The sequence below is a fragment of the Leopardus geoffroyi genome, chromosome C3 (genome assembly GCF_018350155.1).
Source record: "Leopardus geoffroyi isolate Oge1 chromosome C3, O.geoffroyi_Oge1_pat1.0, whole genome shotgun sequence".
NCBI classification, from domain to species: Eukaryota; Metazoa; Chordata; class Mammalia; order Carnivora; family Felidae; genus Leopardus; species Leopardus geoffroyi.
Window position 1 is genome coordinate 4,108,637 of NC_059338.1, and position 65,445 is coordinate 4,174,081.

The 65,445-nt window shown below is 45.8% G+C and overlaps 2 protein-coding genes and 1 pseudogene across 2 annotated transcripts; 1 reads left to right on the forward strand and 2 right to left on the reverse strand.

Annotated features, from left to right (window-relative positions):
• Window positions 1-6,567: 6,567 nt before the first annotated feature.
• LOC123585092 (olfactory receptor 10J1-like) lies at window positions 6,568-9,929 on the reverse strand. The gene has a single exon (XM_045452893.1). The coding sequence runs from the start codon at window positions 9,187-9,189 to the stop codon at window positions 8,257-8,259; it is 933 nt and encodes a 310-aa protein (XP_045308849.1). The 5' UTR covers window positions 9,190-9,929; the 3' UTR covers window positions 6,568-8,256.
• A 24,299-nt stretch (window positions 9,930-34,228) lies between these two features.
• On the forward strand, window positions 34,229-39,893 carry FCER1A (Fc epsilon receptor Ia). The gene is made up of 5 exons (XM_045454954.1): window positions 34,229-34,369; window positions 34,992-35,012; window positions 36,050-36,304; window positions 37,800-38,057; window positions 39,497-39,893. The coding sequence occupies exons 1-5, from the start codon at window positions 34,312-34,314 to the stop codon at window positions 39,694-39,696; spliced, it is 792 nt and encodes a 263-aa protein (XP_045310910.1). The 5' UTR covers window positions 34,229-34,311; the 3' UTR covers window positions 39,697-39,893.
• A 4,692-nt stretch (window positions 39,894-44,585) lies between these two features.
• Window positions 44,586-46,832, reverse strand: LOC123586090 (annotated as a pseudogene).
• Between the last annotated feature and the right edge of the window lie 18,613 nt (window positions 46,833-65,445).

Sequence of the window (65,445 nt, forward strand, 5' to 3'; positions counted from 1 at the left end):
TTCAGTCACTCCCGCCCTTTGCGTACAGGAAGCTGGTTTGTGAACCCACAAGACCATTTCTCATTCTCTTGAACCAAAAGGAACAGTGTTCCCGTCCAGCCGGCCACACCAACTTTCCTTTCTCTGGCCCTGGTGCTCAGAAAACCACTTCTCCCATTTTCTCACCACCTCTTCCTGGCTCCACGCACATGTCTCTCTCCCCCATCGACCAACAAACAAACAAGAGCAAAAAACTTCTAATGTCTCCCTGTTTTTCTAGCTTGGGAGCTTCCACCCAGGACTGGGTACCTACCTGAATGTGCCTCCCTCCCCTGAGTAGGGCCAAGGAGACCCTCCAGAGCTGCAGGGGTCTGAGCAAGGGGGAGATGCACACCACCCAGCCTCTGACCCTCTCCCTCCAACAACAGTCTTTTTTCTTTCTTATTTTTAGGTTCTCTTTTGCTGTTTTCTCCTGAGTGTGTCAGACAAGGAGACAGGCTCTCTGTCTTCATGAGGGTACAGCCTCTGACATTTACTGTCAGTGTCTCCAGGTCTTGGTTCAATATGGAAATATGAAGGACTGGTACTTACCAGATGACTGACATCGTTCACCAGGGTGTGTGTGTGTGTGTGGGGGGGGGGTGCTTTGAAACAGAAGCCAGCAGGAAGACCTTCCATTTCTTGGCCTCGTTCCTTTAAAATGGAGCCCGCTGGAGACCTCTCAGGGGGAAAGCAGATGAGCAGGGCCGGTGGTTAGTGGAGCTCAGAAATGCCTGCTCATGGCTCAACCACTCTGAGAGCTTATCACTGCAAGATGAGATGAGCTGGTGTTTTTGACTGTTATCCCATTTCACGTAGTTGTTTTTTGTTTTCTTGCTTATGTATTTGTTTCATTTCCATCCACAGTAAGTCACGGGTGAAAGTTACGGTTCATAAGGAACGCTCATGTTGAAATAGCACATGCTAGTGAGGAACATGAAAACGATCACTCAGGATTCACCTGAAGACTCTTTAAAAATAAAAGACAAGAACTGTGAAAAGTTTAAACTTACGAAGAAGTGGAGAAAAGTTACAAAATTACAAGTCAAGTGTCATGTGTTCTCTATGCCATATTTGTCATAATTGTTCCCTATCTCTTTAAAAAAAATTCTTTTTCAGGTTTCTTTATTTATTTTGAGAGACAGTGCTTGAGCAGGATGAAGGCAGAGAGAGACAAGGGAGAGAGAGAATCCCAAGAGTGCAGAGCCCAATGCCCGGCTCGAACTCATGAGCCACGAGATCATGAACTGAGCTGAAATCAAGAGTCGAACACTTAACCGACTGAGCTACCCAGGTGCCCCTTTCCTGTCTCTTTTTTTAAGGTTATAGCATTTATGGATATAATCAGGAACTCACCCATCCTTCCCTTCCTTCCTGTGTGCTGTGCCTGTTACTTCTTTGCCTGTTTATACATTAGCACATATGTCTATATTTACAACTATATGGTATTATTCTAAATGTACATCCGTATTCTAGTTTTGAAATTTATCCATATTGATCACCAAAAGGATCCTAATCTAATAAATATTCTATAGAACATCAAGATGTCTTCAGCAATTAAGTAAATCTTTGGAAAGTAAGTACTTGGAAACTAAGCATGAATATTATTTAAAAAAAAAAATAGCATGTGGGGTTTTCTTAGACTCTAACCCTCAGAGCCATAAATCAAAACCATCAAAGGAATTGTGTGTTTCTGATGTAGCAAAAAGTAGTTAAATTTCAATCTTCATTTTAATGCATCTATTTTTATCCCTTAATGAAATAAGTATATAAAATGTCATTACAAATCTGTCCATAAATCATGTTCTTTCTCACATAATTATTTTAAAGTTAATTCAATAATATGGAGCACTTATTAAATGTGGACAAGTCAAATTTTTCCTTTTAGATATACATTAGATATATACCTAACATATATATGATAAAGACTTTCAGGGGTACTCGGGTGGCTCAGCTGATTGAGCATCCAACTCTTGATTTCAGCCCAGGTCATGATTTCACAGTTCTAGGGGATTGGGCCCTGCATCGGGCTCTAGGCTGAGTGTGGAGGCTGCTTAAGATTCTCTCTCTCCCTCTCTCTCTCAGCTCCTCCCCCACTCCTGCTCTCACCACCCCCCCCAAAAATAAATAAATAAACAAAAAAAAATAAAGACTTTATAGGATTAACTTACAATGTAACCTTTAGTTGTAATATATTGATCTAAAGTAACATGTTTTACGGAAAATATTTTATATTACGCAAAAATATACTGTGAAAAATGATTTTAAAAACTACTCAGGGAATTATTGATATTATATGTTACTACGAATGGAGTTTTAGAATTAAAAGAGAGAGACATCACAATTGATTTAGGCCAACCTAAAATTATACAAATAAGACAAAGATCTTAAAATGTGTGAATTCCCATCATCCCATTTGTGACTCAGATGATACTATCGTCTAAAACCCAGCTGACTTGCTGTTAATCACTAGTTGAGATTTCAGAAAAATAAACTCCCTAAACCTCCAAACCCATGGACTCATGTACTAAATAAATGATTACTGTTTCACAGAGTTTGGGGTGGTTTATTGCACGGCATGGTTAAGTCGAGGTGAACGCTCACGTTGCCACAGTAGCCATGGTGGCTTTTGTTGTTCACGACCAGGAGCCCTAACTCAGGCAACTTCCTGGACTTCTCATGACCCTGGATCCACCCGGATTCCTCCATTCTGTAAGCAGTTGTACGGCTCTCATTATGAATCAATCAGAGGGATAGATGCTAGAGACTATGCTGTGGGAGAAGCCACAGCCCCAGATGTTCTTGGACTTTCAAGTCTTACTTATAGTGTGTGACCAACAAAAAAGGGGGAACTGATACAGCAGCACACGAAAAGTTTTTACTGGAGACAGAGGAACAAACACTAGGATGAAACGCTTATAAATAGGTTGGTGAATCAGATTCCGGTCAACATAGCTAGCTTGTTCCCAGTGTCAAACCCTACTCCGCGTCCTCTTGAGATGGGCTCAATCCATCCATCTTCACAGATACCTTCTTTGAGCTCCTAATTTCCCTAGCGGATGCCTTGATTCCAGGGGAAGGGCTTCATTCTAACACCCAACACCCAACATCCAGGACTTCCTTTGTCAACAACCTGGCAACTTCCTCAAGACCGGAGAACTGGATCTCCACTCTGCCACAGGCCACAGAGTCTCCATCTCACACTGTTTCGAAATCCACAACCACTTGAACCACTGACTGTCCTTGGTCTGCTGGTGACACTCCAGCCCTAAGCCTGGAAGGGAACGGTTCCTCCAGCAGCTCCGCAACGACGCTCAGCTTACAGAACAAACAGTCCAGTGCCACCATTCCTTACACACATCAGGCAACAGAATGTCCCTTTAGGAGGGTGTAGCTTCTCTTTCCTTGGAGGCATGAACAGGACAGCTCGGCGGGAAGGAGAACGGTTAAAAGAGAAAGGAAGGACTGTACAACTGAAACGACATAGCGAAGAAAACACATTTACTTCTAATCATATCCCGGTTCAGGTAATTAAACCAATAAAAACGCTGTCCTCTGTTGCTGGAACAAAGGCGGTGTCCCTAAACACATAACCTAGGGAGCCAGACGGGTGGGGGGCATTGCTCCTGAGACCCAAGGAGAGCTCGGTGGAGAAGCTTCCTGTGGGTGCCTTGCTCCTCACCAGGAGGAGACGTGACACAGTCAGGCAGGTGGCAAGCCTTGTTGGGAAGACATTTCCCGACATCCCCAGGGGGACAGGAGCGTGGCACCTTGTGGTGTTGCTGTTGCTGCTGCTGTTTTAAGGAAAATGCGAATGAAGGATGACTTAGAAGTTACCCACCGCTGCAGGCCGAGCACCTCAAAACCCCCCAGCTTTGAACACAAGCCCTTCGTATCTCACGCTTTCTGTGGGTCAAAAATCAGGGAGGACCTTCACCTCAGGCTTGACCAGGAGAAGACCCTGCATCCACGCTGGCCCACGTGGCCATCGTCAGGGTCCATTCTGTTGGGTTGGGGGCCTCTGATCCTCACCGGCTACTTCACTCCTCACCACGCGGGCCTTTCTACACCACATGGCGCCTGCTTCCCCAACAGGGAGCAGCCAGAGCAGAGGGGGAGAGGGCCTAGCAAGGAAGTCAGTCTTCCTGCAGTCCGATCTTGGAAACCATGCACCTCGGTGGGGCTGTATTTCCCTCAGTACAAGTGAGTTAACCCACAATCAAGGAGAGGAGAGTTATTTTGGGACATAGTTTTAAAACCACCACAGATGCTGGGGAGTAAGGATGTGCCTGGCATAAGGAAGGCCCAGGATAGAGAAAGGAGAGTGGGGTGCTTACTGGGTGGGAACACCATTGCCTCTGACCTGAGGGGACAAAAAGGGACGGGCAGCTTTTGCTAGAAAAAGAGAAGTTACTGTGGGGTTGGGGCGTTCCGTCTGTGATCCTTCTCAATCCTTCAGTCTGGGTCACAGGGCAGGGAGGAAGGAATACAAAACCTTATAGGGAGCTTTGTGAGGTCACTGAACCCTGATCCTCAGTTTTTCCACCTATGAAATAGGGATTAAAAATTATATGAGTCTAGAAAGAGTTGGTTTGAAGGTTGGGTGAGGCCAGTTAAAAGCAAAATGGACTCTGTGACGGGCAAACGTTACAAAAAGTTAGTTTCCGTTAGCGGCAAAAACAACGCGTTAAATGTCCTGGCACCCTTTGTTGTTTTTTTTTTTTTTTTCCTATTCCTGCCATTAAATACAGCCTCATCTTCTCAAGTTCGAGACGCTCACCCTCTCTATCATGTCACTACTGCTGATCAGATATTCAAAACACCACTCTTGGGCTAACCACGCTATTTTGCCCCAGGTTCGTACATTAGCAAGGTCACAAATCACACACGGGGGATAATTAGATCACAGGGACTATGTCATTCCCCTAATTCCTGCTGTACTGAGTGAAGGGCTCACTCGCTCTCTCCCTTCCTTCCCTCTCCCCACCCCCCCACTCCCGACAGATGCTCTCCTTCTCTCTCTCAGTAGTAAAGTCTATAATCTCCCCCTAGCTCCCTCTCCCTAAATTCTCTCTTCCTATTCTTTGTCTAGGGTGAGAATTTTAAGAAACCTTTGTATCTAAGGAAACAAGAGTACATGCTGTTTTCCCATTTCCTACTATACAGCGAAACTCACTCACTTCAGGACTTCATAGAGCTTCTAGACTGTGCCTCCCTTGATTAAGTTAGCCGTTATTCTCTAATTTATTTCCAGACCATAATATTTGTTAAATTTGCTTTCCTAAGCAAGAGAGAAAAACAGTTGATTTTATGATGATTAAGCCCTCTTCTCTCGGGAGGCTTAAGTGGAAATAAGTCTATGGTAAGTAATCCCGGGATCCTGACGTTGCAGCCATGGGGGACACGCAGTGGGAAGCTGGTCCTGGACCCAAGAGCTGCACAAGGGGAGTGCAGAGGAGGGGGTCTCGGGGCGTGCACACTGTTCCTCTCATCAGATGTGCTCTGGCTCAGAGCGCGGGTCCAGCACAGCCGAGCCGTGGCTCCGGAAGAGCCATTGCAATGCCCTCACCGCAGACACAAGTGTCCCGTGGGAGACGTCGCAGAGCGTGATTGGCGGTGGGGGATGTGGGGTGCTCTGGGCTGTTATCAGTTACCCTGGATGAGTCAGCTGGGTTTCCTGTTCCACGGCTGGTGTTTGCTGCCTGTACACGGATGAGATCTGCGAGAAGATGGAAACGGGGGTTGATGTAGGACACTTCCTCTTCTAGCAGGACAGCTGTGCCGAAACCTGCGCCTTCACACAACATGTGCTTCTATAGTGACTGAGCTTGAGCTGGTCCCCTCGTGCCCGATTCCATGTCTGTGCCAGCGAGGAGTCTGCTCCGGGATGGCTGAACTCTGGATGGGGAGGAGGAGGACGGGTGTGAGAAGGGGGGTTCTGTGTCTTTACAGAGGCAAAGAACATTCTGGAACAAGAGAAGGATTCCTTTGAGGGATGTTCTGACGCAAGACAATCCTTCGTTGGGGGAGAGAAGGGACGGGTCCTTGGGGTCAAGCTTTCTCCCTAAAGGAGTTGGGAGCCTGGTGTTACTGCCCTGACCTGGTAGGCGCTGACTTCTAAAGATAATGGCTACGCTGCGGTGACTAAGCCCAAGGTGTGGGCCTCAGCTTCACTCTGTTCAGACATGATTTGTGTTGGGTGAGAATTAGTCACACATTCTCTTTGAAATTAAATGCGTTGGCTTAATTTTTTTTTTCCGGCTTGTTATAATGGTATAAACCACATTTTATTTTTCATTCAATTTTTTTTAAAGTTTATTTATTTGAGAGAGAGAGAGAGAGAGCAGGGGAGGGGCAGAGAGAGAGGGAAAGAGACAGAATCCCCAGCATGCTCTGCACTGACAGCAAGGAGCCCAACGCAGGACTCAAGCCCATGAACTGTGAGATCATGACCTGAACTGAAATCAAGCGTTGGATGCTTAACCGACTGAGCCACTCAGGCACCCTTAAACTACATTTTTTTTTTAAAAAAAAGACAAAGGATGGGTATACCTTTCACACATACTCTTTATTGTTGCAAACATTACTTTGGGAAAATCACCCCATAGTTTTCTGCAGCATCGAACTATAGGAACTCAGGGGAACCCACTGTTTTCAATATGGGCACCAATCTTATAAAGCCCTGGACAGTTGTGGAACATCCTGGCAGGGAGAATATGTGCAAAAATTCAGAGATCTATAAAAATGAGTCGACTGTTGGGTACAGCTTTAGGGAATGGGCCTGCTACAGTGAGCAGGACCCCCAAAGAGAGGATCTCCAGTGGGGCTTTCTGAGAAGCAGACCCATGAGAGTGTTTTCCTTGAACCTCATGGCCCAGATGGGATTCCATGGTGTTCTCAGGGAAGCCAGATAAGGCCAAAGATAAGGCAGCTGCAGCGAGGAGGCAAAGCTTTCACTCTTTCAGGTAATGCTCTGTAAATATGAGGATCTCCCTTCTTGGCTCCTCTACCATTAGGGTTCCCCGAGCTGCCTGTCGGACATACACTCTCAACCCATCCTCAGTAGGGACACTTGGACTGCCCTTGAGACCGAATCCTAACCACTAGACCACCAGGGAGCCACCACTTGGACTGCCCTGGAGCAGGAGAAGGCTGGCAGGTGAATTGGCAGATTCCCCAATCTGGCTAATGATGATCATTTAATGTCACCCTTTTACAGACAGGAAGACATCTGGCAAGTTCTGCCCCTTTTCCACACGAGGCCAAATATCCCTAAAACCTTACACCTTTCTTACAAATCAGTACAATGTCCCCCTTCAGAAGGCCGTAGTGATAGGAACTTGGAGGTATCCAGACTGCATCTGGACAAGTGATCACACTGAGGAAGTAGGCACCCAACTGTTGACGGACAATGAATTCAGCCATGCAGAAATGAGGAAGGGAAGGCAAGACACATGTTTCTGCTCAGGCTTCACACATGCTAATTACCCAGATCCGAGATAGCCAAAGTGAGTTGGGAAGTGGAGCTGATACATTTAGTTCCCCAAAGAGGTCTTCAGAGAGCCCCACACTCGTGAATGCGGCACATACGTGTCACTTCACAGGCGGTGGAATGCGGTGGCTGGATGGGTCAGCCTCCTTACGCACATGTGGATATACGAGACTCACCAAGGAGACAGCTCTAGTGCAAGCTTCAGTAGAACCGGAAGAAATCTCATGGGTCTCCAAGACAGGTGAGCATGTTAAGGCAGAGGATATTTCTTCTGGAATGTCACGGTCTGTTACTCTTGTCACTGAGCAGAGGAAAAGTGATGAGAAGTGGGAACGTAGTTATGACTGTGTTTCCAGCACATCCTGTGCACCAGCCATGCTCTCTCAATGTTCCAGAGCTCAGGATCTGCCTGGCATTCAGGCGGCTCTCTCAACCCCTCACTCCAAAGAGGTATTATACAGCCCAGTTTCCTGCCATCAGCAAACCGGTAATGATGAGCCACCCTCTACGTTGTCGTTCCCGACCAGCTCTCCACCTTCCAAGCAGTGCCTCTGGAGGTAACCTCCGAGATTAGTAGAAGACATGGGACCATGATGATGAAAATGAACTTCAAGTCAGGGCAACTCTAGACTCCTCACTGAAGCCACCACCACATCCTGCAACTTTTTCTGGGTAGAGAATAAATCCAATTTTTTTTTTTGAGATTATGAAATACTCAGAAGACGACAGGCAAACTGCCATAGATCCTAAGCAAGAGGGTTTTTGCGAATAGCACGGTGAAGAGCATCCTTGACCTCCTTGTTCCTCAGGGTATACACCACTGGGTTCAGCAGGGGGGTGATGACGGTGTAGGTCACCGAGATCAGCTGGTCCTGATCCCTGGTGTTCTCCGACTTGGGCTTGAGGTAGGCGACGGAGGCACAGCCATAGTGGACGACGACCACCGTGAGGTGAGAGGCGCAGGTGGCGAAGGCCTTCTTCCGGCCCCGGGCGGAGGGGATCTTGAGGATGGTGGAGACGATGAGGACGTAGGAGATGAAGACCAGGCCCATGGGAACCACGATAACGAGTGAGCTGATGATAAAATTAATTATGTCATGTAGAGTGGTATCAGCACAGGAGAGTTTCATAACTGGGCGGATGTCACAGAAATAGTGGGCCACCTCTCTGTCACAAAAGGGCAGTCTGAATACAGAGGAAATCTGAGTTATGGCCACAAACAGCCCAATACTGCAAGCCCCTGATACGAGCAGGGCACACACCCTCTTGTTCATGATGACCGTGTACCTCAAGGGGTTGCAGATGGCCACGTAGCGGTCGTACCCCATCGCCGTGAGCAGGAAGCAGTTGTTGATGGCCAAGGTGATGAAGAAGAACATCTGGGTGGCACAGCCAGCCAAGGAGATGGGCTGACTCAGGCCTACAAGGTTACAGAGCATTTTGGGTATAATGACGAGTGTATATACGGTCTCTGAAGCGGACAGCATGCTCAGGAAGAAGTACATGGGCGTGTGGAGGTGACGATCCACGCTAATGATGGTCACGATGACGACGTTGCCGGCCAGAGTTAAAAGGTACAAGGTAAGAAATATCACAAAGAGGATGATCTTGTGTTCACGAAAGCTGGAAAACCCCTGGAGAACAAATTCACCCACCGCGGTATGGTTCTCTCTCTTCATCGATGAATGCTGTGTCTAAGGGGTGGAGACTCAGTCAGTCAGACCGGGCCAGCACCCAGCGCCCGCTCAGGACTAGAAGAAGGGGCAACAAGGACCCACCCGTCAGATGTGCCAGGTTAATGGGGCCTCCTGCGCCTGTAGGTGAGAGGCGGAAAACACCCAGGGCAAGTTTGGAAGAGGTGTCCTAGTTTGGTGTTCGGAGGGAGCTGGAGCTAAAGGAATAGAAAACTCATCAACTTGAGACGAACTTTCTCGTGAATTACAACCTCAGATTTTTGTTTACCTGAAACAAATCTGTCAACCTCTTCTACCTCGTCGAAGCCACAATTTCGACCATCTTCTTCAAGGTCTTAGCTTCTGCGTTGCCAAGTGGGACATCGCTCTCTGCTCCGAGGGGTCCGAGCGTTTGCTTTGTCCCTGTTGCGCTTGTCTGCATCTTTTCACAAATCATTCAACAGCTTCAGACCTGACTGCCTCCCGACGGGAGTTTTCAACCAGACACATTCCCCTGTTTCTTCAGCATGGACGGAGCCGGGCCCTGCCGATGGGCACCCGCCCACTGTAGGTCAGTCGCTACGTGTTGTTCCCTAACTGGTTCTGGAGTCCCGTGTGTATTTGCGTGTTTTCCAGCTTGTGCTTGGCTGTGAATTTTCACGGGTAGGCTGACTCATGAGTAGATGCCGAGCCTCTCTTTTCTAATTCCTTCAGAATTATAAACTGGGGACCTTTGAAGAAACCAGTTTGCATTCTCTCCCTATTCCCTATCTGGGGAATTTTAGAGACCAGTATTTTAAAAAAGAGTAGTAAAATGCTAATAATAATAGAAGACAAGAATGGTCCCTTATGGCACTTTCTAGTTTATAAAGAGGTTTTGTGTGTATTATTTAATGGCATATCAATCTCATATATTAGATAACTATTATTCCCATTTTGCAGATGGAGCATCTAAGACACTTAGGGTTCAGTGGTTTGTCCCAAATTAGTACATCATAGACCCAATCTTCCCATTTGAAAGACAATGTGATTTGTCCTATCCCACAAGTGCCCAAAGTAGCCTCATGGCTACAAAACAGGTGAGAAAGAAGACTGTTTTTTTTCCAGATATCTTATTGGAAAGAGCAAATGCATTTTCCTCACTCTGGGAATGAGTTTGCATGGGGGAGAAAATGGAAAATCTGGAAAACATTGGGAAACTAGAAAAAATTTTGGGATGTTTTCCTTGGTAAGTAAATGGAATATTAGCATATTAGCGACAATGAGTGTCCATTCGCTTTGACTTAATACTTCTACTTCCAATTATTTATTTTAAAGAAATAATCACAGATACATATCAGGATATATGTGTAAGAAGCTTTTAGGAGATTATTTATAATAATATGAAAAACAATACAAATAAATGAAGAATGAATTATAATATATCCATCTGATAGGAATTATGCAACAAATACATGTCTAATAAGTGCACACATAATATACATGTCTATACAATAGATAGATAGAAAGAAAGAAAGAAAGAAAGAAAGAAAGAAAGAAAGAAAGAAAGAAAGAAAAAGAAAGATAGGCAGTCCATAATTTTTCAAAAAGAAAAAGAAAAGAAAAAAGAAGGAATAAAGAAAGGAAACCTATGGAATGGTACACATGCCACTAAAAATGGGTTGGAAGTAAATATACCAAAATGCTAAAAATATTTTTTCTGGATAGTAAATGGAGAATCTCAAATTATTTTTCTTTTTATACTCTCCATTATAATCCAGATTTTCTTCTTAACAGTTTCTCTTCTAAACATACCAAAAAATTTGCTAATTGTTCAATTCTTCTTCCAGGGAGACCCTACAATGAGGTTGCGCAGAAGATTGAGGAGAAAAGGTAAAAGTGGGTTAACAGACCCTAGAGAAGAGAAAGCTGACAGTCTCACATGAGACTAAGTTGGTCTCTGAACAGGCACTTCATAGAAATTTGGGCACCCAACAGCCAGATCCAGAGGAGATTAACTTCATTAAATTTTTTTTTATTTTTAATTATTTTTTTAAGTATATTTATTTATTTTGAGGGAGAGGGAGAATCCCAAGCAGGCTCCTTGCTGCCAGTGCAGAGCCAGACCCAGGGCTCAAATGCACAAAACCTTGAGACCATGACCTGAGCCGAAACCAAGAGTCACTTAACCGCTTAACCCACTGAGCCACCCAGGTGCCCACCTTCGGTTTTTAAAGAAAGATTGTAGTTGGTAAAAAAAAACCTTTTTGGACAGTGCTGGAAGTGAAATGTGGTACATGAGGCACTCATCTCGGGCACAAAATGTAAGGGAGCACCAAAAATACTCAGCAATCAAGATGAAGATAATTTAAAAAAAAAATTTTTAGCATTTATTTATTTTGGAGCAAGACAGAGAGCGAGCGGGGAAGGAGCAGAAAGAGGGAGACACAGAATCTGAAGCAGGCTCCAGGCTCTGAGCTGTCAGCACAGAGCCCGATGCAGGGCTCGAACTCACAAACGGCGAGGTCATGACCTGAACCAAAGTCAGACACTTAACTGACTGAGCCACCCAGGCGCCCCAAGATGAAGACAATTTTAATGCAATATTGTTTTAAAAAGCTAATTAAGCAAAAATCCATGATGATCCAAATATTGAAATTTTAAATAAAGGCAGGATCTGGGGTGCCTGGGTGGTGTAGTCAGTTAAGCGTCCAACCCTTGATCTCGGCCAATCTTACAGCTTGTGAGTTTGAGCCCTCCATCAGGCTCTGTGCTGATGGCAGGGAACCTGCTTGGGATTCTGCCTCTCCTTCTCTCTGTCCCTCACCCACTTGTGTTCTCATTCTCAGTCTAAAAATAAATAAACTTAAAAAAAATTTAAAACAGAGAGTAATGTTAAAAAAAAAAAAAAAAAGGCAGGATCAATTCTGACTATCACCACCGTGGGATGCAAGCAGCCAAGTAAGGGCAGATTTTGGAATTTCCTTACTACCGATTTTTGAAGAACAGGAAAATATAAAGTATTTGCAAAATACAGGGGAAAGTGGAGAGCAAAGTATGTGTTCATTTTCCTTTGAGAGGTAGTGCTAGGCTAGTCTTTAACCACTGCTATTTAACTGAGATTCATGATGTGTTACTGAACAAGGTGAAACCCCAATCTTAGGCAACTGGAAAGCCAATCCTACCTCCGCTAAGGGGGATAAGAAGGTAAGTGAGGTAGAGAAGAGAAAAGACTGAACTGAGCTTGTGCATCCCTGGAATGTCATCTCTTCTCTCATTACCCCCTCAGGAAAACAAGGACTCATCCAGACGGTAAAGACCTGATGAGTGTTAACGAGGATAGTAAGCTCATGACAGCAGAAACAAAATGGCAGCCTACCTCTGTGGAATCCATATCACTGAGAAGAGCAACACTTTACAGCACTTTCTGTTTTCTTGGGTTCTGGATCTTTAGCCAAAAACATCCCTCCATGCTGAAAAAAGTCAAATATTTCCTTCCAGAGAAATCATATTCTGCTTCCACCTGACAAGCAATCCTGGACAATGGGTTAATCTTATCCATTTCATTATTCAAGTCTTCCCAGGGGGAAGCAAGCTGGGAAAATGCATGTGCTTGGTGGCGTTAAGTCCTTTAATATAACGGAATCATGGGACCTTAGCATCAGGAGGTAATTTTAAAAGCAAGTATTCCTCACAAATATTTCCCCAAATTCTGCTTCAGTGCTTCCACTGATTGGAAATTCATTATCTTACAAGTTAGCATCCACTCTTTTTTTTTTAAGATACTAAATTTACTCAAAAAAATAAAACTAGGTTTTTTGTATTATAAAAATGCTTCAGGGGAAAAACTGCCATCTGTACAAAGGGTATAAATGAGAAAGTTAGTTTTCCCCTTCTGTGCTTTGCATTTTCTGGTCCAGGGGTATACATGATTCATGTTTGTTTCTTTTTAAAATTTCCATCTAGGGACGCCTGGGTGGCTCAGTTGATTAAGCAGCCCAGCCGACTCTTGATTTCGGCTCAGGCCATGATCTCACGGTTCCTTGAGTTCGAGCCCTGCGTTGGGCTCTGGGCTGACAGCACGGAGCCTGCTTGAGAGTCTCTCTCCCTCTCTCTCTCTGACCCTCTCCTGCTTGTGTGTGCTCTCTCTCTCTCAAAAAAAATATTTATTTTAAAAAAGATTTAAAAAATAAAATAAATTTTGTCTAGAAAGTTTTAAGTACCATTGTGCGTATTTCCATGTCATTTCAATTTTACCCAAAGAAATTAAACTGCGCATACCAATTCTTTCACTTAATATTATACCTTGAATATTCTTCATAACAGTGGAGTCGATCTATCCCAATCTTCGTTACCAGCGGTGCACCCTCCCCGACTATACAGATCCACGTAGATATACTATCATCAATTCTATTTTTGAGTGGCCTTAATTCTTAGATACTATCACTTTCTCTTGACTCAATGTCTGTGTCCCTGCAATGTGCCACCTCCCTACAATATCTCACCTTCTGTTTCCTTTTCAGCCCGATAGTGGAAGATTACTGTCATGTCCTCTATCATGTCCTTGAATCCATCACCACAGCAAGATCAGCATGAAGAAAAGATAATATTAGTGGCATGAGAATCAATACAGTCAAAAGATAATGAAAAACCTGGAAAATAATAACAAGTTAGAAAACACACATGGCACTCACTCCATTTTCACTTAAGTCCCACCCGCAGCCACTCACTGCTTCTGACCTCGGCGAAAGGAAGAAGGAATCACTTTCCAGACAGTGATTTTTTAAAAGTCATTGAAAGGGATGAATCTATTCAAAGGAAGCCAGTAAAAACACCTTGTGTTCAAGAGCCATGTACCAGGGAAGCTAAAATGTACAAAGCGAGGAAAATTCAGGCTTCTCTAGTATCAGAGAAAACCTCAAATGATTGCCATGTTGCTTGAAGCTGAGGACAGTGATTCCTTTGGCTTGGGAAATGGCCCAGGAAAAAAAATTCAATCTCATAAACTCCAGACTTTAGAGCTTTGGATATTTATCAGCCCCAAGAAAAGCAATTCCCTTGCCCCAAGTCTCCTGGGACCATCCTTTTGAAATTCTCTCTGAGGTACCAAGAGATAGGGATGGGAGAGCCCTAGGGCTTTGTCTCGAGAGTTTCGTTAGGAACTTGGGTAGCAGATGAGGGAGATGTTTTCATCTGTTGACTCATTGTTGGGGATTGTTGGGGTTTCAGGAACTAAGTGCGTTGAGTTCCATTAAGTGACCCATGGGAATACTGGATGAGCTTACAAAGAAAAGACCCTACATTCTAGTTTCTCAGGACTAGAGAACAGACAGCCTCTTGAAACATATCCAAACACGACTGGGGCAAGCAGAGGGGTATGGCGGCCAGGTCTTGTCTTGTCCGGCTTCAGCCCATAGCCACTTTCCTTAAGGCTCACTGGACATACATCCCAGCCTAATTCCCATCGAGGGAGACCCAGCTCCCACACTTGGAAAGGGCAGAGGCTTCTGTCAGGCCCATTCCTTGTGCTCCCGTTGGTTCATTCTTGGATCTTGCTGGGGAGAGAATGACACAGCAGATCTGCTCTCCGGTTCATTTACTTTCTGGCTCAGCATGACCGTCTCCATCAAGGTTCTCTGGAGGCATGGGAGATGTCTGAGGAGCCATTTCAGCTCTGTGCTGCAGAAAGGGATTGCTGTCTTTCCGTCCTTCAACCCAGACCAAGACCTTCCTTTCCAAAACAATCCTGTTTCCACTCTGATGAAAAAAGTCATGGATGTTCATCATAGAAAACACAGAAAAGAGGGGAAAAAACCATATAAATCACTTACGATGATCTCCAACTTAGAAATACCAACACTATTAATATTTTGATGACTAACCCTCTAATTGCTTCTCTCTGCGTTCATATGTGTGTATCTGTTTACACACACACCCTTCTGTTTACAGCAGAAGCAGAATGACTGTTATTTTTGTAGCTCTTTCTCCCTTTCAATTCTATGAGGTCATGCTGTGCAAACTTCCTTCTATCTGGCTCGTTTTTTCTCTCAGTGATGTATTGTGAGCCTTTCCCATGTAAATAAGCATTATTGTACCCTATCATTTAAAAAAAATTTTTTTTAATTTTTTAATTTGTTTTTGATAGAGACAGAGCACAAGTGGGGGAGGGCAGAAAGAGAAGGAGATACAGAATCGGAAGCAGTTCCAAGCTCTGAGCTGTCAGCACAGAGCCCGATGCAGGGCTCGAACCCCGGAACCCACAAAATCATGACCTGAGCCAAAGTCGGAGGCTTAACCGACTGAGCCACCCAGGAGCCCCCTTAATTAAAAATTTTTTTTAATGTTTATTTACTTTTGAGAGAGAGAAAGAGCGTGAATGGGGAAGGGGCAGAGAGAGAGAGGGAGACACAGAGTCCGAAGCAGGTCATCTGGGGCCCGATATTTAGTGCGGTGCGGTGGGGGTGGGGGTGTCCCACGTGTTATGAGATGGTTAGCAGCTTTCCTGGCCTCTGCCCACTAGATGCCCTCAGCATCGTCTCCCCTCCCTGCAGCATACTGGGGGAGACCAAAACACCTCTAAGTATTGCCAAATACCTGCTGAGGGGCAAAACCATCCTTCGTTGAGCATCTGTGGTCTAGAGCATTCCATCATCCCCTACCCAGTTTTTTCCATTTCATTGACATGTTCAAAAAGCAGGTCAGGGATGCCTGGGTGGCTCAGTTGTTAAACGTCTGACTCTTGATTTCAGCTTAAGTCAAGATCTCAAGATTCATGAGTTCAAGTCCCACATCAGGCTCCCTGCTGACAGTGCAGAGCCTGCTCGGGATTGTCTCTCTTTTTCTCTAAAAATAAATAAACGTTAAAAAAAAAAAAAGAAACATTTCCTTTCATTTAAAAAAAATAAAAATAAAAATAAAAACCAGGTCACAATCTCACCTTCAGGATATCATTGACACATCGTATCATTTGTTTCTCTATGCCCTGTATTGCCTGTAAATTGGAAGTCAGTTCTAAAGGCTGAATGGGGTGAACCTTATTAAATGACACAAACTGTATTAAAATATATATACCATAAACTGCGTTATACTATATTACACTTTATATATACATTATATGTCTATTAAACTATACACACACACGCACACAGCTTTGCATTACATCAAGTAGAGTTACCAGGTTAACGAATAAAAATAGAGGATACCTAGTTAAATTTGGATTTTAAATAAACAACAAATAGTTTTTTAGGATAAGTATGTCCCAAATATTGCATGAGACATATCTACCCTGAAAATGATTCCTTCTTTATCTGATATTCAAATTGAGCGAGGCATCCTACATTTATCTGACTGCCCAACCACAAGGCACATAACTATTTGGTATGCCACCGTAAGCAATGCAAAATTGATCAGCATTTCAGGGAGCAACAGCCCGGTGCTCTATTCAAATCGATCCCATCAATATTTTATCATTTCATCTTTTGATGACTTTTGTCTAAATCAATTTTTTATTAGAAGTTGCCAACAGTGCTTTCCTCGTCACGTCACTTCTCTTACATTTATTCTGTGAAACTGTTTGTGTATGGAAGTTTCTTCTCGTCCATTAGGGCAGTGAGTGAGGTAGGACTGGGTAGAAATAGAATCCCAACTTGGACCCCCTAATCGGAGTCTAGTGCGTGTTCCGTTATATCCGGTGTGGGGGGGGAGGTGGTAGGAGGGGAGGGATTCCCTTTTGACATGTGGGCAATGCAGGACCACACACAGACCTAGCGCAGCCAGCCCGTGTCACCTCAGCTGACGCGTGAGATGGGGTATAGCGCGAAGGTAGGAGTGGTGTCTGCGAACGGAAGCAGACCCACAAACGATTCTCTGAGCAGAAGAAACAAAAGCTCCAGAAACAAGGGGTCGGTGATGGATCCAAGGGAGAAAAGGATGGTGTACACCCTCTCATTCACCCCAAGGTCTGAGTAGCACACTTCAGAATAATCCACGCACACAGCCATGGACGTGTCATAGAAGATCAAACTCCTCGTGGTTTCTGGAAGAGCTGGAGTTTCTGCCACAAAGACACCCTGAAAGGCAGGTCAGAGGAGACTCTTCTTCAGCGAGGTGATGTGTGCCCGGGGTGAAGGGCACCTACAGGTCAGAGCCAGGCAGCACGATGAACGTCACCTTCCTTTTCATTTATTGGCTTTCTTTTTTTTTTCAAAAAAAATTTTTTAATGTTTATTTATTATTGAGAGACAGAGAGACACAGAGCGTGAGCAGGAGAGGGGCAGAGAGAGAGGGAGACGCAGAATCCAAAGCAGGTTCCAGGCTCCTAGCTGTCAGCACAGAGCCCGACGTGGGGCTCGAGCTCACAAACCGTGAGATCGTGACCTGAGCAGAAGTCGGTCGCTTAACCGACTGAGCCACCCAGGTGCCACCCAGGTGCCCCTCACTTACTGACTTGCTTATCCTGTCTTTCCAGTTAGTTAAATGTGTAGTGAAGTACCCTGTGGTTTTAATAACAGAAGGGGAATCGGAGGCTGTATCTTGCCCACACTCCATATATCTCAGCAGACCTGGCAAGCCATCAGTCATCAAAGAAAACACTTGACGGTATTACCATAGGAACGAATCGAAGAGGAAACTCTTGCGTGCTGGTTTTCCTTCGCACAGAGGCCAAGATGAGAGTCATAGTTCCCACCAGGGATGAACAATTGGAGACACAGGGGTTGAGCATGCACCCAATGCTCTTCGAGAGATTTTTTTTTTATTTTTTAGAAAATTGTCTCCAAGGAAGAGAAGGATAATTTCTTAGACTGCAATATCATGATAGAAGTAATCAATGAGCTCTAATAAATATTTACTGAAAACCTACACGTGCCCTGAGCTGTGCTGAACACCACGTAAAGAGAACGAATCAAACACACATGGTATGTGATGAGGAACCAGACAAAAAAGATGTGCTGTTCATCTATTGTGACACGTTCTTTGATAGGGTAGGAACAGAGTAATATGGGAACAACAAGAAATCTTCTGGCATGCATTTTAATATACTAGTCACTTCTATCCACCAGGAAGCAAAAGCCACAAAGTACCGCAAAGAATGGACGAATTCGCATTCGGGGTCATCTAGTGAGTTTGAGTGACGTCCCAGAGACTGGTCAGCTTTGTAGAGTTTGCCACTGAGGTCTGAAGTTTGCGAGGCTGAGACACAAACTCCGGATGATGGGGGCGACACCAAGATTTTCGAACGAGCGAATTCGCGGGGCTATTCTCGGTTCCCCTCCCTGATCATTTGGATGCATTCAGGGCTGTGAATCACTGCCAGTCCTGGAACTCTCCTCAGCCCTGATTCAGTGACACTTCTACATGCTGGGGTTTCTCCTAAAGAGAAGCTCGCCAGCCACAGTCACGTAGGGAAAGGTACACATCTGCCAGTCTGTTTGGCAGGGCTGCGGGTGAGTGTCATTTAATGTGGCGATTCACCGAACTCCAGATTGAGAGCCAACTGCCCCGCTATCATTTCGGTCTGTGATTAACCTAGATACACAAATTAGCCGCCCGTGCTCGCTTTATCACATCCCTCTGACTCCGTCTTGCTATTACCTGGGATGCTTTAGCTCAGCTCATTTCTTCAGTATATTTCTCCCCACACTGGACGAGGACAGTCCTTAGGAGCACTGGGTCTCTCATACTTTCCTCAGTCTGAATCTTCAGTCAAAACAAACAAACAAACGAAGCCTCATAATTTTGTCCTGTGTTTGCCTCCGATTAATGTCTTAGCTAGCCACACAAACTCACACAAACCACGTTCTGTGGCTCGGTTTCTCGCTCCCTAACACGAGGACTTTAAATTGATTATCTCTAAGGTGCTTTCCTATTTTATAAATTTTTTTTTTCAACGTTTATTCATTTTTGGGACAGAGAGAGACAGAGCATGAATGGGGGAGGGGCAGAGAGAGAGAGGGAGACACAGAATCGGAAACAGGCTCCAGGCTCCGAGCCATCAGCCCAGAGCCCGACGCGGGGCTCGAACTCACAGACTGCGAGATCGTGACCTGGCTGAAGTCGGACGCCTAACCGACTGCGCCACCCAGGCGCCCCAAGTGCTTTCCTATTTTAAAGTCGTATGATAGTTCCCCCTACCATGGGACCTAGGATAAAACCGATTAGGAGCCCGAAGGTACCATCTGTCCCCCGAGTCACTTCTTCTACCAGACACCCCATGGTTACCATCAATCCTACCTTCCTTCTTGTACTGTGCTTTCAACCGCATCCTTCCAGTCACTTCCACTTTCACATCTATCACCGCCTCCTGCTTTTTCCTTTCACCTCTGCCAGTGTGAGACAAGATCACAGAAGGTGAGGTTACGACACGTCCTGAACTACCACCTGGCGGACCGGAGAGAACCGAGGACTCGTCGGCCAGGCAGCGGCAGCCACTGCCTTTTGCCAAACACCACAGGGCGACACCGTCCATGTAACTGAGCTGCCTGAACTCCTCCGGTCCCGACTGCCAGCAAATGCTTGGATGTTAGACGTGCAGAGGACCTTGCGGCTCATGTGGTCCAACCTTTCCACTTCACGGACACAACTGTTTTGAAAGGAGTCTCAACTTGTGAGATATAAACATGAAATTGTTAACTTTTTTTTTTTTTCAATAACCACTCCTGTGGCTCAATTCCTGCTGGACAGCATGCTCCCTTAATGACATCTTACACCAATTTCATAAACTTTTCATCACTTTGCGTTACTAACACAGACTCATTGGAGTTACTACACACAATCCTGTGTTTTCAAATTTTAATTTTATCTTCTAACTGAAATTCCCTCCAGTTTCCATCATGCCTCCTCCTCTACCTAACCGTGCCCCACCCCCCACACCTACCCTGCTGCCCAAGAATGGAACAGGGTTTGTGGCTTCAGTGGCTTGAGGTGTGTTGGGAGGTGAAGGATGGTGACCTCGCCACCCATACCCCTTGCTCTTTCTAGCACCAGCCCCTCGTTGTTGGGGGGAGAGGGGAGAGGGCGGAATGAGACAACGGTCACCCACAGTGTAGGCGCGGTCGCTCCTGCCTTTGTCGTAACTGCTGTTCCTGCACACAACTACCACCTCGTAAGTGGAGGGATGCTGGTGGTGAGGTCCTCTTTTTTGTTAGTTGTCACTATCTTGTCAACATTGACTGGTTCTTTCTTCTCTGTTGGTTAGCCAAATGCAGGTGCTCTCAGAGAAGGGCCTTCGTAGGGTTTTCAGAGGAGTCTCTGTCCCATCCGCCTGCCCATCTAAGGCTCCACCTCCTTTGGCTGTCATTGGAAGCAACCCACTCCACAGCGTCATGCCATCGGAGTCCCCATCACCCACCCAAACAATGGCCCCAATGGGGCAAGATGGTTCAAGCCTCTATCACCTTCTGTTTGCCTGTCCGACCCATGGGACAGAGGCTTGGTCTTGCCACGTGAAATGGTGACCACACTAACTCCCAGCACCTGCTCTGCCAGCTCCAATCACTTTTTCCCAGACTTTTCCTGCAGCTCACCAGCGTTAGGTGCTCTTCCAGAATAGTGCTTCATCGGCTGTAAGGCAAAACATGGCCATGCGTTCTCAGCTTGTTGGAGATGGGCTGAACGATTCAACGATCCCAAATGTTGTGGGGAAAATACCGGGACACCACACTGAATGCCTTCTTTCCCCCCACTTAAGAACCCAGCCGTTCAGGCCTCTGAGTTTCAAATCCTGGCTCTGTCGTTTGCTGCGTGTATGACCCCTCTACTTGGTGAAAAAGAAGGATGTTACCAGTACCACTCCATGGGGTTCTTGTGGGTGTCAAACGGGGGAAGCCACTGCCATGGAGCCCGTGCTCCGTAAGCATCAACAATTATTATTGTTGCTCTTCCATGTTTATCATGTTTACTGCAACACATTCCAGTCTCTCCTTTATTATTTCTGCCTACGGAAAGCAGGAGTTTGACAAAGTCCAACACGGTGAGGGGAAACCCCTTCTCTTACACTTTTGCGCCCTACACAGTGCTTGGCGTATTGCTACGCACACAGAAGCTGCTTAACGCGAAATGCACTACAGTTTCTGTGCTGATGCAGCACATGTTTCTGGAATGCAAACGTTCCATATTCTATTGGTAACCCCAGGAATCATGTCAATATGGTGTGGAAGCTCGTTCTCAGGAGAATGTTCCCAGCCTGTTCGTGTTTACTACCAAGGAAGAGCGGCCGGACAGAGATCTTACTAGCTCAGTGGAGCACAGCTGGGGCTGGAGGACCCTGGACGAAGACCATTTGCCTGAAGGGGGCTTAGTTTTACCATGCGTCTGTCTTGAGCGTTTTATCGGACGGTCCGCTCCTATCGATGGCTTTTGTGTGTTTCCTCCTCGTCACCGCCTTCCATCAACCTTCCTTTACCTTTGAAGAAGATGAAGTTCTACACCTACTGTTGATTGGACTCCTTTATTAGAGATTTAACATTTGCTTAAAACGGTTTAATTTATTTCACAGACATGCTAATGTTTATGTCAATGCTCTGGTTATAGGTTTTGCGTGACCTGCCACGATATTTTTTTTCCCAAAAGACTTGTTATTTTTAGTGTGTGTTTTTGCAGAATGCAAGGACTGGCTAAAATAAATGCATATGACGTGATAGCAGAAGCACCGGTGTTATGTTCAAGAACTCTTAAGTGAATTGAATGAAAGGAAACCATTTCTCCCCTTTTTGCTGATTCAAGGACTTCACCCTTTCCACTACCTGACTCTGCCTTCCCTCATTGTCTGTCTCCACTTACTGGATTATTCCTATCTGCTAACAGTAGGATCTAGCATCTCCCATAAAATGCAAACCCTCTCTCGACCCTGTGTCTTCCTGAATCGTTGTCACACAGCAAAACTCAGACAGGCATGCTCGCTCCCAAGTTCCTTTCCAGCCCACTTCAAACTGCCTTCCACACACACCAGTCCCCCTGAAACTGCCACTGTTAAGGCTCCAGAACTTTCCATATTGTTAAATCCAAAGAATAATTCTACTGTCTTGCTTCACCTCTCAATAAAATTCAATATAATCAACTCCTCACCTTTAGTGACATGGTTCTCTGCGCTTCCTTACTGGCCATTTCTTACTGGTCTCTTTCTGGATCTTCCCCTTCTCCCCATCCTCTAAATATCAGACTTTCTCATGGCTCTGTCCTGGGACATTCTCTTTTCCCAGCGGCTCCTTCTCCCTCTTTGGCTGATTTCATCTTGCTCCAGTGGCTTTAAACATATGCCAGTGATTTTCAACTTTGTGTCTCTAGTCCAGACATTTCTTCTGGTCTCCCAGCTCTTAGAACTGCCTGTTGAGCGTAAACACGTAGCTGTCACAGAAACGCTTCAAACTAAAGCATCTCCAAACCAGAACACTTGACTTTCCTCCCTACATCTGGCACTTCGTCAGTCTTCACCATGTAATGAGTGGTATCACTGTCTACCCAGTGATTAAAAACAGAAACTTGGGAATGCTATTTTATGCTTCCCTCATGCTCCAATCTGTCAGCAAGTCCTGTTAATACCACTTCCAACATATGCCTGAACTCCGTCAACTCGTCTTCACCCGCACTGCTCCCTCTGCAGGCTGATCTATCATGGTGTCCTACTGCGTCCTGACCATCTCCCAGCTGCCACTGGACAAATCTTCATCATGCACAGCTGCGGTGTGCATGTGCGTGTGTGTGTGCATAGATGTGTGCATTCTCATATTCGACGAAAAGCCATCAAACCGTTTATTTTTTTAAGATTTTTTTTTTACTTTATTTATTTTTGAGATGGAGAAAGAGCACTAGCAAGGGAGGGGCAGAGAGAGAGAGAAGGAGAGAGAGACACAGAATCCGAAGCAGACTCCAGGTTCCGAACTGTCAGCACAGAGCCCGACGTGGGGCTCGAACTCATGAGCCGTGAGATCATGACCTGGGCTGAAGTCGGACGCTTAATCGACTGAGCCACCCGGGAGCCCTGCCATTACACTGTTTAAAAGTGGGACGCCTGGGTGGCTCGGTCTGTTGAGCTTCCGACTTCGGCTCAGGTCATGATCTTGCCGTTTGTGAGTTCGAGCCCCATGTCGGGCTCTGTGCTGACAGCTCGGAGCCTGGAGCCTGCTTCGGAATCTGTGTCCCCCTCGCTCTCTGCCCCTCCCCCGTTCATGCTCTATTTCTCTGTCAAAAATAAATAAACATTAAAAAAAAATTTTGAAATTAGTTTTTAAAAACTGTTTAAAGGTGAACACACACACAAATGCCTCTGTGTGTGTGTGTGTGTGTGTGTGTGTTCCCTTGTTCACATAGTTTGATTGATGGCTTTTCATTGCCCTGCAAATAAAATCCTGATACTTGCCGCACTCAGCCGCTATATACACGTCTAATCATATTTTGAGCTACTGTATTGTGCTTCAGTCTCACTCGTCTTCTCTGGATTCTTGGAATTCTCTAAATTCCTTCTTGTTTGGGGGACTTTGAACCTGCCATAGCTTTTTGCTTGGTCCATTCTATGTCATGCTCTAAACCACTTTTCTTGAAAGGCCTTTTCTTGACCGTCCTATCTAAATGACCCCTGTAATTCTGTCCAGCAATGTTATTTGTTTCTTCCAAACGTTAATTACAAGCTGTTCCCATTTTATTTGTTTACTTGTGTCATGTCTGTCTTTTCCAACAGGATCTTCACTCCGTGAGGGAAGAAATCTGCTCTATGTAGTTAGTTCTCATTTGCATTACCAGCACATTACAGAAGGCTTAGCACATAAATGTTTGTTGAATAAAGAAAGGAAAATAATAGGCTGAATAATGTTTTTGTGCTAAAACGAAATGTTGTGTGTGGGGTTTCATGGTAAGATGATCAAGTATTCGGTCTATATCTATATTTAAGTCATTCCTATGACCTCATTAATGGTCATAATAATTCAGCTTCAGGGACTGCCTGTTTGGAAAAGCATGTCGTGCAAAATGACATTAATCGACTTCAAGATTTTTTTGTTCACTCTGGGAAATTAGAGCATATAATTCACCAAAACCCTACCAGCAGTCTATGTTCAATGCTGACTGCTAGGAGCCCGTGATAATCCTGCATAGTTCTCTTTTTCTCTTAGAGGTGAACATTTTCTTAATATAATTTACCGTCAAATTGGTTTCCATACAGCACCCAGTGCTCATCCCAACAAGTGCCCTCCTCAATGCCCATCACCCATTTCCCTCTCCCCCACCCCCCGCCAACCCTCAGTTTGTTCTCTGTATTGAAGAGTCTCTTACGGGTTGCCTCCCTCCCTCTCTGTTTGTAACTATTTTTTCCCCTTCCCCTCCCCCATGGTCTTCTGTGAAGTTTCTCAAGATCCCCATAGGGGTGAAAACATATGGTAAAAGACGAACATTTTGACCATATTGAAATATATTAGAAATCGGTATAAATCTAATTTTGGAATTGGGAATATACAAAAATGATTTATTTGTATTTTCGAATCAACCGTTGCCCCATGGGTTGTGTGCAGAGAGGATCTTCACACATCTCTCTGCAACACGACTGTCGGAGGAGCTGTGATAGAGAGGGTTGTGTTAGAGACAGACTCACAGATGCAGGAAAGAAACAGGTGGTCACCAGAGAGGTTGACACAGCTGACGGGGATTAAGAAGCGTCAACTACCAGTTGCGAAATAAGTAAGTCATGGGGATGTAACGTACAGCACAGAGCAGTGTCCATGAAACTGCAACAGCTTGACAAGGTGACAGATAACTCGACTTACTGTAGGGATCGTTTGGTGATGCTTAAAAATGTCAAATCACTCTGTCGATTACAGTTCAATTTAGCCAAACCCAAGGAAAACAGAAGGTGGTTGTGTCTTCGGCAGCCCGTTCTGTGGGGGTCCGTGTGCTGGGGGCATCTTCTTTCCACTTTTCCCTTTTTTAACCCACTTTCAGGGGTACAAAAGGACTTGACAGTCACTGGTGTGGCTGTGACTTGTAAACAAAAACGCACACGAGGGCGCTGAAATCAAGCGGCGATTTTACTTGTGAAATGGTCACCTGAATGAGCCGTAACTTACTTTACGTGTTCAGAGCATCACCAATGAAAACTGTACGTGTTTTCTCATTTAAAGAATTTGCAAATCCTTGAGAAATCCTATGAGAAACGTTGGCCTATAGGAACGGCTACCAAAATGTCCTGAGTTTTCTGACGCCGCATCTGTTTCCAATATTCAGTCCGCTGCTCGCATCCCGTGTCAGACCATACGTTCCAGTTTTGGGTCAGACACTCGATACTCACAGGTTTTCTTGAAGGAAAGGAAGATTTCCCTGGAGCCTGCCTGGTACCAGGCACCTCGTTCACCTTCACCTGTTCCCTTTCTCTTCTTCAAAACCCAGACCAGTACTTTTCAATCCCATCAGAACCCATTTTGTGCCACATAGTTGGTAACACCTTCTTGGCTATCCTGATGAGAACGCATGGACCATGGACTCACCTATGGATGCAGTCGGGCGTGGAGGGGGCACTGATGAAAGCTAGCCGTCATGCCCCTCACTGGCGTGGGCCCCTCCAAGGTCCTGCAAGAAGCCATACGCTTCTGTAACATTTCCAGAAGTAAGATAACTTAGCCCCATTTGGACAAGACCACCGTCTCTCCCCGCTTCCTCTCCTATTGGCAACGTGAGGGTAGCTGCAGGAAGGTTCTGGCATCCGGCTAAGGAGGACGTGGGTCGAGGGGGTTCTGGTTCAGCGTAATAGATGCACGTGGTTTGCAGTTCCTGCCAGGTGGGGTAAGACGAGGCGAGGCACTTTGAGCCATCGTGGGAGGAGTGGCTTCCACCAAAGAGCTAACCGTCTTGGCTTCGGGACACAAAGGTGGAGGTAGAGGTCAGGCTGCAGCGTGATCCCATCCTCCGGCGCTCGGCGCTGGAAATTTGTGGGCAGCCGAGGAACACCCCTGTTGAAATATCTGGAGTCAGAAGCTAATCTTGCCAGAACATTTTCCCAAGCGTCAGCTGTGTGTAAAATTGTACGCAGAGGATTTGGTACCTTTCCGTGTCTAGTGAAAACGGAGGTTCTCTCCAGGAACACTTTCGGTAAAGTGAAATACAAAGTTATAAACACAGCGTGACGCTTCGTCTTTTTTGGCATGGAAACGAAACAAAACAAAACAAAACTTATCAGGACTCCTCTGTTTGTCAGGCACAAACCTGTAGCAACACAAACAGCGTGGACACCTCCTAGAAACTGCACTTGCTATGTGCCCCAAGTACCAATAACAGAAAAAGCTGCTGGGGGCGCCTGGGTGGCTGAGTCGGTTAAGCGTCTGACTTCGGCTCAGGTCACGATCTCGCGGTCCGTGAGTTCGAGCCCGGCGTCGGGCTCTGTGCTGACAGCTCGGGGCCCGGAGCCTGTTTCGGATTCTGTGTCTCCCCCTCTCTCTCTCTGCTCCTCCCCCGCTCACACTCTGGCTCTCTCTCTCCCTCAAAAATAAATAAACATTAAAAAAAATTTTTTTAAAGAAAAAAAGAAAAAACTGCTGAGCAGCAATGCTAGGGGAAAGAATGAATTGTATTTCTAATTTCTCTATTAAAAATGATAATACAGTATCACTGGTGAACAGGAGATCAAAGAGTCTGTAGTAAAGGTACAGAGGAAAAGAAGAGTTAGAATGGAATGTCTGGCAGCAAATTAATTGCTATCTTTTCTGGACCTTTATAACGTTCACGTCATTTTTCACCTTTTCTATATTTTATAATTTTTTGTGATAGAATTTCTTGTTCTAAATCCTCACTCCGATATCTAATATCGTATTCATAATCTTCTATTCAGTTTTTTAAGGAGGGTCCAAACTGCGGAAGTTGCGGGCATCTGAAGCCAGACCCACCTCTCGTACACACAGAAAGTCTTAACCTACAGGAGACATAAAACCGAACAACTTTATGATAAGAAAACACACCCATGATGAGTGTGCCAGCCCCCACGCAGGTGGAGAGGAGGGGGCGGCGGGTGAGGCAATGACCAGGAAGCTCGGTTGCTGGGGGTCTGATTTGGTCACACGGTGCATGATTGAAGGATGCTGTTCCAGGAAGAGAAGGGACTCACCTTCTCTCGGCATACACGGGTTTTTCCCCTAGACCACCCAGCATATAGGAAGAAATGTAAAAAAAGAAATCTTTGCATTTATTTGTCAAACAGTCAGATTCAAGGCGCAAATAGTGATAAGAGGGCTGGTGGGACATTCTGAAGTCGTGCAGAAACAGGGCGATTCTTTCTTCCGCACGAGGCCGTCCTGGGTGCTGTGGGGTGTGTGGTGCCTCCTGAGAGCGAACAATGTGTGTTGTAGACATTGCTGCAGCAAGCAATATGCAACCGCTTGCACGCACACACTCAGACACACACACGTGCTCGTGCACGCACACATGCTTACACACACACTCAGACACACACGTGCTCGTGCACATGCACACAGACACGTGTTCATGCACGCATGCACATGCTCATACATACTTGTGCACACTCAAAACGTGCTCACACGCACACACATGCTCGTGCACACACGTGCTCGCGCATGCACGCACATACTCATACATGCTTGTGCACAAACACGTGCTCACACACATGCACACACACATATGCTCGCGCACGCACACACACATATACCTGCTTATATACTCACACACATGTGCGCACACACATGCACACACAGACACACGTGCTTGAGCACACACACACGTGTACATGCACACAATCCTTGTGCACACATGCACACATTCAGACTCACATGCTTTTGCACACACACATGCTCTCACACTCAGACACACATGCTCATGCACAGACACACACTCACACACACATGCTTGCACACACGCACTCAGACACACACATGCTCGCGTGCAAACGCACACACACACATGCTCGCACACATACTCAGACACACACGTGCTCACGCACGCATGCACATGCTCATACATACTTGTGCACTCAAAACATGTGCTCACACACATGAACACACACATATGCTCGTGCACACACGTGCTTGTGCACGCACGCACATGCTCACACATGCACATACATACACTTGCGTATACACTCACACACATGTTCGCACACACATGCACACACTCAGACACACGTGCTTGTGCACGTACTCATGCACACACATGCTTGTGCACACACGCACACACTCAGACACACATGCTCGTGCACACACACGTTCTCACACACAGGCACACACGTGCTCGTGCACAGACGCACACACTCACAGACACATGCTCACACACACTCAGACACACACGTGCTTGTGCACACGCACGCACACACACGCACATGCTCATACATACTTGTGCACACACACAAACATGCTCACACAGACACGTGCTTGTGCACGCACACACACAGACACATATACTTGTGTATACACACGCATGTTCACACACATGCACATACTCAGGTGCTTATGCACACATGTGCTCACACACACACGTGCTCGCACACACTAAGACACACGTGCTCACGCACGCACATGCTTGTGTACACACTCAGACACACCTGGTCGCGCGCACGCACACACAGTCGCGCACACACACACACACACACACACTCTCTCTCGCACACACACACCCATTTCCTGACAGCCTGTGGCAGGGATGACAGACTCAGGGAGTATGACCTGAGAGGTGCAGACGACTCCCTGTGTCCTCATTTTTCAACCCCGACCTGTACCCATCATCATCCCCAGAAACACTGGTCACAGTACTGTCTGGTGGGTCCTGAAAGATTAGGGCGGCAGAAGTTACCTATTAAAATGCAAATATCCTCGGCTGAGCTAAGACCTCTTGTCCTTATCTGCTAACAGCCTGCAGGGTTTCCTTTAAGAGAAGGCTGTTTCCATTTTTTAACTGTGTAATTCTGTAAGGAAGCATGACATAAACTGGCCCACACTACACTTGACTCGAGGGCTGACCGCAAGAGGGGTTTCTCTGTCTGCAAGCACGCCTGGGAAGGGGCCAGGACCCCCAGCGAGCAACCGCCCCGAGCTCCCCTGCCCACTCTGAGAGGGAGGCGTGGTCTGCTCCCCCGTGCACACCTGGCGTGGGCACGCAGCTGCGTCCTTGGACCCAGTGTTGCCTCCTGGACCCACCAGTGGTCTTTCGAGCTCTTTGCCCAAGGACGCACGAGAGGGTCTGTCTCCGTTCTTCGCAAGTCCAAAGGCTCCTTGCTCAATACTCACACAATAAATCACACCTACGGCTTTCCTTTCTGCCAACGTCTCTCTAAACCTTTTGCGACATCAACTCAGTGACACTCACAGCAACAGGTGCCAGCACTGCCTCCATTTTCCCAGATATGAGGCTGAGGCACAGAGACGCCAAGCAATTTGACAGGAGTCACATGTCATAAGTGGTCTGAGCTGAGAATCAAACCCCAGAGCCTGTTCAGAGCGGCACTCTCTCATCAGTCTTACACGTAATCTCTGTAAAATATGCGAGGACGGTAATTTATTTTTACACTTTATGTTTTAAAATTTAATGCAATAGTCTAACATTTTATACAATTTTTTTTTAACACCACCATGCCCTCTGAGAATCTTCCTTAACAGGTGAATAATTCTGTTCTCCCCATTCGGAAGGAAAACTCGGGTCACTTCAACTGATCTGCATTTGTTGGAAGGCAGGAAGGCAAGTCTGAGGGCCTCTGGGTCTCTGAGCTGGAACCCAGCATTTATAAGGCGAAGTTCATGGTCAGTTTGCCTGAGCACACGTCGTGGCTCAGACTGCTTCCCAACTACAGGATGCCACCGAGATGCCTCATCTGGAGAGTGAGTGGCTGGTTACGCATCTCAAAGACAGGCAGCACGGTACCCCAGATACCCACAGGGCACATCACGCTCAGGCAGTGGTCCAGCCCTAAGAAATGTTAGGAGACTGATTCGAGGGCTTTCTCTCTGTATTTTATGGTGTTAGGGGACACCCAAGAGATGTAACACTAGTTAGGAAGCCTTTGCCCAGTCTACCGAATGTTTACGACTAGGAGCATGACCGTGCACCTGAGCCAGGTCCTTCGACCGCTGGCAGCCTTTAACTGGATATCTGGTAGGACTCACCTATAAACAGTCTATAGGATATTAGCTCTTGCTATATCACTATATAAAATCCGAATACTATGATCACCTTTGAATTAGAGCATATTCTATCAAAATCAGGTACTAGGAATATATTTCGTGGCTGGTCTCCATTCAAGTCCATGTTTCTGTGAAAAATCCCACTGAGTGTCCCTTCCATGTCAGAAAGCAGTGCGTCTCAGTCTTCTAAAGACGGAAGGAAAAGATCATCTTTGAGATTATTTTCTGAAGTCTTATTTTTCTTTTCTTGGGGGAAAAAAACCCCTGTGTCCACATGCAAAATTGTGGCTTCCATAAGCCCTGTCCCCATCTCCTTTTCAGTGGTATTCACTTCGGGAGTCCTGGGAGCTTCCATTTATTTCTCTTGGATCTACCCAAAGCAAGGAACTGTTCAGGTCAAGACAAGAATTAAAAAAAAAAGTGGTAACACCACTGCCTTTGTTGTGCAAATCCATCAGGCGGCCAGCACTGCTATTGAATCTGCTTTCCTGAACAAACTCCTGTCCTGGTGGCAAAGAGCGCTGATGACCTCCTGGCCTTAAGAATCTAGATTAAAAGGTACGACTCCCTCTCTCTTCTCTCCAGGCACATCTATGAGATATACATAATAAATATGTGACCATGCCAACAGCACTGTGTGACTACGGATGGAGAAGTCATCCCGTGAAGCCAAGAAAAGAAACTGTAGAACAGGAGGTTGGACCGGGTCAGTGATTTCCCATTTGTGGGTTACAGATCCCTGGGAATCCAAATAATTTTGTGCGGGGCCCATGAATCCACGTGTACTTTGAGCACACCACGTAGACTGGATCGACAGACATCATATGGAAGTGGTCGTGAGCCCAGGCTCTTTAGCAAGACTGCCCAGTTTCAAATCTTAATTCTTCCACTTAGCAGCTGCATGACTAGACAAATCACCCACCTTCCCTGTGTTTTTGTTTCCTCATTTTTTAACCACATAAAGTTGGTGGGAGCAAAACAGATCAGACCTGTTGTGTGCTTAGCCCTGTACCTAGTTCTCGGGGAGAGATCGGTGTTTTTACCAAGTGCATTCACACCACAAGCAGACAGCTCTTTTGGTCCTTCATCATTTCACATTCCCATGTCGCATGGACCTTGCCTTGTGCTGGACGACACAGAGAAGAAAAAGCCAACAAATTAGCCCTCTGCCTGCTTCCCAATTTTGGAGAAGGGCACAAAAACCCAGAGACCCGATGGGCCGACCCTTCCTCTGCTACCATGTCCCAAATCATAAAAGTCCCCATCGAAAGCCTTTCACTCTGGATCCAGCTGCAGAGATGAACCCCAGCTCAACGGCCCCGTCATTCACGCGTGGCTATTGGCCTTTCCCTTCTCCACTGCTCCCAAGTGAAATAAATACAAACTAAGGTTTCCAAGAACCAACAATAGGTCACAATATGGGATACAGATGCTGTCTAGGAATACCCAGGTTGTAAGGCTTGTGGGAAGAAATGAGATTAAGACCCAGTCTACTGATGTCAGTGAGCATACTTGCTGATATCGACAGGCGGGACATACAAGGAAGTAACAGCACATCCCAGCCAGAGACCGGATGTCAAATTTAGGGGACTTCGTTTTTAGGTAAGGGAAAGGATTGTGGAATTCAACTGGTGTATCAACCCATTATTCCGGGGTGGAGTGGAGCTACTGCCTTATCTTAGCGTTGATCTGTTCCTTTGGGTACCTGTGGTTGTACACCACGGGGATGATTTATTCTTCCTGATGTTGATGCTGCTGGTTTTGTTGTTACTTTCGTTTTTGTCTCAGGGCTGGACGGACAGGGTGGTCTGGCTGGTTTTTGAAGCTCTCACGAACTGCTTTTGCTGAATCTGCAAACCGTTCGCTCTCACTACTGCCAAAACACTACCTTCATTTCAACAGCAGACACCGAATCACAAGTTTCAGGAGGCACAGCAAACGAAAGTGGTCTCTCTCACCCCCAAAGCTTGTACTGTCTCCGAGAGGAGACAGGGCAGGTCAACGGGCCCACCTCACCCCCCCCCCCCCCCACTCAAGAAGGAGGTGTTTGGACAGGGTAGAGTCTCAGGAGGAAGCTTTCAAACAGACTGTGTGAGTCACAGGAAAGTGTCTCCAAAGGGCAATGTCATGGTCAGATCAGTGTCCTAGGAAAAAGTGCCCTGGACAAACTCCCAACAGCGTGATAAAGTAGATCTCTCTCTGCCAGGACCTTGCTAGTCAAATGTGGCTCTGACGGCACCATAAAAAACAGCTTCGTCCCCATTTCTTTCACCTCCTCCCCACCCCCACTGAACAACTCTTTGTGTTCAAGTCTTTCCTTATCACGCTCACTTCATCATGATTATGAAGATGAATGAGCTTGCTTTATGTAAATAAACTATGCCACCTATCAAACAAAGGAGGGTGACCATTTGCCTTAGTCCAGTTGAAATGCAGGTTTCTCTTAAAAGTCTTTAAAAATTTTTTTTAAATATTTATTTATTTTTGAGAGGGAGAGAGAGCGCGAGCAGAGGAGGAACAGAGAGAGAAGGCGACACAGAATCCAATGGAGGCTCCAGGCTCTGAGCTGTCAGCACAGAGCCCAACGAGGGGCTCGAACCCACGAGCTGTGAGATCATGACCTGAGCTAAAGTCGGATGCTTAACGGACTAAGCCACCCCGGCTCCCTTTAAAAGTCTTTAATAATGGTACTAAAGGAGAAGACCTACTTATGGAGCCTCTTTTACATACTAGACACTGGGTGATGTACTTCACGTGTTTATCAACTTATTACACCTCACAATAAAGCTGTGACCTTGAGGCCGTTATTGTCCCTATGTTATAGGTAAACCTTAATGACAAATACTAGGAGTATTTGAATTCAGATCTTTAAACCCAAACAATCTGTCTTTTTTCAAAATGACTTGCTGTTTTCTTTAAAGATCTGTCACTAAACCACCACGTGGCCTAAAACCAGTCACCAGCCTCCCTTATCTGGAAATTTCTACGTATGAATCTTTGTAGCCCCAAATTCTCTAATGCCACAGAAGCTAGACATTTTGGTTAGGTCTGCCTGCGGAGGATCTTTATGGTCGATTCAGGAGACTTCCTCCAACAGTCTGTAAGGAAAAGCGTGGTGGGACAGAAAGTTAGCGAGGTGGGCCTAGCTAACTTCATACTCTCCCGCCTGCTTCAGAGTTTCGGCAAGGACCTAATAGAATAAATACTGCATGTAAATAAAATATAAAATAAAATAAAATAAAATAAAATAAAATAAAATAAAATAAAATAATAAAATAAATAGAATAAAATAGAGTAAAATAGAATAAAATAAAGTAGAATAAAATAAAATAAAATAAAATAAAATAAAGTAAAATAAAATAAAATTCACCCTGTGAATGTCAAAGACGACAGACATTTGTGGAGCTATTGTCTCCAGCATTCGTCAACAATACCAAATCCTGCGAGAAGGCGAGCATCTCTGGCCTAGAGCTAAAACACAGAGTAATTGGTCGAAGGGGTCCCGGGGGGAAGAGAGCTGCTATGGGCTGAAAGGGGAAAGGGTGGTCATGCTGGAAGATTGGAAACATAAAAATGGATACACGCTGGAAAAGAAAATAAATTCTAGAACAGACCCTGGAAGCTATGGTCTCACATCTGTCGTCCTGTGTTGTGAGCCCCATCAAGACCCAGTAGAAGAGGTGTCTCTGAAAACAGCCCCAGTTTGGCTGCTCAGAGAGTGGATCCTCAGGGAATCGGATGAAAACGGGAGGACTGGCGGGCTCGTGGACCAGCAGGAAATTAGGTAACAAGAGTGATGGCGGCTCCAGAGAACCACGACCGAATGTCAGCAATTTCTGGCCCCGGTAAGGGAGTGTGCTAGGAGGCAAATATGAAATTGCCCAATTAGGTGCTACTCTGAATATTATCTCCAGAGAAGAAAGCAAACCCAGCCGCAGCTGATGAGTTAACCAGATATGATACAGAAAACATTTCCTTCTCCTTTCTGGCTTTAAGTCTATTTTAAGGCGTCAGGTCTCTCCCGTCGAGTCGGCATTTGGGAGCCAGGGAGGCGATGCCGGTTTTCCTGGGAGGCCCTGCTCTGCTGTGGACAGCACTGCTGCTCCTCCTCTGTAAGTAGAGGTTCGGTGGCCCCTCCTGGAGGGGCCGACGTGGGTCTGGGTAGCGGCCGGGGTAGGAACGTTGGCAGTTTTCGTGGTGAACTTTTCTGGGCTCTGTGCAAACCACAGGGCATCTCCCGGGGACTCTGTAGTGGACACAAGCTGGGAGCAGAGCAAATTGGGCTGAGCAGGACCTAAGGGGGAGCCAGCCAGAAGCCTGTTCTTGCGGTCATTCTGGCATCTCCCAGAGGGCAAGGGAGGGAGGGCAGAGGAAAGAGAGAAGTTCTCTCTCTCCCTGGGTCAGATTCCTGAGAAGATGGCTGACCCCTTAAAACTCCATGGATGTTGGGGGCGCCTAGGTGGCTCAGTCGGTTAAGTGTCCAACTCTTGATTTCTGCTCAGGTCATGATCTCACGGTTCACGGGATCGAGTCCTGCGTTGGGCTCTACGCTGACAACATGGAGCCTGCTTATTCTCTCTCTCTCTCTCTCTCTCTCTCTCTAAACAAACAAACAAACAAACAAACAAACAAACTCCAAGGATGTAGACCTCATCACCACCCCCAGATCCCCATCCTCGGGAGTCCCAGAAGACTGGGCAGAGACACTAACTTATCCTCTTTGAACTTTTGCAGATCCAGATGGCATGTCAGCAGGTGAGTGAGTCCTTGCTCCGTCAGTCTCCCCATGGCTGGGCACACTCCCCCCTACACTGTTTCCCATCACCCCACCACCTCTGCTTTCTAATGATTAGGCATCTGCCCCTCCCTGACCAACCTGAGCCCCACTCCCTCCCCGCCTGCCTTCTTTCCCCCGTTCAACACCTGCTCACATACCACCTCATTGTCTCGAGGCACCCCACCTCTTTCTATGCCAACAACCATGTCAGTGGAACATCTAAATGCCCCACCCCTGCCCAGCCTGCCCCACCCCTGCCCAGGCACTGCCACACAACCTCATTCAATGCTTGCATCATCGTCATGGTTAGTATTGCCGCCATTTTATAACTGAGGACTTTGCCTGATTAAGTGCTTGCTGGGGGTCGCGCAGCTGACCAAGGGCCAGCTTCTAACAGAATCCCCTGGGGTCCAAGTCCAGTTCTGTTTCTGTACCTCATCGCCACTGGCCACTTCCCAGGCTCTGGTCAAATTTGTACCACATCTCTTTGTTCCAGAAAACCTATTAAGACTGATCCTCTCGGTGCTTCTCCCTTCCTTCCAGAATTGATGTGGATTTTTCACTCCATATCCACTCACACTTAAATAGTCATAAAAATTTAGAACTGGGAGAGACTGTTTCAGCTAGTCTAACACATTTATTCATCCATTATTCACACGTTCATCCACTCAGCAAATATTTAACGAACGTGTCCTCTGTACCAGCCATTGTGCTGAGCTAGGGCTGAACAGGATAGACATCGTCTCTGCCTGACCAGAGGCTGTAGTCCTCGCTGACAGATACTGGCATGGAAATCAGGAGGACTGAAGTGGTTACCGTATATTGCACTCGTGTCCCGTCTTTCCCCCTAGTTTGGGACTCCCTGGGGCCACAACACTCTTTCCTCCTTCCTGTTTCTTATTAGTGGCCGTACAAGGGTAGACCGACCACTAACTGTCTGACTATTGCCATATCTGTACTTTGGAGCCCTTTTCACTCCCTCTCTATCTCTTCCCACAATTTGATCTTCTCAAAGACACCTGGGAACCTACAGTGTCCTTGAATCCACCATGGACTACCATATTGAAAGAAGACAATGTGACTCTTACATGTAAAGAGAACAATTCTCTTGAACTCAACTCTACTGTGTGGTTCCACAACAAGGCCAGGTTGGGAGTGACAACTTTAACTTTGGACATCGTGAAAGCCCAAACCAGCGATAGTGGGGAATACAGGTGTCGGAACAAAGGATCCATCCTGAGTAAACCTGTGTCCTTAAGAGTCTTCAGTGGTAAGTTCCAGGACTATGGAAAGGTAGAGTCCCCCATGTGAGGAATGGTCCGTCTGGAGATGGGGAGAGATCAAGTTATTCTGGGGCTTGGTGCACTGGGGTGGGACTCAGGGTCTCTGTCTCAAGACCTGCCTGTCTCCTTCCACTACTACTCCTGCGTGGCCCCACCTCCTTTCGGGGTCCTGGCCATCTCCCATCTCCCAGTGGGATCCTTCCAGTCTACTTCACCCCTCTTTTCCTGCTTGGGGTAGATGTATATGGTATGCTCACACGGCATGTTGGATATGTGAACACTGCAAGGAGCTGAACATCTGAAATGGGATCAAAAGGTCAAATTTGGTCAACTGTTTCCATGAGCCACGACCTGGATATCAGGTTGCTCTCTTAGTGTTGAAAGACATCCACGTAGATCCCTCACGACTTCCACTTTTACTAAAGAACAAATGTTATGTTTGCCTCAATTTCACGACTGCTATTGCCAACCACTAGGACAGCACGTTCAGGCACATGCGAGCTAGTTAGTAAATGCTGGATAAACCAAAGAATGACTTCATTTAAATGGCTAGGTCATGGATATATTTGGCTTTACATTTTTTAATGCAAACATACTTTAAAGGATAAGCCTACTTTACGTCTTTCTCTTGAGTGAAAAGAGGTGTGGTGACATCCCTATGCATATTCCAGACACAAACGAAAGCAGCAGGGGATAGCTTCTTTATTTCCTTGGAGTGGATTCTAGAAAATCCTTAAGGATCACTACTAAATAAACTGTGCCCTGCACAGCCTAGCCAGATCTTTGTTCCAAATTCTCCCTCAGTGAATGCCTTTCAATTCTCACGGTGACATTAGCCATACGACCCAACTCTTATACTTTACAGACTCCTCGTTAACAAGTATTTGTTGAGTACCTACCAACTCTGAAGTAATTGTGTTAGGCACTGGGGATATAATGTAAGGATCAGACGTGGTCTCTGGCCTCCTGCAGTATGGAGCCAAATGAGGAAGAGGATATTAAGTGAGTAACTACCCACATAATTAATATTGGCATGCACGTGCTGGGGAACTTTCAGAGCCAACTATGATTGACGGTAGAACTAGGGAGCCCCTAAGAGTCGGGAGGATAAAAGAGACCTGCCCCTAGGCGAGGACTCCCTGGACAGAATAGTCTTATTACCCCGTAGTGACCAGAACTGGCGTCTACAGAGCTGTAGGGAATACTGGCATTCGAGCCTTCCGTGGACAGGCTCAGCAGAGATGTCCGAGTGGTTTCATGGCCCCAGACTCCCTTTCCAGGAGGCAAGAGGATTCATCAGTATAGAGGACAGACTCGAAGCGTGATTTTGTTTTTCCTTTTTCTTGCCCTTATGAGCCGAGAAACGGGTTAATGATAAAACGTGGTTCCTGACGCAGACTCTGCATGACCGCTCCTATTTTTTCTGTCTCTCTGTGTCTATCCATCCCTTTGCCGTTAAATAACGTAACGACCGTTCTTCAGAGTGGCTGCTCCTTCAGGCCTCTACTGAGGTGGTGCTGGAGGGTGAGTCCTTCCTCATCAGGTGCCACAGTTGGAGGAATTTGAATATCAAAAAAGTGACCTACTACAGGAATGGCAAGTTCCTCAAGTTCTGGTACGACAACTACAACATCACCATTAACAACGCCACAGAAACAGACAGCGGCACCTACCACTGCACGGGCTGGATTTCGAAGAAAAATCACATCTCTAACTTCCTCGACATCGTTGTGAGAAAAGGTGAGATGGTAAAGAAGGAGGGGAGCCCACGGCAGGGGAAGGGAGAGGGAGGACACCCGAGCCTGAAGTGGCTGCAGCATGCAGAATGGGGCAGCCGGGGCACCTTGTCTAGCCCACAGGCCTGCAGGGAGGAGGCCCGGGGTGGGCAGCACATCTCTCAGTCTCTGGTGGAATTTGCATGAAGACTAAATGAGGGGATATTTGTGAAACGGATGTCTAGCCTGTTAATAAGCACCACCCAAGCATAACGGATCATGATCAATGGTTCAATCCCAGAGTCCTCTGTGGCTCCGGGGAGAACACTTCTAGTTATCAAATTGAAAGGGAGGCTCAGTGTCGGAGGAATGCAGGTGGTGTAGAGCTTGAAGACGCCACGCTTGGGGAGGAGGGCTGGGGACGGAGACCCACACACCAGTGGGCTGTGTGACTGGGTGGTGAGGAGACAGAGCCTCATGAGGAGACCCGGGCAGGTGCACTGCCTCTAGGGCCAAATATGAAGATGCTCTTTCCAAACTCTAAAAAGAGAGGGAGCCTTTGGACTACCTGCCCTGCAAGGAGGAAATTAGACCTTTTGCTCGGCAGACGTGGCTCATACTAATGCCTAAAAAAGCATGGGACCAGAAGCCAGAATTGAGCCTTAATGTCAATATTCTGTTAACCAGCCTGAGACCTAAGTGCTATTTAATTGTCATTGGCCTTCTGGTATCCTTGTCTGTAAAATAAAGGGCTTGGTCTAGATGTCCCTTGAGGAACTTTAAAAATACCGACGTTTGCATCTCATCTCTTGAGATTCTGATTTAATTGGTTTGGAGGACTGAGCATCAGTATTTTTAAGAGCCCTTTCAGGTAACGGTCTTGTGCAGCCAGTGCTGAGAGCCACGGGTCTAGGTGATCTCTACGGGATTTCTGGCTGTAATATTCTGGAGCTCTATAATTCTAGGATCATCACAAAAATCAGTATCTTGTAACCAGAATAACAAGAGAGGGAAATTGGAAGGCAGCTTAAAGAGGCTCTGGCCCAGTGTCTTCATTTCCCCCAGCGGGCACGCGGTAAATGATGAACGATTCAGAAATGAGGCACTGGTGAACCTCCACCCTCCCCAGCCTCGCCATCTCCTTTCCACCCTCAAGTCAGACGTGGGCCACTGCACCTGTGAGCCCCAATAAAGAGATCGCCTTTCCTATGACCTTCCCCACTGGGCACACTGGCTAGAGGAGCTACAGGCTGGGGCTTGAGGGAAGGTCTCAGGAGTCCTGGGGCTCCAGGAAGCATAGGCAGAGGAACCCAAGTCCTTGAGTGTTGCCCTCGGGTCCCAGCCAGCATATCATGCTAGCGCTGGAAGACAGAGGACCGTTCCCGGTTCCTCTCTCAGGGAGGATGAAGCCCTGAGCCCCATTTTTCGATTCCTCATATGACGTATGTTTCCTGTTGCATCCAGATTCCCCTCCGGAGCACCAAAGCAAATACTACTGGCTACAATTTGTGATCCCATCGTTGGTGGTGCTTCTGTTTGCTGCGGACACGGGGCTGTTTATCTCGACCCAGCAGCAGCTGACCCTGCTCTTGAAGATTAAGACGACCAGGAGGAGCAGGAACCTTATGGACCCACGTCCCAAGCCAGACCCCAAAAAGAACTGATGTTGCTGCTTGGGAAACATTTGCAACGGCAACCTCTCTCTGGCATCAGCGATTGCTTCTCCGTGGTCAAACACAGCTCGCAACGCGCACAGGAGCGTCTGGACGCAAGGCTTCACAGACCTGCTTCATTAAACCAGCTGAAACTGGTTACATGGCATGTAACAGCAAGGGCTCAATAAACATCACTTAAACAAACGAAAGAATGAATATATTCATTTATTAGCGTCTGTAAGAGAGAAGTCCAACTTGAATAAAAGGGGTATGAAACCAGGTAACATGGTGCATCTAAGTGTTTGAGGCTTGCTAGTTTCTTTTTTTGTTTCTAGAGGCAAGAACCATAAAGTCCCAGATTAGGAAGGCTTTCTCCCGACTATCGTAAATCTGGACCAGGCCTATGAGGACCTGGGAGCATGCCGGTGAGATCACTCACTTTTCTGCTCCCACTTCGACTTAACCTTTTTGAGCTTCTAGCTCTTGGATTGCCCTGAAGCTGGGGCAGTCCTGAGCCTTAGGACCCTGGGGATGAGGCTCAGTCTAAGATTTCCCTGTGATTGCTTCTCTCTCTGCTATCTCCCAAAGTTGTGAAAACCCTCTTATAGCACCTGAACTTGGAGAAATTCCAGCAAATACGAATCACCGGAACTCTCAGCTCTGAAAAACAGCCCAGGACTGAGAAAGACCTCAGGCAAAGACCCAACATCTGCTCTCCCGCCCCCACACCACCTTTGCCACGGACACACTTATCCTGGGTGCCAGGAGGAGGCGTTAGGGAAGAGAGGCAGCATATATTAGCAGTACTGACCGTGAGCTCACAACAGTCAACGAGAGATCAGAGCACCTGTTAACTTCACTATATTTTAGAACAATTACTAACATCAGGAGGAAGTGAATCTGGTGGGGGTGGAGGGATGGTTCACAAACACCCATGAGATTGACAAGTCCCATTTTCTCCAAAAGATGTTTTTGGACCATGAAGCAGAGAGAACTATTGGTGTTTTTTGGTTTTGTTTTTGTTTTTTTTCTTTTTCTAAATATAGGTATCTGGGATGAACCTCCTTAACACCACTTCTACTTTTCTCCCCCAAATCATTTCAGACACGTAAGAAATGACCAGATTCCCACTGAACAGCCTAGTCACTTGGCTTCATGTCAACAGGCCTTATGAGTTTCCTGCAACAGAAAGAGGAAAAACAGGAAAATTCCCCATGGGAGGACCCTTGGTATTGTCCTAGGCACTTCCCCTGCCTTTAAGGAAAGATGGAAGATCCATTTTCGGCTACAGCCTTGAGACCATGGTCTTGCCACCACCGTCACAAACAACTTCTTCCGTCACAGTGTCCTACACACGGCTTCGTACACATCAGACGGAAGAACAAGTGACTTACTCCCCCTGAGGATCTGAGGCCAAGTGACCCAGAGTTAAGAGCTGAGGGATATTTCACATGGATAGAAAGTCCAGGCTTGATCAGCTTGAGACGCAACTTCTGAGGCATCTTCTAGATTCCGGAGGATCACAATTCACATTCACCTCTCCTTTTACCCCCACCCGAGCTTGCAAGAGCTCTGCTTAGAGCACATACCTGGACGTTCAAGCCGCCATGAACTAGCTGTGTGACTAGAGCAAGCCGCCTGCCCATCTCTAAGATTCCATTCCTTCTTTGTAAAAAGAGGGGGTTTGAACTAGGTGGCTTCTAAGCTCCCTTGAGCCCAGATGTTCCGTCCTCTGTTACTCGGAAGCCTGTTTCCCATGTGGTGACTACACAGGCTCAAAGGCTCAGAACGCATCCCCAAGAAGCTCTTAGTGTGAATGTTTCCTTCATCCTCCACACGTGGTCTTCACCGTACTCTTCCACGGATGTGAATTTCAGGTTTGTCTGAGACTCATGTCTACCATTCACTTCTTCCTATTTCCTTCTTCTTCATACATCTCTTGTTCCGTAAGAAATGTGGAACAGAGTTAGGGCTTAAATATTTAGTGGAGCTCCAAAATATGGCATTTAAAAGAATGTTTGGGGGGCATCTAGGTGGCTCGGTCAGTTAAGTGTCCAACATCAGCCCAGGTCATGATCTCACAGTTCACGAGTTTGAGCCCCGCGCTGAGCTCTGTGCTGACAGCTCGGAGCCTGGAGCCTGCTTCGGATTCTGTGTCTCCCTCTCTCTCTCTGCCCCCCCCCCCACCCCCCCCCCCTCCAGCTCATGCACTCTCTCTCAAAACTAGATAAAAACATTAAAAAAATAAAAAATAAAAGGACGTTTTTATTTCTATATACATAAAATACTTTGTCTATGCCAGAGAGGGAGCATGTATATCTTACAGGTGATTAAAGTGGAAATAATCCACCCCCCTTCACTCTTAGGGCCTCCTCTGCTACCTCCAGTCTGTTACCAAATTGGTCGAAGCCAGTTCATAGAGCAAATTTTCTCTCCCATAGTTGCTATTCCAAATCGGCTGCCACAAATCATGAATCCTCAATAGAGATTGGTTTTTTGAAAATCAAGTCAGTTAACTCCCTACTGGTGGCCAATGAAAGACATATTCCCTTGGTCACCTCAAGCATGGAAACTCAGACAAAAGACCCACCTCATCAGTATGCTGGGGAACCGAGTGCTTGAAGACAGAGCCTGCTCCTTCTCTCTTCTCACGAAATGGGAAGTAGGACAACAGGATCATCTCCTTGAACCCAGAGATGGGAGCTTTATGTTGAGAAGGCCAGAGGCACCTGCCAGCCTGGGTCCCTAGATAACCTCAGAGAGCAGTGCTGTCTTCCTATGTTAAGCTGTCGGCCCTGCTCTGGACAGTTACTTACCAAGTCCAAATCCCATTTGCTGCTTCATCAATCTCCATGGCATCCCCGTCCCAAAACTTCTACCTAAAAATGTGCCCAGAATCATGGGCAAGTTGACTTGTCCATATCACTTAGAGCATCCACACTCTTTCCCTTCCTGAAAACTGGAAATGATATATCCTCACGTTTAGCCTTTCCTGTATTTGAAATTTTAAAAATATCACCGAGAGTGGTCAGCAATCTCACTGCAAGGTAATTGAAAGGGGATTCAAAGCTGCCATGCAACTGAAAATTGCTGAGGATAAAGGAATAACTTCTTGTGGATTCTGAGAAAAGTTCACATTTAAATTTTTTTCACCAGTTTCCAACCAACCAAATTGAGCCACAAGTAAGTAACAGTTCAATTAATAGGGTGAAATTATTTTTTAATTAAAATATAGAAGCCATTGGCCTCCTGCCTTCACTAGAATATATCAAGTCTAAAAATCTGGGCTCTCTGCTTGCCAAGGACTGTTCTAGAAATGGGATGCTAAACTGTTTCAGATTAGGATCCTCGGAAAACAGATTCTGATGGGCACAACCGGATGGTTCAGTTGGATGAGCGTCCAGCTTCGGCTCAGGTCATGGCCTCGCAGGTTGGGAGTTCCAGCCCCGCGTCAGGCTCTGTACTGACAGCTCAGAGCATGAAGCCTGCTTCGGATCCTGTTGTCTCCCTCTCTCCCTGCCCCTCCCCTGCTCATACTCTCTCGCTCTCAAAAATAAATAAACATTAAAAAAAAAAAAAAAAAGAAGAAAGAAAAAGAAAACAGACTCTGAAACTGATTGAAATGTAACAGGTTTCCCAGAGAGTGCCCTCGGCATCAACACCCGTGTGAGAGTGAAGGCAGCAGACCCTGGCAGGGGGAGTAGCTGAAATGTGATGTATGTCACACCGGCTCACAGATGAGAGCCTTGGAGCCGGGAGGGCCCTTTTTAATCATCTTAGTTGGAGGGACGGGGGCCAGTCTTTACAGCCGGAAGTAGGCAAGTCTTATGCGGCCGGTCTGCCCTGGCAGAAGGTGTGAGACTCTGGAGAAAGTAGCTCTTCAGCAAGAGCAATTTCCGAAGAGCCACTCAGCTGACCTCTATTGCCTCAGAGCCTCCCAGCAGCTGGGGGAACAGATGTGTGGGGCCCAAAGGTAAGCCATCCAGGTAGGGTAGCACAGCATCCACTGAGTACAAGTGACAGAAGAGAGTGAGACCCCGGCTGTCAGACCTCTACCTAATGGCTTTTTATCTGGATTTAAGCAGGATGACTAAGCCAAACATTTTGAAAATAATTTTGACTATCCTCATAGCAAGGCACTGGTGCTATTATGTTGAGAAATCTGGACATGAAGGCAAAGGTGTCTTTGATCTCCAGACCGACCTCACGTGCTAGCTAGTGTTTTGTGCAAAGTCAGACAGGTTAACTTGACTTGGAGAACTTGTTCATTTCCACTGCCTTGCCCCACCCTTCATAACCACCAGACCCTGTGACACTCTCACAAGTGATATTTTGCCCATGCAGGGTCACCCCGTGGGGTGATTCTGGGTGTTGCAGGAGCTGTGTCTGGAAGTCAGGGTATGCTCATTCCTTGGCATAGAAGGCCAGAGTGCCCAGAAGGATGAGGGAGAAAGGACCCTGCCTTGCACCAGAGCGCAAGTGTTCACCTTCTGTGATGCTCAGACAGGAATGCTGGCTTTAAGTCCGGTTTTAAGTTGGGAGCATCGAAGAAGAAACTTCTCAAGATTAACCTCTGCAGGTTTAGGAGCTTACTGGAAAATTAAAAAAAAAAAAAAATTTTTTTAATGTTTATTTATTTTTGAACAAGAGAGAGACAGAGTGCAAGAGTGCAAGTGTGGGAGGGTCAGAGAGAGTGGCAGATACAGAATCTGAAGCAGGCTCCAGGCTCCGAGCTGTCAGCACAGAGCCCAAAGCGGGGCTCGAACCTGCGAGCCATGAGATCATGACCTGAGCTGAAGTCAGACTCTTAACCGACCGAGCCATCCCAGCATCCTTCTTGATCCCATATTTAAAGGCATTTTTGAAACAGCATTAAAATTAATACACGTTAAACAAAATCAGTTAAAAGCCTTCCAATAATCTGTCCTTGTTAAGAGGAAAGGGGCTTCTGCCCCACGGCTCTGCACAGGGCATCCTTGACCTCCTTGTTCCCCAGGCTGTACACGACAGGGCTCAGCAGGGGAGTGAGGACGGTGTAGGTCACAGAGATGAGTCTGTCCTGCCCCCACGGAACTCTGGGACTTGGGCTTGAGGTAGATGACGGAGGCACAGCCATAGTGGACGATGACCGCCGTGAGGCGGGAGGTGCAGGTGGCAAAGGCCTTCTTCCGGCCCCGGGCGGAGGGGATCTTGAGGCGGGTGGAGACGATGAGGACGTAGGAGAAGAAGACCGGGCCCGTGGGCAGAATCAGGACACAGACGCTGACGACAAAGTTGATGATCTCGCTGACAGGGGTGCCCACGCAGGCCAGCTTCAGCAGGGGCCTCACGTCACAGAAGTGAAAGATGACAAGGGCGTCACATCACAGAAGGGCAGGCCAAACACAGATGTTACCTGGACAACGGCCACGCCCAGGCCAGTTCCCAGGGAGCCACTTGCTAACTGGACACAGGCCTCTTTACTCATGACGACTGAACACCGCAGGGGGTTGCAGGTGGTCACGTAGCAGTCATACCCCGTGGCCGTGAGCAGGAAGCAGTTGTTGGTGCCGAAGGTGAGACAGAAGAAGAGCTGAGTGGCACAGTGTGGGATGGAGATGGCTCGTTGGGGGCTGAGGAGACTGGACAGAAATGGGCTGGTGGGGACTCAGGAGGCCGGAAAGCACAGATGATGATGGCCACAGTGTAGTAGGTCTCAGAGAGGGACAGCATGCTCAGGAAGAAGTACATGGGGGTATGGAGGTGATGGTCCAGACGAATAACAGTCACGATGACGATGATATTGCTGGACAGAGTCAGCAGGTGCCAACTCAGAAAGACGGCAAAGACCAGCCTGTGCGGCCACCCGAGTTCCTTTCAAAGAGGAACTCGGCCACGGCAGTAGAGTTTGGTGTTGGCAGTGAGGGAGGTGTGGTTCCGGGCAAAGGACAGGGGTGATGAGCCAACTGTACAAGAGAACAGGCTAACCCAAGGCCTTGGGTAAAAAGTGTGTCCATCGTCTGAGCAAATGCCCTGGACCTCGACGGTCATCAGTGTCAGCTGCGGTCATCGCCTCTATCCGCCTCTTCCTGGGCTCCACCCCAGGACCCTGAGATCGGCGGCAGAGTCAGATCCCAGAGGGAAGGCAGAGGCCGAGGACAGAGGAGATCAGTAGAAATAATTTGCCCAGACATCGAAGAGGCGAGTCCAGGTCAGGGAAGAAGTTGGTCCTCAAACACTCTTGAATTTGCTGGGAAGGATCTAGTGAGGACAGTAACCGAGGTAAAAGACAGAACATATCTGAGGCCGATATCCTTTCAACACCTGTCAGAAGGCACTGTCACTGCCGAATGGCTCAGAAGAGTCCTGTAATGATTTCTGCTTCTCAGAGTCACTTCACCAAGCCCAGCGCCTAAAATCCCCTGCAATCATGAAAGACTAGAAAAGGGAGCATTTCTACGAGCTGGTCCTCCTGAAAGCCCCACCCCACGTAACCTCTCAGGCCATGGAAAAGGTTTGATAAGGCACTGCAGGGGTATGGTTTATCTCCTTGAATTTGAGCAGAAAACAGGATGGAACAGATCCGAGGAGATCCTTTCAAGAAGGGGCTGGGTTTTCCTAGTGTGAGAGCAGAGATAAAATTCACCTAATCAGAGAAGGACCAGATACTCTATTTTTCCCTTCAATTTTGCATATTTCAAGTTGAGACAGGGATAGAAATGGGCTCATCTCATGTGAGCTCAGAACTGGAGACTGGACAGCGGCAGGTTTAGTCTTGCCTTTCAACCCGTGTCTACTCCCGATAGAACGCACCATGGTTATCCATTACTGCCATTCAGAAAGCTGAGCATCATCCTTTTCCAGGCAGAAAACAGTCCTTCCCAAAATGCTGTATTCTGTGTCCCCTCTTCCCTGCGCTTTCTACCAACACCCAACTTGTGGGCACAATGTCATTCTCTGCAGACTGCAACGGTCTCCCAACCAAGGTCCCTCATTGCATCAACCTCAGTCAAGTTCCAAGCGAGCCCCCTGAATGGTAAAAAAAAATCTGCTGATGGTGTTGACCCAAAGGATATGAAAACACTACCTCGAAAAGATTTATGCACCCCTATGTTTACTGCAGCATTTTTTAGAATAGCCACATTATGTGAGCAGCTCAAGTGTCCATCAATAGATGAATGGGTAAAGATGCGGTCTATTCATTCCATACACAATGGAATATTACTCGGGCATCAACAAGAATGAAATCTTGCCATCTGCAACAACATGGTTGGATCCAGAGGGTACAATGCTAAGCGAAATAAGTCAGTCAGAGAAAGACAAACACCGTATGATCTCACTCATGTGTGGAATTTAAGAAACAAACCCCAAAATCCCAGACTGTTAACTATCGAGAACACACTGCTGGTCACCAGAGGAGGGGTGGGGGGTGGGAGAAACAGGTGGCGGGGATGAAGGGTGAAGTCTCCAGGTACATTGATGAGCACTGGGTAATGAATGGAATCGTTGAACCACTATACTGCACAACTGAGACTGATACAACACTGTAGGTTAACTAGACTGGAAGTAAGATAAAAACTTGGGGGCGCCTGGGTGGCTCAGTCGGTGAAGCGTCCGACTTCGGCTCAGGTCATGATCTCGCGGTCCGTGAGTTCGAGCCCCACGTCGGGCTCTGTGCTGACAGCCTGGAGCCTGCTTCCGATTCTGTGTCTCCCTGTCTCTCTGCCCCTCCCCTGCTCGCGCTCTGTCTCTCTCTCAAAAACGAATAAACATTACAAAGAATTTTTTAATCGGCTTCAGCCCAGCTTTCAAGGATTTGTAAACAAGCCTGTGATTAACCAGCCTTGATTTTTATAACTCTTATCGCTTGCCTTCCAACTGCTCATACAAACTTCGTCACGCGCTTTTAACATCTTTCTCGCGGTGCACGGACCAGGCCCATGTAGTGCCCCATGTACTATCCCAACATGGGTGTGGACCTGGTAGAATGAGATGTTTAGTTCTGCTTTGCACTCCCGTCCCAGAGATGCCCAACATCTTCTTTCTCCCTTAGATCACAGTGGCCCATCCAGCTGCTAGCCGCGAATAGTCTGTAATGACATCCAAGTTGTGTTCTTGGGTTTTGACGGATAGTTCGTAACCCATCCATCGACAGCCACAGATCTTATGATATTTGCACGTGTACATGGAAATGCATCCAGGTTGTTCTTTTTAATTTTTTTTTCAACGTTTATTTATTTTTGGGACAGAGAGAGACAGAGCATGAACGGGGGAGGGGCAGAGAGAGGGGGAGACACAGAATCGGAAACAGGCTCCAGGCTCTGAGCCATCAGCCCAGAGCCCGACGCGGGGCTCGAACTCACGGACCGCAGGTTGTTCTTATAACTCCCTTCCACTTGCCTGGAAAAAGATTTTACTCCTGCCTGTAGCCTAGAATATTTGTTTTCTTCCTCCTCCAGACCGTTAATCCGCTCTAAATTACTATCACCTGAAACGACTCTATCCCAGCACCACTATGTGGGTGGGCTCCAGGAGAGCCACCAGGAAAGGGGAGCAGGGTGGGACGGGGAGACGAGAAACACTGGCAAGAAGAGGGCTACCCATCTCGGGTGTAAGAAATGGAGGTGAGGAAGGAAAGAGACAAAAAGGTAGGGAGGGTACAGATGGACGGAAACCTCGAAATTCAGACCGTAGTGGACTTTGGGGTTAATACTCTTTCTTTCTCTCAAATAAATGACAACAAAAAGAGGGAAACAAAGCCTGTCCCTGACCCAATCTTACAGTTTTTCTCCAGGGAAGAGAACTTACTTGTCTTGTTGGGTCTCCAATTTTTTTTTTTAAGTCTACTGTAAATAATAAAATTTTGTTTTGAATGCAAGCAAAACCATCTCTCCAGGAGTTCAATGTGCTGAGTACGCCACGAAGTGAGTGCTGTGCTAGTATCAGGAACACAAAGATAACCAAGCAAGGGTCCGTGCCCTCACGGAAGTTAGATTTCTGGACAGCCTTTTGTATAGGACCCAAATAAAGAGCCCTCAAGTCTTACGTCCCTCCTCCTTACATTAGTTCACACATACACATTTCCAAAAGGATAAAAAGCACAAGATTGTCTACGAGAGATCGTGGTCCCCCTTCTACAGATCACTGTTGACTCCGTGATGAACGAATATTACGCTACAATCAACAAGCACCGTCCCAGAGTACAAGGAAGTGAAACTCACCAGCAGCCTGTTTCTCTGGTCTTCTGAGAGTCACATCCGCCCACTCGGGACACCGAACGCCTGCAACAATACATATGGATTTGTACTAACAGTTACGAAGCATTTCCCAGATTTTTGTCAATGCCCTTCCTGAGATTATTTTAAATCCATCAGTTACTTGAGTCTGGGTTACTGTGCAAAACTAGCGCTATTTTACCAAAAGTCTACGGATTTTCTTATCTGATGATCACTAACGTCGTCTTACTGAGCAGAGCTGTGGTTTCATAGGAACTCCCCCCTTTACCGGCTAATCTTGAGATACTGCCCAGAAGGGGATACCGAAAAGAAACTAGAAAGGAAGGGAAGGACACACAGCCCAGTCTTCAGTGCCTGAGCCTATGAGTGACGGACAGGAAAAGTCACATTGAGTTCCTCTGGATTCCCACAACCTCCTCGGACAGCAGCTCTTCTTTGGGTCACAAAGCAATAATAACTCTGGCTTGAGGTTTCTTAATAAGGTGCGGACTTCCTGTCCAGACTCCTGGGTCTCTCTCCCCAAAACAGCACCTACTACCCCCAAGTGACCTATGGTAGCAGAGGGCACAATCCAAACAGCAGAGCGCCAAGAGACCTCATTACCCAGCAAGCTCGTTGCCTCATCCTGGGATTAATGTTTTGAAAGGTAGAGCTGGCTTGGCAATTAGGAGAAATCTCTGTGGGGAAAAGGCTGATCTGAAAACTTGGTAGGTTGGGCCATGGTCCCGCGAGGTACGTGTTATACTTTCTGCCCATTTCTCTGGTGCCAAAGCTGAGGTGCTTAAGACCCTTCTGGAAAGGATGCTTCATGTGTGGCAGAAGGGAAGCAACGATTGCCAAGAAGGATTTAAGCATGGAACCCTGCAGCCAGGTCCACAGAGGGCTGACCTTCAGATACCCCGCACTGGAAGCCAGTTTAAAGTCCCAGGGTGCAATCCCCAATCCAATCCATGCCTAGAATTCTCTTGTAAGACTACCTTTACCTTTTTGTTTAAATTCCAGCATAGTTAGCACACAGTGTAATATTAGTTTCAGGTATACAATATGGTGTATCAACACTTAGATCCATCCCCTGGTGATCATCACAGGGCACTCTTGTTAAAATTTTTTTTTAATGTTTCTAATCATTTTTTGAGACACAGAGAGAAACAGAGCATGAGCGGAGGAGGGGCAGAGAGCGAGGAAGACACAGAATCCGGAGCAGGCTCCAGGCTCCGAGCTGTCAGCACAGAGCCTGACGCGGGGCTCGAACACACGAACCTCGAGATCATGACCCGAGCAGAGAAGTCGGCCGATTAACCGACGGAGCCACCCAGGCGCCCCCATCACAAGTACACCCTTAATCCCCATCCCTCTATTCCCCGCCCCCCACCTCCCCTCTGGTGACCAGCAGTGTGTTCTCTGTAGTTAAGAGTCTGTTTCTCGGTTGGCTTCTCTCTCTCTCCTCTCTTTTCTCCCCCTTTGCTCACTTACTCTGTTTCTTAAACTCCACATATGAGTGAAATCATATGGTATTTGTCTTTCTCACCTTTATACCTTTTTTGATTGAAGCATAGTTCACACACGACGTGACACCGGCTTCAGGCGTGCAACCTGACTCTGTGGGTTATGCCATGCCCACCACGAGTGTAACCACCACGTGTCCTCACGCAACGCTATTACGGTACCACGGACTCTATTCCCTTCCATCCCGTGACTTCTACTTTTAACCAATCTCGCCCATCTCTGCTCTGCTCGCTGCACACCCTGCATCATTCTGGAACTTCTGGCCCGGTTCCGCCCAAGGCCTCCACCTTGCCAGGCCACCTTCCGCGAAGTACATCCGTGTCACTACCCGCAGCCCACACAGACGTTAGTGAGCGTCAACGGCTTTGAACTAGGCAAAAGTTAGCGCTCAAGTGTCACATATTTTTAACTCTTTAGTCATACTCTTCACATTGGCTTCACATCCGTAATTCAATTATAAGCATCTTTAGAGACTCTCCATCTTTTCTCTCAGGGTACTTACAGCTGCTACTAATCAAAATAATTACTAACACTTATGATACGTGCTTCTTATCTGCTCAGTACTAAACTGGGCAGTGTACATGTTAGTACATCTAATCCTAGCGATAAATCTACAAGGGAGCATAGCTACATTCCTCTTCAGGATTGAAAACAGGCACAGAGACATTGTGGAACTTTCTCTAGGACACTGAGCTCATACATGAGGAACCAGGACTCCAACCGGGAAATCCGGCCTCAGGAGAAACAGTAGCACACGTCTGGACAGGGCGAAATTCTCCGTGACTACCGCTGAGACTGAATTTAACTTGAAATTGTGCTCAATGGCGGTGCCGCGGGCGAGGACAATCCAGGAAGGCAGCCTGGTGATGGTACAAAAGCATTAGACTAGGGGCTCTGTCTCCCCAGGTTCAGCGTCCAGATCTGCCACGAATCTGACTGGCGTCTGGATGGATGCTCCTCTGACCTGAGCCTCCTGACGCACCTGCGGGTGATGGAGTCGCATGTGGCGACGGGGAGGACGGCGACTTCCCCCGGAAGTTGCTCTCGCTCTGCACCCTTCATGTGGCTTTGGGTGACTCGCAATAACATGAGGAAGTAGGTAAATATTCAATATTACTATCCCCACTTTACAAATGAAGAAACTGAGGTTCAATCAGAAAGTGAAATAAGCGGCCCTTCCCAGGGTCCTCCCCCCTCCCCCCACCCCCGCTGCTAACTCTCCACATCTGCCTCCAATCGAAGGATGGAAGTATCTCTCTTCCATCTCTGCAACGATGTTCTAATGACCATAAGAAGTGGTGTAGCTTTGGGGCGCCTGCGGGGCTCAGTCGGTTGGGCGTCCGACTTCAGCTCAGGGCATGATCTCCCGGTTCGTGGGTTTGAGCCCCGCGTCGGGCTCTGGGCTGACGGCTCAGAGCCTGAATCCTGCTTCGGATTCTGTGTCTCCCTCTCTCTCTGCCCCTCCCCTGCCTGCACTCTGTCTCTCTCTCTCTCTCTCTCAAAAATAAATACGCATTAAAAAAATAAAAAAATAAAGAAAGAGGTGATGTAGCTTCTAAGTCGGTGAATAATGGAGGGGCCAAGATTCCATCAAGAAAGGATATGTAGAAATGTCAGCCCGACACCCACGGTTTGCAATTTCTTCAAGGAACTGTAATTTGTTGTTCAGAGGTTTTGGTCCAAACACTCAACAAAAAAAAAGAAAAAGAGAGAGCAGAGCATCTGGTCATCTTGTGGTCTCCACATGCTTAAGGGCTGTATTTCCACTGAGAGGTAAAGGAGAAAGAAACCAACCCTCACAAAGACTGAAACCAGCTTCAATTTCACGTAATCCCTGCTTATTAATATGTTCTCGCCCATCGTCTAACTACCCTCTGGGAAGTAAAACAGAGGAAGATAATATAACGTAGAGCCTCAATTTATCTTCACTGCTTTTGCACTTAGAGCGGGGTAAGCCAACTACTGCCTGCCGGCCCATGAACCCACCATCGGTTTTTGCACAGCCTACGTGCTGTGTAATGGGCCATATATTTTGTAATGATCGAAAGAAAGAACTCTTAAAGAATAACATTGTGTGGCGTGCAAATTGTATGAAAGTCATATTTCAGTGGCCATAATTCAAGTTGGTTTGTTTCTTAATCAAAGCCACACTCCCGGGGCGCCTGGGTGGCTCAGTGGGTTAAGCGTCCAACTTGGGCTCGGGTCACGGTCTCGTGGTTTGTGAGTTCGAGCCCCTCCCTCTGCCCCTCTCTCCTTCTCTCTGCCCCTCCCCTGCTCATGCTCTGTCTCTGTCTCAAAAATAAACAGTAAAAAAATTAAAAGAAAAAAAGCCACCCCGCCCCCACATGCCGCCTGTGGTTGCTTTTACGAGACCACAGCAGCATTAAGTAGATGCAAGAGAGACTTTGGGTCCACAAGTCCTACATTATTTACTACCAGGCCCCCTCTGGGGAGGGGGCGGGGAGGGCTGGAGGACCCCCGATATTGTGCATGCAGGGTGCAGTGAAGATGCACTAACTGTACCAGGAGAAAAGACCACAGGGCTAAAGATCTAGAAGGAAAAAAGAAAGCACTCAATAGAAATAGATTCATAAAAAAAGTTCCCGTTTTAAAGCTCTGAGAACTCCGAGATACACAGCCCCGGACCATCATCTCCTCCTGAGCATGGGCACAACCGTAACTTGCCTCTTCCCAACAGAGGACAGACAGGTGACGGGATGTCACTCTCACGCTTACATCACGTCCCGTAAAAATCTGTCTTAGCAGAACGGAGACCCTCCCTTGCTGACTCTGCAGACGTAAGCGGCCACATTTTGAGAGGACTCGCAAGGGGGCCATGTGGCAAGGAATGTGGGCACTTGGGGGAACTGATCTCCGGTGACAGCCAGTGAGCAAACACAGCCTCAGTCCTGCAACCGCGAGGAATGAATCCGCCGACGACCACGTGAATTTGGAAGAGAACGCCCAGGTCCAGAAGGAAATGCGGCTGGGCTGACATTGTGTTTTCAGGTTTGTGAGACCCTCAGTAGGGGACCCAGAACACCTGAGCCGTGGGGACTGTGACAGAGAGCAGGGGACCTGGAGCGCCTGAGCCGCGGGGACCGTGACAGAGAGTGGGGGACCCGGAGCGCCTGAGCCGCGGGGACCGTGACATAACATGTCTGTCTTGTTATAAGCTATCAAATCTGTGGTTATTTGAGACAGAATATTAGCAAATGAATGTAAATTTGCCACATGTAAAAAAAAAAAGTATGTGGTAATTTGTTGCGAAGCAATAAAAAACTAATTTTTATTGTGCTGAAGAAAATAGCTGGCAGATTGTGGAACCACAACAGAGCACTGGAAAATATATTTTTTTAAATAAAGTGGAAACATCAGAAGTAAAACCTATAATAACTGAAACTAAGAACTCAATAGAATATTTTAACAGCATATTAGAAAGAAACCAGAGATAGGGGTGCCAGGGGGGCTCAGTCGGTTAAGCATCCGACTTTGGCTCAGGTCATGATCTCACGGTTCATGAGTTTGAGCCCCGCCTCGAGCTCTGTGCTGACAGCGTGGAGCCCGCTTGGGATTCTCTCTCTCCCTTTCTCTCTGCCCCTCCCCCACTCATGCTGTCTCTCTCTCAAAATAAATAAATAAACCTTTTTAAAAAGTTTCACTATAAAAAAGAAAAAAACTAGAGATAAAAAAATCACTGAATGAGAAGCATGTCAGTAGGAAATATCCAAGCAGAAGCACAGGGAGGGAGAAAGAATGTGTAATATATATTCAAGAGCACAGGAGGCATAGAGAACCTGGTGAAAGGTCTAGTGTATGTGTAATTGGAGTTATGGGTAGACAGGAGAGAGAGATGGAATGTACCAGAAGCAACAGATGCAGAAACATGTTCTCAGTTTTCCAAACCTGAGGACAATATCAGGACAGAGAGTCAAGAGTGACACTGAACTCCATGCAAAACATATACACACACACCTCCCACTCCAACAAAATGCACGCACACATACCGTGTAAGATGGCCAAGAAAGAAAAAGGCTTAAAAGTAGGTAGAGGAAAAAGATACACTATTTTCAAGGAATAACAATAAGACTGTTAACTGGCTTCTGAACAGCAGTAATAAGAAACAGAAATCCGTGGAATGATATCGAAGGGCTGAAAGGAAGTAGCTGCCAAAGGAGAATTCTAGACTCCAGGAAAATATCATGCACGAAGAAAAGCCAAAATAAAAACAGCTTCGGAAATGGAAAAAATGAGAGAATTCCTCACCGGAAGACTTTCACTAAAGGACTATGAGCTGGGGTTCTTCACTTAACCAACTGAGCCCCCCAGGTGCCCCTGGGGTTCTTCAGATGGAAGGAAAATTCATGCCAGACACAAACCAAAACAAAAAATAACCAAAATGAATTTCAGCATAAAAGATAAATGTATGGAAAGCATAAATTAATATTACACGTAATATTATCCAATTAATTAACATCTTGTGAATGTCTAAATACTTGTGGAATGAAAATACACAGTAACAACATTAAGACAGGGGTAAATCAAATTCAGTTTTCACATAATCGTGGCATGGTCCTTGAAATCTAATCTCTAAAATAAACATTCAAGTGATGTGTAAGGAACAAATAAAAGGAATAAAAATACTTGATTATTCCAAAATAAGATAAAAAGGAAAGGTATCTAAAAAATGGGAAAAGTAGAAAACAAATGGTCACATACGTAAAACCCAAAGATATCGGTAATTTTGTTATAATATAAAAATGTAAATTTCATTAAATGCAAAATAATAATCCAATTAGTACACAAAAACTGTCACACGGGATAAGAAAACAAAATTCTGTTTATAGAAGACATACCTTGTCAGCATACAGAAAGATTAAATATAAAAGAATGGAAAAAATACCATGCAAACACTAATCAAAAGAAAGTTATTGTTTTATGTACACATCAGAAAAGAAGATGTCCATTTTTAAAAATTTGAAGCTTATTTTGTGACCTGCCCTACGGTCTAGCCTGGAGAACGTGCTGCATGTACTCAAAAACAATACACATTCTGTTCTTTTTATGTGTAGTTTTCCAGAAGTGTCAGGTCAAGTCGTCTGGCGATGTTGTTCGTGTATTCTCCATCCTTGTGGATTCTCTGATTGTTCTATAAATTAATAAAGTAGAATTATTGAGCTCTCCAACTATATTTGTTGTGTGGTCTATTTCTCCTTTCAATCTGTCCTTTTCATGGATTTCTGGGCTCTGCTCTCAGGTGCATATACCTTCATAATTTTATATCTTCCTAACAGAGTGACTCTTTTATCATAAATGTTTGTCTCTTGTAACATCCCTTGTCTCGAAGTCTATTTTGTCTGATATTAACACAGCTCTCCTGTGGTTACTGTTTGCGTGGCGTATCTATTTACCACCGTGACTTTCAAAGTATCTGTGTCTCTGACTCTAAAGGTACTGCCTGTAAACAACTGATCAACTACATCTTGCTTTTTAAAATCCGTTCTGACAATCTTTCCCTTTCGACTTGATGATTCAATGTGTTCACCTTTTTTTTAAGTTTACTTATTTTGAGAGAGAGAGAGAGACAGAGCGAGCAGGGGAGGGGCAGAGAGAGAAAAAGAGAAAGGAAATCCCAAGCAGGCTCCACACTGGCTGCACAGAGCCCTATGCGGGGCTCGCGCTCACAAACTGTGAGATCAGGACCTGAACAGAAACCAAGAGTCGTCGGTGCGTTCACGTTTAATGTAATAAACAGTGTGAATGAGGCACTGTCTTCCATGTCACTAGCTGTTTTCCAAATTTCGTGTGTTTTACATTCCTCTATTCCCCCTTTACTGCCTTTTCTGTTAAACAACTTTTTTATTGCACCGTATTGATTCTTTTGTTGATTTTAAAACTGGATATTTTTTTTTGAGTGCTTGTTCTATGCATGTTTAAATTATCACAATGTTGTTCAGGTTAATACAAAGTTGATTTCAATGAAATACGGCAATATGGAAATATGCCTCCATTTCTTCCTCTTACGCCTCTGCACTATCGTCATGTAACATCTTTATTTTTATAAATCCAATTTATAAATCCATACAGTATTATAACAATACGACCGCTTTGAATGATGGTCTGTTTTTCTCTAAAAACATTACTACAGGAGGAACATAAAAATGTGGACACATAAACACACACATACATACTCTCGTATGGTTACTTATACATGTTACGATAGGCAGCATTTCTGGTTTTATTCGTTCTTCTTTATGGAAATGAGTTATTGTCAACTGCCGTTTCCTTTCAGGCGAAAGAACTTCTAGTATTTCTTGCGGGGTAGGTCTGCTGGCAAAAATTCTCTCCATCTTTTTATCTAGATACACCTTGGGGCGCCTGGGTGGCTCAGTCGGGTAAGCGGCCGACTTTAGCTCAGGTCATGATCTCGCGGTCCGTGAATTCGAGCCCCGCGTCGGGCTCTGTGCTGACAGCTCAGAGCCTGGAGCCTGTTTCAGATTCTGTGTCTCCCTCTCTCTCTCTCTGACCCTCCCCCGTTCATGCTCTGTCTCTCTCTGTCTCAAAAATAAATAAATGTTTATCTAGATACACCTTAATTTTCCTTCATTTTTTTAAGGATATTGTTGCTAGATTCAGATTTTGTTGTCGTTGTTAATTGTTTTTTTCCCCTTGACAATTTGAATGCCATTTCACTCTCCTCTGGTCTCAATTTTGTTTCCTGTCGGGAAGTCACTATTAATCATGCTGCTTTTTCTCTGTACATGAGGGTGAGTCACTTTTCTTCGGTTTTCAAGATTAGCCTGTACGTGGCTTTCAGCAGTTGGATGTGGTTCTCTTTGTATTTATCCCACTCAGGGTTTGTTGGGTTTCTTGAATCTGTTAATGGTTTTCATCAGATTTGGGAGGTTTTCAGCCATTATTTATTTAAGTTTTTTTTTTCTGCCTTATTTTCTGGGAATCCCATCACACCAATGCTGGGATGTTTCCTTTGTCCCCACAGGTCTGGGAGATTCCCTCTGTTTTCATGCTTCTATTTCTGTTCTGAAGGCTGGGTGATTTCTAGGATTGATTTTCAGGCTTCCCGCTTCTTTCTTCTGCTAGCTCAGATCTACTGTTGATCCCTGAAATTCCAGTTATTATAGTTTTCAAACCTAGAGTTTGCATTTGCTCCTTTTCTATAGCTTCTATTTGAGATTCCCTATTTGTGCGATCACTGCCATTCTACACACACACACACACACACACACACACACTAACTTGAGTTCTGGGAATGTGAACTGTCTCCAGTCTGGGAATTGGGTGAGAGACTTATTCTCCATTAAAATGAATGAAGTCAGGATTCTGTCCAGCCTCAAGAGGAGGATCACAGCACAGAATCCTCAGATTTTTTGTTTAAAAAAAAAAAATCATACTTTCCTTCTCTAGATGGGCATTCTTCTGAGAAATGCTTCCTGAATCACATCTGAGTCCTGGAGGAGGCAGGTCACTTGAGCACACCCCCTAGGGTGCCTGTTGTGAACTGGTCTCTCTTATCCCAGGGAGTCGGTGACTCCGTGCCTGCCGCCGTGGCCCTAGCTCCTGTCGTGTTCGCACTGGACAACCGTGGCAGCCGCCTAACCCAGTACCAAACTTGCTCCTCTCCAATTCATTTCCCACTTCTCAACCAGATGCTTTAGAGAGCACATCGGACTGTGACGTTGCCTCCTTAAAAGCTTTGCTGGCTCCACATTGCCCCATAAGCACCAAGTGCTGTGTGACCTGTATACTCACATCCTCACACCTAAATTCATCTCTCCCTCGAGCTCTCTGTGCACAATTGGGCTTTCCTTCAGTTCTTGAAACGACGCATTATCAATAATCAAGTCCTTCCCTCCTGTTTTTCTCTGCCTCCAGTTCTCTTCCCTAACTTCGTCTCGTTGACCTTCATTCATCTTAAAGACCCCAGCGCAAAATCACCGCTCAGAGGAATATTTACACTTCCCAGACTAGCAAAACGTCACCCCCTTTATTCTGTGCTCTCGCAAAACTCTGTTCTTCCTTTGTGGCATGTGTCGCTGTTTGTAATAATGTGTTTATTTGTGACCTTGGATGTTTGAAACCTGCCTGGTGTGGCCGCCATAGACGATACAAAGATACCGAACCAAGGGACAGCGGGAGGGATAAAGGCGGCCCATCATCACTCGACCAGTGGTACATCACAATATAGAGCCGTCCACATGAAGGGATGCCCTTCTACCGGCTGCCAAAATACGCTGTCTCCTCAACAAGAGGGGTGCCCACGGGCTGCGTCTATGCAGAGGAGGCTCCTTTTACTAATCTGCACAATACCCGGTGGATTAATACATTAATGATGAGTTCCACGCAAGCAAATGCCATGACTGTCTTTGTCACACTTGCACCACCAATGCCCAGCACAGTGCCTGGAACCATGCGTTACATCTTTGTTACTTCAATAAATGAAGGCACGGTCCTCAGATGTAGAATAATGGGCATGCATTTGGCAGGTGTCTCCTGCATTCGTTAGAGTTTTAGCAAAACGTATTTGTTTCTACGAGGCTAACCGCTCTTGCGAATCAGTCAACAAAAGTAGAGTTTTGTTCTACTAATTGCCCAAGCTCCTAATCAGTCCCCTGGGATAGAGCCTCAAACTCTTTCTCTGCTGCCCTCTGTGCCCTGGAACGATTCTCAAGGGGATGTCCCTGGAGTCCTGGATCAGAGGGATTTGGGAATTCACAGACTGAATGCCCGGATCTGGGGTTTTTAAAGAGGCTTCAGCTCTGCAGGAGAATCTTCTGAGGCCAGAGGAATCAATGCTCCGGGCTTTGAGCCTGTCACCATACCCCGAGCTTCCTTTAGACACTCAGGAAATGATGCACTTCTAGGCCTGGGGTTCGAGTTCTCCTCCCCACCCCCCCAGACCTTGTGAAGAGTCCTCTTCTGAGTTTTTTGTTTAAAAAGTTAAGGTAGATATGCAACTCAGAGAATTTGCCTCCTTTGCCAACCTTGCAAGAAGTGGCTGTCGGTAGAAAAACCCAGGAGAGAATTGATTTTAGACATTCTAAGCTTCTTCGTTTTCCTGTTCTGGTTTTCTGATGCTTTCCTTGAACTTTAGAGTTTCCCACTTTGCCGACTGAGCCCAGGAGCCTATAAAGCGGAAGAGACTGTTCTCCTGCCCGTAAGTAAATAATGAGGGAACCTATTAAAAATTGTGGACGGGGGAGAAAAATAAGACTACCTCTATAATCCCAGAGCTGTCATCTACTACCGATGTCCCTGGTGTCTCGAGTGAATGAGGCTGAGGGTCAGGCAGTTTTCCGACAGCTGGTACCTCCCTCCCCATAACCTGAAGCTCTTGTCTGAACATTCATTCGGCATGGTTTGGATTCAATGTGAGCGAATGGATTTGGAGACCTGTGTTTCACACCTGCTCTTATCATTACTAGAAACGTATGATAAGTGGTTCATCCTTCTGACCCTCAGATTCTCCATCGATAAAATGAGTATTTTATTTCTTTGTAGGGTAATTGCTAAACTTTAAACAACGTAGTCTGTCTTCACAGGCTGGCAGGTATCTTAACCAGATGTTCGTTTCTCCAGTTTGGTTTCTAATGACCCCAGACAACTTTATTGCTGCGTCGGCCTCTGAGGTCTATACCCTGCCTTGACTCCTCTTACTTATAATGCTTAATTCTGGGTCAGGTTCTCTGCCCTGCTTTCGTTTGTCAGTGTAACACGGGGCATCCAGATCAGATCACTGCTTCCAGAAAAATATGCTTGGCATAATCTGTGTTGGGGGGAGGAGAGAAAGAGACACAGACGTGAACTGGGCTGGGGCTGGAGATTCTAGAGGAGGAGACGCTGTCCTTGAGATAGAAAAAGAGGAAAAAAGGGAACACCAAATCCCCCTGAGCCTTGCCTCCCACCCTCCCCCCCTCAACAAGATGTTAGTAGCTACGTTAAGAACTAAAAGGAAATTGGGTAATACTTATTAAGTCCGCATCCCTTCACAGAGACATCAAAAACAACCCAGAACAAGATACAGTGACTTCCTGTTTCTTAATGTCTTCCTTAAGAAGACTCACCCGCTTCCCGTGTCAGCGTTACACCTATCAGTATCTCAGCTGGGACAGAAAGGTCCGCCAGTATTACACTCTCTCAAGAGCAAAGGACTCAGTACTGGGCAAAGAGAGCTGGGCCCCCAGGTTACCTTTGCCGTGAACTAGATGAGTGCTATCAGGCGTCCTGCATCCTTTTGGGGATTAAGTGTCCCCACATTTCTACCCCAGAGTTACTTCTAAGCAGTAGGTGCATTATTACTTTGACAAATAAAGGAAACTGTCAAATGTAAAAAACTCATATACATTTCTACAATCTTTTTAGAGAAAAGAGCTATCCACCAAAAGTCAGACTGAGATTTGGAAAACTAACCCAAGATCAATGGTCTATGTTGATGATAATGGTTTGCCAATACTTAGCTCGGCCACCCATGTCTTCCTATATAGTACCATCTTTGTCTCCTGGAGGCCTCTCAACTTCAGTGAGCCTGCAGATTCTCTCCCTTCCTGTCCGCCTGTCAGCCACATGTCCATCTTTTGCTTGACTGCTTCACAAGCTCCATGCGACTCCAATGCCCCCCTGATGGGCAAGTCCCGTCCCCACCTCTCCTTCTCCAGCTCTGAGGTCGAGATGCTCACTTGAGTCTACTGTTCTGACTTCCACCCATCGCTATCAGTACTGCTGGAAGTACCTGGCAGAGGTTGGGGGGGGGCCTCCTTCAGACCAGAAGTACCTCCAGAGTTTTCCTTATCAGTTCCTTTGACACAGGGATCAAAGGCCTGACGTACGGCAAAAATTGAGCCAAGTTCCGGGTATGTGGAAACGAGTAAGTAGGATCTGTCATCAAAAAAACTTACAATCTAGTTGAAAAGTGAGATAATAAATCATTTCAATTGAATGTGACAAGTGTTATCATGTACAAATGAATGAAAGCCTGAGAGAACCAAGATGGGCGGGATGCCTGGATGGAAAGAGGGTGAGGAGAATTACCCCAAGGGAGGCTTAAAAGAAATTGAAGCTACCTTATCCCACTGCATAATATATATTTATTATGGACACTTTGGGAAATTCAGGAGACAGCAAAAATTCACCCATAAGTTTACCATGCAGAATCACACGCTACTAACATTTAGAGGATTTCCATTCAGCATCTTTTCTAGGCACATTTTCATCTAACTAATTTTGTATATATCATATCCTGTTTTATAACTTATTTCCCATTGAATTACATAATTTTCAGGGTATCATTTAAAAGCTACACAGTACAGATTTTTAAAATACCTTACTAGTTTCTGTTTACAAATGTCACACATGTTCATTTATACATATTTGTATTTCTTTAGAGAGAGAGCAAGGCAGTGAGCATGAGCAAGGGAGGGAAAGAAAGAGGAGGGAGAGGGAGGGAGAGGAGAAAGAGGGAGAAAGAATGCCGAGCACAGATGTGGGACTTGTTCCCGTGACCCTGGGATCACAACTTGAACCGAGATCAAGAGTCACATGCCCAACCAACTGGGCCACCCAGTTGCCTCTCATTTACTTCGTTTTCATTTTTTTGTATACATACATGTTCACGTACACGTGAATATGGAATTTTACTTTCTTTACAAAATTGGGATCATATGACTTTTACTGTTTTGTAATATTTTCCCCACTGAACGATATCGTGAACACTTTCCTTGACGTATAATTTAAAATTTTTATTGTAGAATAGGGTATGCATTAGAGTATATAAAACAAATGTGCATCTTAAGAAAAATAGCAAACACCTAGCTACCCTCTCCCCGGGCTAAGAAACTAAAGATCACTGTAAATCTAGAAGCCTCATAGATGCTCCTTTCAAATACTTCAAATACTCACCAAATAGTCACGATCATGAATTTTAGATTAAAGTATTCCCACATTTATAAAGAAACAGATTATCCCTAAATAATATATTATTTAGTCGTGCCTTCTTTTGAACATTACATCAATGGCACACACACACACACACACACACACGTGTCTGTGATTGCCTTCTGTTATTCAACATTATGGTTGTGAGATTCATCTATGCTGGAGCGTGAAACTGTAACCAGTGCCCTTAGGAATCTTTCACAGGAACCGTGGACCTTTTCTGTAAAGGACCAGGTGGTAAACATGTTAGTCTTTGTGAGCCATACCGTCTCTTGCTGAAGCTACTCAGTTTCACCGCCACAGCGTGAGTGCAATTTACACAACATGTAGACAAGTGGGTGTGACTGGGTCCCAATAAAGCTTTATTTACAAAACAGACCACTGGCCCCTGGGCTGTGTTTGCGCACCCCTGTTTTATAATTAATTCGTTTGCTGTTCCATAATATATTGTAGGGTTTACTCTATCCTTTCTGCTTTTTAACAACGTTTGGTTTTTTCAGGGTTGTTGTTTGTTTTGCTTCCCCTATTATAAACAAAGCTGTTTTAACTTTGTGTGTCTTTAGTTGTTCTGGATTAAATTCTAATGGTGGAATGGCTGGCTCCTGTAGGGCCGTTGGTTTGCAAGTTGAACAGGTAATGTCAAACTGTTTTCCAAAATGATTGTATCAATTTGCTCTCCTTCCAGCAGGGAACCAGAACCGCCAGTGCTCTTTATTTGTGATAGCTTTGACTTTTTCGCAGCCTGATCGGTGTGAAATTGTGGTCTGTGGTCTATTTTCCCTTGGCTACTAATGATGTTAAAAATCTGTTCACATGCCATCTGTGCGTCCCCTAATATGGGATTCCTATACAATTGCTAAATCTATCATTATATTAAGCTGATCTTTTTTTTCTTTTTGGTGTTTCAAACTCTAGATACTCTAGATACTAGTATTTTATTTGTGTTTTTTTTTAATATATATATTTACTTGTTCCCGCCCTTTTCTTGTACTTTATTTAGAAACATGGAAGTTAATGTTTATGCAACAGAATGTATCATTATTTTCCTTTATGTTTTGTATCTCTTACCCAGAGCTTTATAAACATTCTCATATATTATCTGCTAAACGTTTCACAGGGCGTTTTGCTTCTTCCTAGGTTTTTTACTACATTTGAAATTAATGTTTTTATGGCGCGATCTAATTTCATTTTCCCCCATACAGATAGCCAACAATTCCAAGATCATTGACTAATCCACCAACCTACAGTGCCAGCCCTGGCATGAAGAGTTCCCATATTTCAGAGCTCTGTTTTCTTCCACGAGAGTGACTCTTCACCTCTGTGCCAACACCACATGTTCTTAATGACTGTTGCCTAATAAGTAACAATATTTGAAAGGCTAATCTTCTGTTCTTCAAGAGTGTTTTGGCTTCTCTCAGATCTTAGCACATTCATATAAATTTTAGTATCAGTTATGAAGCTACCAACCAACGAACAGCAATCCATTTGAGATTCTGATTGAACTCTACTGATTTGTCAACCACAGACCTAGGAATTCATAGATTTCTGATGAATTGGAATCTTCATAATCTTAGATCTTCCAACTCATCAGTGGGGTCCAATGTTCCATCACTTCAGTTCTCTTTAGTGTTCCTCACTAAGGTTTTGTAATTTTCTTGGTGAAGGCCTTTATTCCTACGTACTTGATATTTTTAAGCTATTATAAATGATAGCCTCTTCAAATTTAATTTGCTATCAGTTTGTTGAAGTACAGAAATTCAATGGATTTCTATAAATTTTGTACTAGAAAGCTTGCTAAACTCTCTTAATAATGTTTAATTTATCAGTAGGTTCTTTTGGATTTTCTGTGTGTACAAGCACATCATCTGTAAAGAGTTTCTTCCTTCTCAATCCTTCTATCTTTAATTTCTTTTTCGTGGCTTACTGGGTTGGCTAGGACGTACAGTTCAATGTTGAAGGAGGTGGATAAAGCAGTCACCCTTATCTCATTCCCAATCTCACAGAGAATCCTTTAGTATCTCACCACAAAGTGTATGTTGGCTGAACTTCTGTACATATGCTTTACCAACTTAAAGAAAATCTTTTATTCTTAGTTGGTTCAGGGTTCTTCTTATAAGTAGACACTCAATTTTAAAAATGCTTTTTTGGCAGCTATTGAAATAATCACATGACTTTTCCCCTTTAAACAGTTTGAGGAAATACATTATTGGATCATTTTAATGTTAAACAAATTTTGCATTCTGAAACAAAACCAACTTGGTCATGTACCCATTTTATGCATTGCTGGATTTGGCTTGATAATAATTGCTTAAGAGTTTTACACCTAGATCCGTGAGATCGGCCTGTTAAATTTGTCATCAGGATAATTCCAGCTTTGTAAAAGGAGGTAAGGAGGACTTCTTCTTTACTACCTAACATGGAAATCTGTATCATATTGAAGTCAGCTTATCCTGTAATGTTTCATAGCACTTACTGGTAAATTTACCTTGCCCTAGAGATTTGTTTATAGATTTTTTTTCACTGCTCTTTCTGTTTTTAATTTTTTTATGTTTATTTATTTTTGAGACACAGAGAGAGACAGAGTGTGAGCAGGGGAGGGGCAGAGAGAGGGAGACACAGAATCCGAAGCAGGCTCCAGGCTCTGAGCTGTGAGCAAAGAGCCCGACGCAGGGCTTGAACCCACAAACCGTGAGAGCATGACCTGAGCCGAAGTCGGATGCTTAACTGACTGAGCCACCCAGGGGCCCCATTACTGTCTTTATTTCTTAAAAATGTTTTCAGGTTTTCTACTTCTTGATTCAAAGTTGATAATTTTTTTAGAAATGTATCCATTTCATTGAAGTTTAGAAATATATTGAGATAAAGTTGTTCATAATGTTACCGTTCATCTTTCTGTGTCTGAAGATTATGTAACGGTGTCCTTTCATTTATTCATAATCCAGTTTATGTCTTCACCTGTTTTTCTTGATCAGATTTTCACTAGGAGTTTACCTAAAGTTGACCTTTGTAGATCTTCTATATTTTATCATTAACATCTGTTTCATCATTATTCATTTTTTTTTTTTTTTTTTTGGAAAAAGTGTGCACA

What these genes read in the sequence shown, in the direction of transcription:
- LOC123585092 (XM_045452893.1), bottom strand. Translation starts at nt 9,189, where the DNA reads ATGAAGAGAGAGAACCATACCGCGGTGGGTGAATTTGTTCTCCAGGGG.
- FCER1A (XM_045454954.1), top strand. Translation starts at nt 34,312, where the DNA reads ATGCCGGTTTTCCTGGGAGGCCCTGCTCTGCTGTGGACAGCACTGCTG. An exon ending in AGCACTGCTGCTCCTCCTCT is followed by an intron (nt 34,370 to 34,991) that starts GTAAGTAGAGGT and finishes GAACTTTTGCAG; the next exon opens with ATCCAGATGGCATGTCAGCA. An exon ending in TCCAGATGGCATGTCAGCAG is followed by an intron (nt 35,013 to 36,049) that starts GTGAGTGAGTCC and finishes ATCTTCTCAAAG; the next exon opens with ACACCTGGGAACCTACAGTG.